Raw genomic sequence first — 69,230 nt, forward strand, 5'->3', positions numbered from 1 at the left:
GCCTCCCTCTGTGGCCACCTTTCTTGGCCTGTCACCTACCGTCATGGAGGCCTGTTTCATAAAGTCGTTTTCTTCTGAGAGAATGAGGTGGCTCTTAGCCATCACTGCCTTCTTCATCGGGAAGTCCCGTATGGTAAGGTTCACTTCGAGGGTCCCTTTGAGGGACTGCTGGGAGTCTGAGTGAGCCTGTACATGGATGGTCTCAGGGCTGCCAACCCGCAGGGCTCAGGGGGTCACCAGGACGTACCTGCCAGTAGACAAACACAGGAGCGTGGCGGGGGAGGGGAACTCAAGTGGGGGAAGCCGCAGCAGAGAGGCAGGCTCACATGCAGGGAATCATGCAGGCAGCAGCTGAGTGCCCTCCATTTCCCAGACTCACAGTGGCTCAGCATGGGCAAGAGGTGTCTCCAAGAGGAGTAGAATCAACCCCACGAGCCAGGGCACATCCATGGCGGTAGGGGGCTGATGTGCAACCACAGGCCACAGACGCCCGTTCTCTTGTCTGCTCTGTTTGCCTTGGCCTGCCCCGGCTGAGTTAATATCTAAACAGAAGTGGGGAGGGAATCCCCATAAATCCAATGGGGGAAGAGGGGGCTGCTCCTCCCTTCTCAGCCCATCCTCCACGGGAGGCTGGGGACAGCTGCACTAGGAAGTATTCCAGTCCGCCCTTGGAGGCCAAGCTCTCTGGGCTCCTTTTCCAGAAGGCAAATTATACATATGAAACCAGGGACAAAAACACATCATGCTTGAGGCATTCCTGGAAGAAGGCTTTCTCTGTCCTGAAATAATTTTCACTGCCTGTTTAATATGCCCTTTAAAGATGTTGGACCAACTTTGTGGCGTCTGCCTCTTAGAAGCAGACGGGTTGAAGACAAGTTTATCTGGTTCTTCTTCTTCTTTTTCTTTTTTCAGTGAAGCCAATACTGCTAGCTTGGAGAGTCTTGCTTATTGGAAAGACCCAGATCTCCCCGAAACAATGATAATATACATCTATCCCGCAAAGATTCATTAAGTATTGGCTATGAGCCCAGCCCTCCTTAGCATGCCGGGAACACAGCAGTGACCACAATGGACGAAATCCCTGCCCCTGTGGAGTGGACATTTAAGGAGGACTTGCTAAGGGCTTAAGGTGCATTTCCTCCTTAAACCTCACAGCCTCTTGTTAATCAGGATCAAACTGTGCCCTCTTTCCAGACTCTACCTTTGTAGAGAGCTGGAAAACCAAGTGTGTTAGAAACAAAAGGGGAAGGCGGGATCTAGTCATTCATTCCTCAGGCATTTACTGAGCACCTACTCTTTGCCAGATGCTGTTCTACCCGCTCTATGTGCATTGACAGAAGAGCCATAAATGTCTCACATTTATGCTGAAGTAAGAGTTCCCACCTATTGTATGGATAAGGAAACAGGCCTGCTGAGTGAAGGCAACTTGCCCTGGGTCAGGCAGGGAGCCGTGAGGCTCCGGGTGATGCTCTTGAGTCCATGTTGAGTCCAACAATCTCTTGTGAAGCAAAGAATCAACAGAATCAAATTAAGAGCTGGATCAGGGAAGCAGATGAGACCTAATTTGGAAGGTTCTAGAACATCGGTGCCCTCTTTGATGTTTCAGCTCTGTCCCCCTGCTCTGTGGGGTGCTCCGCTGGTGCTGTTTAGCCCTCCCTTAGCTGGGGGTGGGCTCCCCCCTTCACATCTTTGTCCCCACACCAGGTGTCCACATCCCCCTCTCTGTCCCAGGGGCTTCCAGGTGTCCAGAACAAGGCATTGTCCAAAAGTGTGGGATGGCAGGGGTTCTCAGTCCCTCCCACCTTCTGTCCAGTCTGGGCTCCCTCTCGCCATGCCAGGGTCTCTCTGTCTCCCCAGTGGGAATCCTGGTCAGGTAAGCACATCTGGGGCTTTTGAAACCTGCTCAAGCCTGCAGCTTCTTTGAGTTTCAGTTTTGTCTTGGGGGTGGGCCCAGGAAAAGGGAAAAACAGAGGAGGTAGGACACACTTTGAAAACAAGGTGATATAGCTTCATCATCCGATGAACAAATGGATGGAGGCGAAAACGGGGGCTGGGTGAATGAGTGACAGGAGCTCACATCTCGTACATCTGTCTCCTCCTCCCCACCCCAGCCTCAGCTCCCCTAAATGAAGAATAAGCATATGTTCAGTAACTAATATATAAAATAAGTTTGAGCACCAGCTGCATGTCTGGCTTTGTTGTAGGTGCTGGGGGCACAGAAGTGAACAGGACAGAAACCCCTCCCCCTGGGGAGTGGGTGTTTACTGTAGCTGCCTTCACCTGGACTCTTTTCACCCTCTCAGGGTTCTAATGACCCACTGACCCACTTTGCCAATGGAAAAACCTAGGCCCTAGAAGGTAAAGCGTACTGCCCAAAACTGTGCAGCTAGGAAACTGAGACACAGGGAGGTTAAGGGACTTGCCTAAGATCACACAACAAGTTAAGTGAACCTGTGTTTGAGAGGGAGGAGGAGTAGGGGGTCGCAGACCACCTGTGGGATCCCCCCAGGTCCCCTACACCAGTTAATGGTCAAGTTCAGCCTTTCGCCCTTGGCCGCGAGAGGGCGCCAGCGAGCCTCCAGCCAGACTGAGGAGCGCTCGGCCTCCTCCCACAGGAATGCGGGTGGTGGAGGGAGGGGACGTTGGCCGCACGCCCAGAGCAGCTGCTACTGCCGCTCAGATCCCGCCCGCCTTCCCCTCCCTGGGACCTCGGGTTTGCAGCAAGCAAGCCAGGGCAGGAGGGACGGCTTTGCAGGGATGTGTGGCCTCTGTTTTCGCTCCCTCCTCCTCCCGGCTTCCAGCCCAAAGCTTCCCGGGAAAGGCCGGACAGGATCCAGGAGGTTAGGAGTCATACCCACAGCAACATTTCAGTGAATGGCTGTCATATACGAAACACCTAAGCCCCGGCACTTAGTAGGGACTTTCTCGTCAGCAACCCTTCCATTGTACAGGTGAGGAAACCGGAGCTCAGAAAGGTGAAGTTTCTTGCGTCTTAGCGTGCACGTGGACGAAACCGCCAGGATGTGCCCTGCTTGGTCACTTGCTGTCTGAGCCCAGGCTCCTCCGGTCATTTCTTGGTCCCTGAGGGCGTCTGATCACGCACTTGTTTTCCCCAAGGCTTCAGGAACTGCCCTTGCTGGTCCCTAAGGGCATCCATCACGCGCCTCCCCTCCTGGTCCAAGGAGGTCTGGTGCGCAGTGAGAATTTTCAGGGGAAGCTTGTTGCTTGCTATGGGGGGAGGGAGAAGAATTCAGCAGTCACGTTTGGGGGTGATTATTGGGTCTGAAAGCGGTGTGATATGCGCTCCAACAGAACTGACAGCCTGATCAGGGAAAACTACCCCAAAGTAAGCAGCTATGAGGGCCCAGAGAAACCTCCTAACCCATCCAGGCTGGGGAGTCAAAGAAGGCATCCTGGAGGAAGCGGTATTTAGGCTGAGACCTGAAAGTCTTAGGAAAGTATGGGTAATCCAGGGCAAGGATTAGGGGTGGGAGAGAGCAAAATGGTTTTGTTTCAGGGGGAGGGAACAGCCCATGCAAAGACCTGGAAGGGAGGTGGAGCATGGTGATTTGGGGAGGAGTAAGAAAAGGGTCTTGAAATCCTTCTTCTTAGGCCACAGAGACTCTCATTTCGATGCATTAATTTACCCACTCATTCTTTCATTTGTCAGATATTTGGATATCTACCTCGTGCCACATACTCTTGTAGGTGCTGGGGATGTAGTTGAGCACACAACAGTCTTCTCCCCATGGAGCTGACATTCTAGTAGGGGGAGAAAAGCAAAAACCAAATAACTAGTATATGTCAGGTGGTGAGAAATAAAGCAGGTTCAGGGGACAGAGTGACAGGGTACTATCTTGTGGCCTCTCCGAAAAGGTGAACTGAAGAAAGGAGCCATGTGGCTATCTGGGAAAATTGTTCTAGCAGATGGAGCAGCAAATACAAAGGCCCTGAAGTAGGAATGTGCATGGAGTATTTAAGAAATAGTAAGGCGGTTAGTGTCCCTAGAAGGAAGTGGGTGAAACAGAGAGAGTGGGAGATAATTTGAGATTAATATTCAAGGATCAGATCACGTAGGAGGCCTCATAGTTGTGGATTTGAATCTAAGTAAGAGGAGAACCACTGGAGAATTTTGAAAAGATAAGTGACATTATTTTTCTGTTTTAACAGAATCAGTCTGGGTAGGTCCTTTGTTACTCTGATTTGAAATCCAAAGGTAGCAACAATACAAAGGGTGAATAATTCCATGACATAAATAAGGCAAAATGACACCACAGGAATGTTGAAAAAAATAGGGGAGAAGTGCACTTCAAATTACAGTCTCCCTAATCTCCATAATATGTAAAGAGTTTCTAGGAATTAATAATAAAAATATAAACAATCCAATAGAAAAACTTCAGCAAAATGTGTGGTCAGAATGTTCACAAAAAATGAAATACAAAAGGTTCTCTGACATATGAAAAGAAAGTCAACTTCACTCATAATAAGAGAAATGCAAGTTAAAATAAGAGAAATATGAGATAGTAATTTTTACCCATTAGAATGGCCAAAATGTAGAAGACTAATAATGTGCAGTGTGGTGAGGCTGTGGGGAAGTGACCATGCTAACATATGGACATCAGCCCTTCCCAATAGAGATGAATTTGATAATGTTCATAAAAATGACAAATACATAGTTTCTTTGGCCAAGTAATCCCATGACAGAAATACTTGCACATGTGTGAAATGATGTACGCAAACAAGGTTATTCATATATAATAGGAAAGGATTGGAGAGAGCCCAAAGATTCATCAGTACAGGACCAGTTGCATGAATTATTGTCCATCTACGCAATGGAATATATTGCAGCTGTGCAAAAGAATGAGGATGTCTGCTTGGGCTGATATGGAAATGCTTCTAAGACATATTATTCAAGGAAAGAACTAAAGTTTGCATTTAAGTGTATAGTATGCATCTTTTTGTGAAAAGTTAAATAAATAAATATATGTATATACACATGTGTCGATTCATACATATTCTGTTTTTCCATTAAAATACTCCATATTTATTTTTTTAAATTGTGGTAAAATCTGAACACCATAAAACTTACCATTTTAACCACTTTCAAGTGTGCAGTTGAATGCTATCAAGCACATTCACATCACTGTGCAACCATCCCCACCATCCATCTCTAGAGTGTCCCATCTTCCCAAACTGAAACTCTGTCCCCATAAAACACTAACTGCCCATTTCCACACACCCCCCCAAGCCTCTGATAACCGTTGTTTTACTTTTTGTCTACAAATTTGCATGTTCTATGTACCTTACATAAATGGAATCATACAATGTATTTGTCCTTTTGTGTCTGGCTTATATCACTTGGCATAATGCCTTCAAGGTTCATCCGTGTTGTAGCATGTGCCAGAATTTCCTTCCTTTTGAAGGTTGAATAACATTCCTTTGTATGTATATACTACAGTTTGCTTATCCATTTATCAGTTTTTTTTTTTCTGGTATAATCAGAAAGAAAATCTGGATAGATAACTCGAGGTGGAGAGTCAGGAATTAGGCAGTTGAGGGAAAGAGGAGGCTGGGAGAATTGCTTTTAAAATATTCTTTTATACATACATATACACATATATATTGATTTTTAAAAACACTGAGCATTTTATCAATTCAAAAGCTGTTTTTAAAGGATCTTCTGGGCTGTGGTGTGGAGAATGGATTGTAGGGGGCAGCAAGAGCAGAAGGTGGGAGCCGGGGGGGGGGGACTGGTGCAATACTCCAGCTGAAAAACGCTGGTGGTTAGATTAGTGTGAGGACCCAGAAGGTGTTGTGAAATGGTTGGGTTCTGAATATATTTTGCAGGTCAAGCGAACAAGATCTGATTAGTTGTGAGGTATGAGAGAGAGGAAGTAGAGATGACTCCAAGATTTTTGGCATGACCAGACTTATCTTTGCTAAGATGGGGAAGATAGAGGGGCGAGGGGGAGTGTAGAAATCAAGAACAAGGGTTAGCGCGTCTTCAGCACCTTCTGAACATTGGCCGATTTCTGTTGGTCAGCAATAGCATCCAGCTAGAATATAATAACAGCCCCCCCTCCTCCATTTGCTTTTGTGTTGCCATCTGGATTGGTGGTGATTCTTCCTTATATGCAACAGAAGTTGACTCAGGGTGATTTAAGCTGCAAAGGAATTCATCGGGTGGATATATTGGTGGCTAATGAAATCACCAGCCTTTGAAGATGAAAAGGGACAAAGTAAGAGTGCAGGCCAGCAGCTAAGGCCACAGCTTAAATCATTCTCCTGAAACCAGCCGGCACCTCTGGCTTTTGCTGACAACCCTGGGCGCTTGCAATGCCTCTGTCCCTTCTGCTCCCTCCCTTTCCTGATCCCTCCTCCTTTGGGTGGTGGGTCCTCAAATCTAAATCTGTACATCTGCTGAGTGGAATTGGGGTCACTTGCTTGCTCCTTAGCTGCAAAGGAATCTGAGGGAGATGGCCTGGTATTTTCCTCACATGGAGAGTGTCTGTGAGTATGGGGTTTGGAATATTGTATGCCCCACCCGTAAATAAGTGAGTTTGGCTTCACTTATGGTGTCTATGATGGCTTTTCCTTCTTGGCAAGAAGGTAATTAGTCTTTTTTTTTTTTTTTAAGATTTTATTTGTTCAGGGGTGCCTGGGTGGCTCAGTTGGTTAAGCATCTGCCTTTGGCTCAGGTTGTGTTCCCAGGGTCCTGGGATCGAGTCCCACATCGGGCTCCTAGTTCAGTGGGGAGCCTGCTTCTCCCTCTCCCTCTGCCTGATGCTCCCCCTGCTTGTGCTCTCTCTCTTTCACTCACTCTCTCTGACAAATAAATAATATTTAAAAAACTTAAAAAAAGATTTTATTTATTTATTTGAGAGAGAGTGAGTGAGAGAGAGAGCATGAGCAGGAGGAGGGACAGAGGGAGAAGCAGACTCCCCACTGAGCAGTGAGCCCAATGATGATGCCCCAAGGGGCTGGATCCCAGGACCCTGGGATCATGACTTGAGCAAAAGGCAGATGCTTGACTGACTGAGCCACCCAGGCACCCCAAATTTGTCTTTTGAAATAATTTATTTAAGGGAGTTTCTTGAAAAACAAGAGAATGTTGGACATAGAAATCAGGATGGTGGAGAGCTTTGGGGTAAGGCAGTCAGCAAATATCAATAACGTTCTAATGGTGGAGTCTGATGGTGGGGTACTGTGTGTGCATTTTGCTCCCCTGCTCTTTCACACACATACATTACATCAGTCAGAGTCCTGGATGGAAAGAGATAGTACACTCAAAGTGGGTAATTTGGGGATCAATGAAGACAGGGACAATTATAAAGGTGAAGACAGAAGGTGCGTAGCCCTACTGTGGATAGTGCAGTGTCATCCTGCGGGCAATTGTGGGGCCCCATCACCATCTTTAGCTGAAAGGGGCAAAGGGAAGGAGTGGTTCTCAGAAACTGGAGCTGGGGTCTCCTATGGATGGAGAGATGCTGCTAATGCACAGTGACCCCCATGGAGGGAGCTTGTGGGAGAAATACTCTGGTCTTTCTCCTCCCAGACTCTCATCTCCTGCTGATGCCTCCTACTGGCAATCCAAAGACTTCTTGCATATGTGTGCTTCATATATTCTTTTTTTTAAAAAAGATTTTATTTATTTATTTGACAGAGAGAGACACAGCGAGAGAGGGAATACAAGCAGGGGGAGTGGGAGAGGGAGAAACAGTCTTCCTGCCGAGCAGGGAGCCCGATGCGGGGCTCGATCCCAGGACCTGGAATCATGACCTGAGCCGAAGGCAGACGCTTAACGACTGAGCCACCCAGGCGCCCCCATATATTATTTTTAAAACATGTATTTAATTTTTACATCGAGATATAATTCATATACCATAAAATTTACCGTTTTAAAGCGCATACTTCAGTGGTTTTAATATAGTTACAAGACTGTGCAACCATCATCATGATCTATGTTCAAATATTCTTTTGCAGATATTCCAATATTGCTTCAAAAATCCAATGTCAGGGAGGGAAAAGAAGGGGTTCATTTGACCAAAAATATTAAGTAGCCCCATTATCTCTGCACTGACTCAAAGAGACCTCTTTTGCAGACCCTGGACTCAGTTTCTCTCTCCCTAGAAGAGGTTACTAGAGACCCCTGAGGACCAGCATAGACTTTGAGTTGGACAGACCTAGGCTTGATTCCTGCCCCTCCCCTCTGCTCTGGACAACCTTGGTTTCCTCATTTTATGAACTGGGCAGGTTCTGAGTACCTCTATCTAACAAGGTTGCAAGAGCAAACATTAATTAAAACACTTTCACCTGGAGCCTAGCATTCCAAGGTGGTAGCTAAACACGAACCACACCAAAAGCTCCAAGTGAAATGGAAAAACAGTGCAGGGTGCTTTTCCTATCATTTCAGTGTTGTTATTGTTAGCTCTGCTTTCTGGAAGATGACACCAGGAAGTTACCTGCCCAGGGTCACCCAGTGAACAAGAAGCAGGGTCAACACTTATACCCAGAGTCCATTTGTTTCCAAACTCTCCACACGAGGGCCAGGAAACTTGGACCCCTATTGCTTTTTAAATATTTTTAATTGTGATGAAATATACACAACACAAAATTTACCATCTTAGCCATTTTTAAGTGTACAGTTCATTAGTATAAGTCCATTCACACTGCCGTGCAACCATGACACCATCCATCCACAGAACTCTTTATCCTGCAAAATTGCAACTCTCTCCCCACTAAACATTGACTCCCCACCCCACCCCGCCTGGCTCTCACCATCTACTTCCTGTCTCTGTGGATTTGACTCCTCTAGGGACTTCATCTTAGTGGGATCAGACATTATTTGTCTTTTTTCTGTCTGGTTTATTTCACTGAGCATAATGTCCTCAAGGTTTATTCATGTTGCATCAGGTGTTGGAATTTACTTCCTTTTTAAGCCTGAGTAATATTCCATCGTATGGTTATACCTCATTTGGTTTATCCAGTCTTCTGTTGATGGACACAGGGATGAGTTTGCTTCCACCTTTCAGCCGTTGTGAGTAATACTGCTATGAACACGGGTGTGCAAATATCTCTTTGAGACCTTGCTTTCAATTCTTCTGGTTAATACCCAGAAATGGGATTGCTGGGTCACATGATAATTCTGTTTCATTTTTTGAGGAACTACTATACTATTTTCCATAGTGACTACACCATTTTACATTCTCACCAGCAGTGCCCAAGTTCCAATTTCTCTACGTCCTCACCAACAGTTGTTATTTTCAAGAATTTTTGTTGTTTGCTTGGTTTACTTATAGTTGCCATTCTAATGTGTGTGAAGTGGACCTTATTGTTTTTTAATTTTTTATTTAGACATAAGAAATTGAGCTTCATTAAATATTTAATACAGTGATTGCTAGTGGTTACAAATATATATTTTATGAAAAAATATACATGCACTGCTGCTGAGTGCACAAACATTTTGCTGAGGGAGTGTGTGGCCAGAAAAATCTGAAGACCCCTTAGTCAACTCAGTTCTATGTGGAGGGGGTTTTAGATCATCCTTGTATTCCCAGGTCCAAGATAATAAAGTCCAGAGGTTGAATGAGGCAATCTATCTCATCTTTCAAGGTCCAGCCCCAATGTCCCCTCCTCCAGGATGCCTCCCTTGCCTTCCCAGATAGCTCCAGCTCCTTACTCTGGGCTCCTCAGCCCAGGGTCCAAGGGTCCCTCTCTCTGCCCCAGCCTTGACCATGGAAGGGTGTGTGTGTGGATGCTGAGGAATTTCTGGGGTCCCAGCAATGTCCAGGCACAGAATGGGTTAGGCAGAGTTTGCTGAAGGAAGGAAGGAAGGAAGATAGGAAGGAAGGAAGAAAGATAGGAAGGAAGGAAGGAGGGAAGGGTCTGTACTGGCCTCTGAGATGGGTGTACACTGAAGAGGCCTGGCTGCGCAGAGGTGGGGAGGGTTGGTTGAGGCTCTGCTCACCGGGGCCATATTCGGAAGCGGAGGCAGCCGCAGGCCAGACATCGAAGGCCAAGGTTGAGAAGGCGTGTCCAGCGGAAGAGTAGGCAGTGGGTGGCGCGCACGTACAGGCTGCCTGAGGGGTCCACAACCTTGAGTGCAGCCAGCGGGGTGTAGCGGGCATTGGTCTGTCGGCGCAGGGGTGGTCTGGTTGAGCCGATGACCTTGACAATGACCTATGGGGTGGAGCCCTGAGTTCTTGGATTCAGAGTGGGGGGCTTGCAGGGTGGGGCACCCTCACATACCTGAGCCGTGTCTTGGGGCTCTGCGTTCCCCACTCACCTGGGCCACATCCTGTGGGCTCTGTCCTATAGAGTGAAAGAGCTCCCTGGAGGTGGGCAGGTAGAAATCCCGGAAGTAGTGCAGGGTGTCAGGGTCAGTGTCTGGGAACTCGGCTGTGGAAAACTGCTCCAGGAGCTTCCCCTCAAATTCAGTGACCACCGGGCCAGGTTCCACCAGGGTGATGCTGGGGACATCGGCAGGGGCAGGGGGGTCTGGTATCCCAACCCACTCGCTGCCCCATTACTGTCCCTCTCCTCCTCTCTCCCCCCATCTCTCATCATTACTGCATCCTTCCTGGTTCCCCCAGTCCTTCCACTATCCAACCCCTCTTCCAATAACTCCATTTCCCTCATTCCTGATTCCACTTTCTCACCACGGCCTTGTTTCCCCACCATCACTGCCTTCCCCGTCTGCTTCCCCTCACCGCCTGCCCTTTCCTCGTCTTTCTCCACCACCTTCTCCCATGCCCCTCCTTCACTACCCAAACGCCCGCCTCACAAGATGTTGAACTGCAGCAGCTGGACAGCCAGACTTTCGAAGAATCCCTCCAGGGCGAACTTGGAGGCTGCATAAGCTTCATTGAACACGACACCTGAGAGGATTGGAGGAGGTTGGGCCCTTTGGTGTCTGGGCGATGGGCTTGTGGGTCCAGAGGGACATGGGGTCTTCAGGAGACAGAGTGAAGAGGGTTTGAACATCAGAATGGGGAGTATCTAGGGCCAGCATGATGAGTGTATGTGTGAAAGGAGCATATGCTGAAGGATGAGCCCCCATGCTCAGGATGAGGCTCTTGGGGTGACGTACACTATGTCTTCCCAGTGCTCCATTTGCCTTAGCCCTTGAAAATTCTACTTCCCTCCATCCTCTAAACCTCTGGGTCACTTGAGCATAGGATTGCTAGGGTCCCTGAGGGCAAGTTCGATTCAGCACAGTTCTTATCTGTCCTTATTGAGAGTGAATGTGGCCCCTGAGGTCGGGAGGTGCAGCTGGAAGAGGGGCCAAAGGGTTGGGACTGAGTCGTAGTTACAGGTTCCCCATGGTGGGGCAACAAATAAGGTGGGTTCGTAAACAAACAAACAAACAAACAAAATAAGATGGATTCTTCAGGGGGCTGCTGAGGAGGTGGGGGCAGATCCCAGGGAAGTTCCAGGGGGAGGAAGGGAGTCTAGACGGATTCAAGGAGGAAAGACCCAGGAGCATGGATGGCAAATAGGTGGCCTCCATAGTAGGGCCAATAGCAGACATCACTAAACGATTACTGCTCTCTTTTTCTGAAGAACCTCAGAGCCCCAAAGCTATCTCTGGGGCTTGGTTAGAGAAACATCAAAGAAAGGAGTTTGTCAAGAAAATGTCACAGGAAAGGGATTCTGGGGCACCTGGGTGGCTCAGTCTGTTAAGCGTCCAACTCTTGATCTCAGCTTAAGTCTTGATCTCAGGGTCGTGAGTTCAAGCCTTGAGTTGGGCTCCACACCTGTGGAGCCTACTTAAAAAAAAAAAAAAGGAGTTCGTCTGATGGTTCCTTTGGTTTGGGGGAGATGTTTGGGAGAGGAGAGGGGGGAGGGTCAGAGGGAGAAGCAGACTCCCTGCTGAGCAGGGAGCCTGATGCAGGGCTCCATCCTGGGACTCCAGGATCATGACCCGAGCCAAAGGCAGCCGCTCCACCAACTGAGCCACCCAGGTGCCCCAAGGGAGAGATTTTTAGAGGTGTCCAGAAGTAAGGTTGATGCTGGATGTGGATGCCCACTGGCAGCATTTATAATACTACTGCCTATTCTTTCGGCACGGCAGACATAATCTAATCTAGAAATATGTCCTATAGAGCTTCAGAATCCTTCTCAACACAGGCTCATTTGGAATATGAACTAAAACCTATTTGCCATTCTTCCAGCCTGGGGAGGGTCAGATGCTAGGAGGATTCCCAGGGGTGGGTCCCCAGGGCTTACCCTGCAGCCCCATGACACTGCTGACCACCACAATGTGGCCCTTTCGCCTTCTCTTCATGCCAGGAAGGACAGCTCTGACCAGACGGACAGCCCCGAAAAAGTTGGTATCAAAGACGTTCTGCATGGCAGCTAGGCTGATCCCCTCCAGGGGCCCCACCAGGCCCACTCCAGCATTATTCACTAAGGAGGGGACTGAAGGTTACTTTGAGGTCCCCCCAACCCTTCTAGTGTCACTCCTCTAAGGACACTCCCTGAATTATCCCTCCCCCTCCTCCAAATTCGGGGCCAGTCCAGAGTATCTTGATGGACAAATGTGGTACCCTGATGATCTTTACATAGAGTTTAGCATTTGTTCTGGGGACCCTGAACCCTGGGTTGGAGGAAGGGCTGCTGGGAGCAGCCTCCCCTTAATGCAAGAGCAATTTTGCTCTGACCCCAGTTTGCATAAAAACAGCCACACCCACCTCCTTAGAAGGTCTTTGAGGGATCATGTGTTGCTTCTTCATCATGCTCCCTTCCCCAAATGACTCATCAAAGTAACTTTTCCAACTACATATGGTTTTCCCCAAACGTGAGATGTTCTATTCAATAAAATCCACTCCCAGGACTCAGTTTATTTCTTGTAACCCTGATAAACTGGTACCCTGGGCTTTTAGCCAGCTTGTCTATCTCTTCTGTCCAGAGCTAGCTGTTGCTGGTGAAGCAAGAAGGCTGGTGCTCAGACCCTGGAGAGGATTCACTGTAAGGAGGATCTGTGCTTAGGTCAGGGAAGGGGGGAGTGACCCCAGGGGCTGTTCAGTCTCACCCAGCACATCCACTTCCCCTCCCTGGATGCAGCTGAGACACTGGGCCACTGACTCGTCACTGCACACATCCAGCTGGGCCACGGTGAGGGTCTGCCCCAGAGCATCCCCAGCAGCTTCCTCCAGTGTCCCCTTCTTTCCCAGGTCCCTCATGGTGGCCACCACTGGGGACAGAAAAAAGAGTTGGGGCAAGCACTGGGTTCCTTTCCCCTGAGCATTCACTTACATATCTCCATGATCTTGCATGAGCAGTCACAGAGGGATGGAGAACCACAGGTTTACACACCTATGTTCACTACACAACCACAAATGCATATTGTGTACATACATTTACATGTACTTTCATCCATCCCTCCATCCCTCCATCCAACATTTACTGAGCATGTACTTAGTATACATTATGCCCTATTCTAGGTGCTGAGACTACTGCCTGAAATAAGATAGGCGAAGTCCCTGCCTTCATGGAATTTATAGTCCAGTGAGTAGGGCAATAAAGTAAATATAGAACATATTGCCTTGAGAAAAGAAATGCTTACATACTTAGGGTCAATATATGTGCATTGTGTGTACATGCAAATACAAATAGCCACATTTATATCAACCACAGAAATGTCAATTTATTGAATATCTACTATGTGCCAAGCACTGTGCTAAACACTTTTATAAGTACTGTCTCTAACCTCGCGAGAACCCTATGATTAGGCAACGGACTTATTTTCCAAAGGTGGCCACAACTTCTTTCATCAAATATGCTCTTTGAGAACTTTGCTGCTCCCCCTCAAGACATGAAATCTCATTTTCCTCTCTTTGAATCTTGAGACTAGCTGGGAATTAATAGAATATGGTGAAAGTAACATTGTGTGGCTTCTGGGATTAGGTCGGAAAAGATATTGTAGTTTTTGCCTTGTTTGCTGTAGCGTTCACTCTTTTTCTTTTTTTTTTAAGATTTTACTTATTTATTTGAGAGAGAGAGAGAGAGAACAGGAGTAGGGGGAGGGGCAGAGGGAGAGGGAGAGAGAGAATCCCAAGCTGACTCCACTCTGAGTGTGGGGCCTGATGTGGGCCTCAATCTCACGGCCCTGAGACCATGACGTGAGCCGAAATCAAGAGTCGGATGCTCAGCTGACTGAGCCACCCAGGCACCCCTGTAATGTTCACTCTTAAAATCCTCAACCACCTTGTAGCAGCCCAGCTATCCTGAAGCCACCATGCTGGGGGGAAGCCCAAGCTAGCCAGATAGAGGGACCACATGGAGACCTGAGATTATTAGAAGGAGGAGAGATGCCTGCCCAGGCCTCTGGCTAGCCCCCAACTCTTCTAGTTGTAGCCTTTGACTCTGAGTGAGAACTGTCTAGCTGTGCCCTTCCGAGTTTATGACTTTTGTTAACCATGAGAGATAAATGGTTGCCGTTGTTCTATTACACCAGAAATTTTGGAATGATTTGTTCTTTAGCAATAGTAGCCAGAATAAGTAGGTAAAGTTATTATCCGTATCATAGAGATTAACACATTGAGGCTAAGCAAAATGAAGTTCCTTGTCTGTCCCACCACTAGTAAGTGTTAGAACTGAGATTTGAACCTGGATTTGTTGGGAGTGCTGAGCTCAAACCCCTGTATACATGTTTGTACCCTTCATGCATGTACTCACAATCATACGTGCACAGCCCCGGGAGGCATGTTCATACAGTCTGTGGGCCTGTGTGATTCACGGGTGTTGCACAGATGAAGGGGACCACATGCATACATACATGTGACAAGTGTGGCCTCAGGGGCTGGGTTGCTTGGGTCCAAATCCAGGCTCTGCCACTTTCTGGTGGGGTGACTTTGGGCAAGGATCTTAGGCATTCTGTGCCTCCGTTTCCTCATTTCTAAGATGGGGCTAACGTTGGTGGCCACCTCATAGGGGTGATATGAGAATGAAAAGACTTACTAGATGCACAACACTTAGATCAGAACCTGGCACATTGTAAGCACACAATAAACATCCTTCAGCTTTATACACTCATCTGCCTGTCCACAGGGACACACACAGCACAATTGCTTCTCTGCACACTGGCACTCAGTCTGTCACATCTAAAGCTGTGTGTGTATCTAAGACAGAGGGCAGAGGGTTGGGAGAAGCAGCTCTGCCAACTGGGGCAATGCCCTTGCCCCCTGCAACGTCCTCTTAAGTAGCGGCCCTTTGCCCACTTCAGCTCCAGCTTGCTCTGGGTCAGAGGTTCCCATGAGTGGAGTGCAGACTGAGGCAATTTACTCGAGTCGCAGGAGGCTAAGTTCCTAGATTTAGAGGTCCCCCTTAAGCCCCCAAGGTCAAAGTCACTTAAGAGGTTTATCTTGGAGCAGTAATCTGGGGAGGGGTGGGGGGGAGTCCTAGGGAATGCCTAAGTGGAACCTTAGGGAAGCCCTTCCCACCAGCCCTTTAAAAAATATCACCTACCCCCCACCTCCTACCATACCCCATCCTTACTTTACTTTGCTTCTTAGCACTTATTAGCACTAGACATATTATACAATTTAAAAAAATCTGTTTATTGTCTGTCCTTGCTCCCCTCCCTCACTACACCACAGCTGAGGGCAGAGATTTTTGTCTGTTTTGTTCACAGCTGTGTTTCCAGCACCTAGAACAGTGCCTGGCACCCAGTAGGTGCACAAGAAATATTTGTTGGATGAGGGAATGATTCATGAGCAGAGGTGGGAAGGGGGCCTCCACGTGTCCTGGGTCCTCCTCAAGCCCACACATACAGCTGATGGGATGGGCTAGTGGAAATGGTGCCAAGAGGGCTGAAGGTCCTCAGAAGCCATGCCCACCCCTGCCCCTCCCGGCCCCACCCCGGGCCTCTAACCTTGGTAGCGCTGCCTGTGGTCATGAGCCAGCTGCACTGCGAGCTCCAGGCCAATTCCCGAGGAGCAGCCTGAAATCAGTACCGTCCGGGGTGCGTCGGCCATGTTGATCCCTCCCTGGATGGGTGACCTCTGCTGGCCAGCACCTGCCTCCCGCGACCCATCCTTGCCTCACCCCCCACCTCCTGGACACCCTCCCACCGATCCCTTGCAAGGTGAAGGGGCCCCAGAAGACACCAATTCTGAACTGACCCTAGGCAGGCAGCTGGGGGAGGGGGTAATCTTTTAACCTCAAAATAGCCTCTTTCCTTTATCTGTCAAAAATTTCTTCTCACGGCTACACTCACAACTAGGGTCTTTTTATTGTGACTGTAAATCATTCAGGGCTGGGGGAATTAGCAGGGGCATTCTCTCCCTGTCTGATCTGGGCAAAGAATCTCTGGTGGGAGGGAGGGAGTGAAAGAAAGTGACAGAGAGTGTGGTCCCGGAAGGGTCTTTCAAAGAGGAGAATGGGCATAGATATGTCAGATGATGGGGGTAGACTAGGAAGAACTTCCCAGCAAGGCAGGGCAGGGCACTCTTTTTATGAGAGTCTTTTAGCAGAAGTCTTAGCCTCTGAGGTCCCTGAGGAGGGAGGAGGAGCAGCTTGGGGAGATTCCCTCTCTTCTCCCCACCCCACAACCCCCATTTCACCCTCAGGCCAGATGGGGCCCCACCCCTTCTCCCCAGGGACACAGACACTCTTTGTCCGTGGAGCCAGAGGCTGGAAGGGCGACGCCGCCAGCTTCTCCCTCTTCCCCATGGTGGGGCAGTTCAGGGCCCAGGATACGCCCCTTAGGTTCCTCCCTGCAGAAGCTCCCTCAGATCCCGCAAGTCTGCGCTTGTTCAGTTGCACAGACAGCTCCTTGTGACCCCCTGGGGGGAGGGAGCTTCACAGTGGGGGGTCCCAGTAGGGTGAGGGGCAGCTCTACCTCACCCCAGGAATGGCATGGATCCACCTCTCCCTAAGGCAGTTCCCTGCTTTGATGTAGGGCCAGACTTCCCCATTTAATGGTGGGGCATATGTGAAGATTTGGAATTGGGGCTAGGGCATCCATTTGGGGACCTGAATGAGGGCTACGGATGGAAATGGGACCCTTTATTTGAAGATTAAGAGTTTAGGGGAAATTGAGAACTGTGTTTTGGAATCTGCGTCAAAGGTTCGGGGGTGAGGCCAGGACATCCAATTCCGGAATTTGGGTGGAGAAATGAGGGTTTGGGGTAAGGCTGGGAACGCCATTTTGTAATCTGGTGGGAGGCTGGAGGTGGGATGAGGGTTCTTTATTTAGAGACCCGAAGGGAAGGCCTGGGATGAAGCTGGTACCTTCCATTGTGTGGCTAAGCCACTGCGGTAAAGCAAGTGGGTGAAAATTTGGCATCCAGGCTGAGACCCCATCTGGGGGCCTGGGTGAGACAGAAAAGATTTGTATAAAGCTGTGTAAAGCCTTAATTCCAGGGCCTGGATGGAGGCTGAAGGTTTGAACGAGGCTAAGATCTCTTTTGAGGGAGGGTGTTAGGAGGAAAGGGTTTGGGGTAAGTCTGGGACCCCGAATTCTAAGGCTGAGTGGGAGTGACCCTTTTCCTCCACCGTGGGGTGGGGCGAGAAGGGCCCCGCTCCCGGCCCAGGGCTCCAGCCCTAGCCGGCCAATCAGCACTCAGCACAAACTTTCCCAACTCCCCCACCAGCTGTCAGCCACCCTCCACCCCCCCCTCCAGCGAGCCCCGCCCGGCCGGGCTCTGGAGCGCAGGGCGAGGCCAGGGCGGGGTCTCCCGCAGTCTCCTGCGGATCCCGAGTGAAGCCGGCCGCGGCGAGTGAGTGCACGGAGCCTGAGGAGTCGCCGCGCCCCGTAGACGCCCCGGCCGGTCCCCGCCTTGCGTGTTGGGCCCAGCCGGGATGGGGAGTCGCCAAGGCCTGGGCCAGCCGCGGGCCGGCCTCTGCCTGCTCCTGACTTTGCTGCAGCTTCTGCTCCGGACGCAGGCCGGTGAGCCGGAAAGGAGGAGATAGGCATAGGATCAGGAGTGCAGGATCTAGCGAGGTCCCCCAAAATGGGGTGGAGTCAGGAATGGGGGGCGTGCTAGGGGGGGCGTGAGTGTCGCGCGTGGCTGGGGTGCTGTGTTCCGGCGCGTATCCGACTCTGGGCGATTTGTGGGTGTGACAGCTGGGGGGAGGGGGGAAACGTGTGACCGGGTTTTACTGGTGGATGCGTTGGAATGAATGCAATTTATGTGTGTGTGTAGCAATGTGTGTGAGGCCATTTGAAGTGAATTTGTGTGTGGGAAATTGGGTGTGGGAGTTGACGATTATTGTATGAATATGTGTGATGGGTGATCCCTGGCCAAGTGTGTGATTGTGAGTTGTGGGTGTGTCTGTGTGGGGCTGACTTAGAGAATAATCGTGTGTTACGTGTGTGATTGTCTTTGGGTGACCCGAAGAGGGGTTCGGTTGTGATCTGGGGATGTAAATAAAGGCCCAGGAGGACGTGAGTGGATGTTTCTGGGGGTGATAGTGAGTGGATGTTTCTGGGGGTGATAGTGAGCGGGGACGAGTATGGGAGGGGGCTAATCGGGGATTGTTTCCTTCGCATGTCCCCTAATGGCTTCGTGCATTCTTCCTCTCCCTCCTCTGCCTCCAACTGGCGCTCCTCCACCTCCTCTGCCCCTGCTTCTCTCCCCTCCCCCCACCCCGCGCGCCCCCGAGCCGCGATCAGCACCATGGACAGGGCATCGGGAGGGCCGCGGTGAGGGGCGAGGCGGGGCGGGGCGCGGGGCGGGGCGGGGCGGAGCGCGGGCGGGGGCGGAAGTGGAAGTCGCTGCCCCCAGCCGAGCCAGCCGCGGGTGTTTTTCCTGAGGAATTTCTCAGGGGCCTCAAGGGGTCCCGGGGGCCGCCGGACGAGTGAGTCAGCGCTGACGCACGCCCAGCTGCGCGCTTCTGGCTGGACGCCGCGCTCCGCCCCGCAGGGTTCGGGGTTGGGGGCGCCCAGGGGTTTGGGAAGGTCCGTCCCTCAAGTGGCATCTCTGGTCTGAGAGAGGCTGGGCTAGGCCCTTCTGGAAATCCCTCCCTAATGTGAACTCAGGCCCCCAACACACACACACATACACACACGCAGACACCGTCCTACACTTTCTCACTTTCTCTGGAGTCCAGGGAGGTGCCTGCCTGCTCACGTGGATTATCCCAAATTGGCCCATGTCCCATTCCCATGCTCACACATCCACACAGTCGTGCAATCTCAGGCATCCATTCAGAATATAAGCCCTCTGGGACACCAGGAATGTTAAACACCGGTGCCCACGCCCCAGACAACCCCAGCAGCCACCCGCCATAGGGTCACAGCCTTTGTCACCCTCCTACGCCTTGCAGCTCCAGCGCATGCTTCCGCTGGTATCCACACAACCCTGTCAGCATTCACAACCAGTCACCTACTCGACGACTTGGCCATACTCTCACATATAACCACATTCCCCCATCTGGAATCTGATCTATTACAATCACAGACTCACCCGCATCACCTGCTCACTGCCAGGACCCAGGACCCCAACTCACAGGGACTCCCAGCCACACACCAAACAACAGCACCTAGTCCTCCATCGGAGTCCAAATACTTGGCACGCACTGACATACCCACAAATCACAAAGCTCGGCCATTCCCTGGTCCATATAGAGTCACACCCATGCTTGCACAATCTCATGCCCGTATACAACGGCACACACACACCTATGTTCTCCTGCCTTTCTGAGGAGATCCCAACCATGTTGCACCTAGTCCCCTGCCTGCCTCCCTTCATATCCTAGACCCCATCCAACATCTCCCTGGGGCCCTGACCAGCACAGGGGAGAGTGTGAGGGAAGGTCAGGCAGGGTCCCTGACAAACCCCCACCCTCTGGCCCTGCAGGCAGGACTCAATGCCTCTTGTGTGTCTCCTTGTCACAAAGCCAGCCATGAAAAGAAAGGGCAGTCAGTTTCTGAAAGGTCATTACAGAGGAGATGCAAGATTGAAGCAGGAGACATTTGGGTTAGGTGCTGAGAAGGACTTTTTCAATGTGAATGAGCAGCTGGTTGAGAGGACACCCCTTCCCCCAGCACAAAGACAGGGGTCTGGGTGAGGGGAGAGCCACACTGTATGGGGTCATGGAGCTCAGCCCTCCACTGGGCCCCAGCCTGGAGAGGGGGCAGCTGGGATGATCATTCCATGGGGGAGTGACCCTTGTGGTTGACAGAGCCTGGGAGCTCAGATCTTAGTCCCAGGGGACTGTAACCCAAATACCTCTTAATGACAGCCCAGCCAGAGAACAAGCAATTAGAGTGGGGGCTGGTGGCTGCGGCAGAATTGGGGGGCGTGGATGGAGGGAGTGAAAGGGGGAGGGGAGAGCAATCCACACAGATAGACATATGAAATACCAAAAGACAGAGAGAGAGAGCTAGGAAGTAAGAGAGAGAGAGACACTGATTCAGAGTTGGACGCAGAGAGGGACCTGGAAAGACCAGCACAAAAAGTGGGGCAGAGAGAGAGGACAGGGAGTGGGAGAGAAGAAAGAACGAACAGGAGTTGAGGGCATTCCAGCTGAGGCTGGAATAGGGGTCTGTAAGGTTTGGAGAATGAAGGATCTGACCCAGGGGGAGCCGGACGGGGGTCCCTCATCCAAGCCCCCTGTCGCCCCCAAGTCTGGCCCCCCACCCTGACTCCCACTGGTGAGGTCAGCAGAACCGCCCCCAGGGTGAGGTCATGGGCAGATTTGACAGAACTGTCTCCTGCCAAGAGGCTGGGTCAGGGGGTCAGTGGGACAGTCTGCTGGGGGGAAGGGAGAGCAGGCAGGGGCTTTGGGCCCAGGGGAAGCCCCCCCCCCCCTGCCCAAGCCATGTGGTTCCACTTAGCCCTGGCCTGCTGTATGGGGTGGGGCTGGAAGGTTGGCCTGGATTTGGATCTGGTTGGGCCAGACCAGTTCCTTCCTTTCCTGGCATGGGAGGGATAGGGTCCCAGGGAGGAGGTCGGGAGGTCATTAGAGAGAGGTGGTCACAAGGAGGAGGTCAGAGAGGGTGATAAAATGGGGAGGTCACAGGTCAGGTAGAGATGACTCGGATAGGCAGAGGGAGGAGGTCGTGGTGATGGTGATCAAGGAGGAGGTCAGAAGGAAGAAGTTAGGAGAGGCAGTGGAGAAAGGGAGAAGATCATGGGTGCTGATGGTCAGGGAGGAGGAGCTCAGAGGAAGTGGGGGTCAAAAGAGGAGGTCAGAGGGAGGTGGTAGAGGAAAAACACACACAAGGAGCCCCTCCTCTCCAAGCGGGTTTCCCCTGGCAGGGGGCTTCAGGCTGGGGAAGCAGCCCCAGGGAGTCAGTGCGGGGGAGTACAGAGAAGGGGACAGTCTGGCTCTGGGGCTCAGGCCAGGAAGCCTTGATTCATCCCAGAAGTAGGTCAGCTTTTTTTTCCCTCACCAAAAAACCAAGGGGGAAAAAAAAACACACACACAAAACAAAACAGGAGTCAACAGGCCAATGAAGCTGGAACAGCTGTGGGGTGGTGAGGTGGGTGCAGGTCCCAGGCCTGCTCCTTCTCCCTGACCCACAAACACAGCGGGAGGCCGAATTCCCCAAATCTGAGCTACTCACCTGGAGTCCTGGGTTTGTTTTAACTGCCCTGCACCCTGGCTTCTCTCTACAGCAGGCCCTGTGGATGTGCTGAAGGCCCTGGGCGTGCAAGGGGGCCAGGCTGGGGTCCTTGAGGGGCCTGGCCTCTGCCCCCAGAGGGCCCCAGAGGGTGACCGGGCATTCAGGGTTGGCAAGGCCAGCACACTTGGCATCCCCACATGGGAGCTCTTTCCAGGTGAGTCAGTGCAGGAGGGGTAGGAGGGGGTCATTCTGGGAGCATGGGTCACTGCTAAGCCATCTAAGCTGCCCCTTTCCCTCTGCCCCTTTAGATGGGCACTTCCCTGAGAACTTTTCCATGCTGATCACTCTGCGGGGCCAGCCAGCCAACCAGTCTGTCCTTCTATCCATTTATGATGAGGGTGGTGCTCGGCAGCTGGGCCTGGCTCTGGGGCCAGCTCTGGGCCTCCTAGGTGACTCCTTCAGCCCCCTCCCCCAGCAAGTCAACCTCATGGATGGCCGGTGAGTATAGGGAAAGTTGGGGTCTAGAGAGAAGTGGGGTGAGAAGCACCCCCCACTGAGACTGTCCCCTTGCAGGTGGCACCGTGTGGCAGTCAGTGTGGATGGCAGGAGGGTGACTCTGGTGGCTGACTGTGAGCCTCAGCCCCCCACGCTGGGCCATGGGCCTCGATTCATTAGCACAGCTGGACTCACTGTGTTGGGGACCCAGGACCTCGGGGAGGAGACTTTTGAGGTAGGGGTTCAGGGATAGGGTAAACCGAGATAGAGAATGGGAGGGAGTTTTGTCCACAGCCTGAATGTGGAGAAGAGATAGGAAGAGGGAGATGTCCAGCTTCAACCTTGCGCCAGGAAGCTGAGAAGAGGGAGCAGCATGCATCACTGTGCATCTTCATGGTGTGTGAGATTGTAGCGACACAAAACGAGAATGCATGATGGCACATACTTGACTTGTGGTGGAAGAATAAGCTGGTGACACGGGACTCCACTGGTTGTTATAGTGTGTAACCGTGTGCAGTGGTTGTGATGTTGGGTGCTGGCAAGGCATGGCATTGTGTGGCTAGTGACAGATGTGTTTTTGGTGTGGTGTCTGTGCTGTGTGTGGTTGTGATATGTGTCCCCTCCAGTGGGCCAGGGACATCCAGGGGGCCAGGCCCCTCCAGGGCCATCTTGTTCCCCTCCTTATCCCCGAAGCCTGGAAGGGCACCTGGCATGTTTTAGGTGTCACCATGTGCCTGAGAGCAAAGGAATAAATGTGCCTCCTGATGGGACAGATGTTGTGGGGTATGGTTTGTGGTTGTGATTTGGTGTGGCCATGATAGAATCTTCCTCCTCTCAATTTTGAGGGGCAGAGGGATTGCTGGGGCTGTGGTGGGGCCACCCCCTCCTCATACTTAGGGTGCTCTGGGTTGAGGGAGCCTTGGTGCTTGCGATGGGGTGTCAGAGTCAGCCTGTAGCTCCCGTCCCTGACCCCCATCCTCTCCCCAGGGAGATATTCAGGAGTTGCTGATAAGCCCAGATCCTCAGGCTGCCTTCCAGGCCTGTGAGCGATACCTTCCCGGCTGTGACAACCTGGACCCTATAACCACAGGGGTGAGTGAGGAGCTTGTCCTGAGGTCACAGGCTGAGTCATCTCTGGCTCCAGGTCTCAGGAATGAGTGAAGTCTGACCCTTATCCGCGGGTCAGTGACTTTGACCTAGGTCATATAACTGAGTGATTCCTAGCCCCAGATCATATGATTGACCCTAGGTCACAGGGCTGAGTGAGCCCTGGCTTCAAAACAGGACCAATGGGCCATGTGCCAGCATGGTCCCAGATGACTGAGTAATGGGGCCTCCATTGAGGGGCTCTGGACCTGATGGGGGTCCTCTTCCCAGGTGCCCCAGGGTGAGCCAGAAACTCCTCCCCCTCGACGGAAGGGGAAGGGAAAAGGGAAGAAAAAAGGGCGAGGTCGTAAGGGGAAGGGCAGGAAGAAGAAGAACAAGGGAACTTTGACCGCAAGCCCACCTCCTGGCTCCCTGGAGAACCAGGTAAGGGATCTGCGACCACTCACCTCTGCTCTTTGCCTGACCTCTGGTCTCTGATTCCCACTGATTGCTGGTGCCTCATCCAAGCTCTCTGCCTTTGGTCTCCAATCCCTGACTTTTGACTTTTCTCAGCTGACTGATAACTATGTGTGTGGGGGTGGGTGGGGGGCGGCTGGTACTGTCTTATGAGTTTTCCCATCTCTGCCCCCCAACATCCAGTTTTAGGGGCTGGAGGAAGGGGGCACACCCAGATGAGTACCTTATTATTAGAGGGTTCTTTTTTTTTTTAAAGATTTTTTATTTATTTATTTGAGAGAGAGAGAATGAGAGATAGAAAGCACGAGAGGGAAGAGGGTCAGAGGGAGAAGCAGACTCCCCGCTGAGCAGGAAGCCCGATGTGAGACTCGATCCCGGGACTCCAGGATCATGACCTGAGCCGAAGGCAGTCGCTTAACCAACTGAGCCACCCAGGCGCCCCTTATTAGAGGGTTCTTGATGAGGGCTACTAAGGACAGCCATTAGCTGGGGTGAATAATGGTTTCATTAGTTAAGAGTGTCAGTTTGAGGTTGACTCGTTGGGGTCATTGGTGAGGGTTATTCATTGGGGGAGTCTAATTTGGGGGCATTCTTTGGCTTCCCTGATTGAGGTCCATGTTTGGGAGGTTCCTAGTGGAGATCATTGTTGGAAGTCATTGATAGAGACCACTGTTGGTGTTACTGGTATCGCTGGTTTAGGGTAAATGGTGGGAGGTCATTGCTGGGGATCATCAGTTGAGAAGGTAGGTCATCAGTGGGGGACCACTGATTAAAAGGCATTAGTGGGGTCACCAACTGGAATCACCAGTTGAAGGAATGACTTTCAAGGGGTCATGGATGAGATAATTGGTTTGGGAATCCCTGATGGGTTATTAGTTGGGAAGTCATTGATGGGTCATTGGTTAGTGAAATCACTGTTTGGGGGTCATTGGTTGGGGAGAAGTAGTTAGGCTCACTCATGGGTGTTCATTGTTAGAGGATCACTGGTTAGGGGAATAATTGATTAAGGGGTCACTGGTGGGGCTTGTTAGTTGAGGGGCCACTAGCTAGTGCTTATTGTGGAGGAGGTCACTGGTTGGGGTCATTAGTTGGGGAGGTCACTGGATGGGAGAATAACTGGTTGGAGCCATTGCCTGGGGGACCACTGATGGGTCGCTGGTTATGGGGATAACTGCTGTGAGGCCAATGATGTGAGTTATTAGTGGAGGGGTCATTGGTTAGGTCCCTTAGTAGGGATCATTAGTCAGGGGTTATTGATGGGGGTCATTAATTGGAGTTACTGGAGTTAATGGTCACTCGTTGTAGGAATAATTGGAGGCCATTAATAGGGGATCATTAGTTGGTGGCTCACTGGGTAGGCATCCTTGGTGCGGGCCACTGGCTGAGGTCCCTGGTTGGGGGAGAGTCATTGGTTGCACTACATTTGTTCTCAGCATCAGTGGAGATAAAGAAAAGATCACTCAGACCCAGAAAAAGAACGCGTCTCCAACCCCTTCCTCAGCCCCAGCCCCTCACCTGGGCCTCTACCACCGTCTTTGTGCCCTTGACCAAACTCCTCTGCAGCTGTCCAAGCCTCTCTGTGGCCTGGCTGGCTGACCGCTGAGCTCTGTCTTGGGAGAAGGCACATAGGATAGGCTTCCAGGAGTCTGGCCCTGAGTACTGGACCTTGACTCTGATCACTGGGCTCTGGAGCCAGCCCCACTCTGCCTTCCAGGTCTCCCAGACCTGGCCTAGCTTTGCTCCTCTTCCACATAGGAGGCCTCCCCCTGCTGGCTGTTCTAGTCAGCACACATTTGCCTCCACTGGCTAGCCCCCTACCTAACACCCCTCTGGTGTTTTTTGGGAATCCTCCTTTGTTACCCTCCTCAGACTAGGCACTCCTGGGGGGGCAGAGCCTATCTCCTCTTTTTGTCTTTATTGGACTGACCCCAGACCTGACACTCCTGGCCCTGTTGCAGACCTCCACCGACATCCCCAAAACAGAGACAGCAGCTTCAACTCTGCCTCCGACTCCCACACCTTTGGTCATTACCACCACTGTGACCACTGGCCACAATGTCACCATGCTAGAGGTCAGTGGGAAGTGGACGGGGCTGGAAGGGAAAGTCCTGGGGCAGTGGTTGTGGCAGACAATGAGGAGGCCCAGGGGCAAACTTTGGTCTGTCCCAATGTCCTCAGGGGGACCTGGACCCAGACAATGGAACTGAACTAAGGACCCTGGAGACTAAGTTAGCCAAAGAGGACAAAGAAGGAGGTGGCCCCACCATGGGCCCTGACTTCCGGGCAGCAGAACAGCCATCGCAGACTCAGTTCCAGATCTTTCCTGTGAGTCTGAGGATTTGGGTTGTCGGGGGATGAGGGGTGGCAGGGACTCCTGCCTGGAGCCGCATACCACATTTTCTCTTTTGCCTTCTTTTTATCTTGCCTAGAATGTCTTCTGACCACCCCACTGCAGTCAACAAATATTAGCACGATTCTAATGTGACAGGAACTGTGTTAATGGATGGCTCTGTGGGTAGGATGGTGTGTTTGGCTTTTAGTCCAAGCATGATGAGAAGCCACTTGGAATGGAGCATGCTCTGATTTGGAACTTTAAAAAGTTCCTTCTGGCCGCTGAACAGCATATGGACTGTAGGGGGAGCCAGAGAGGCAGCAGGGAAACCAGTAGTCCGTGTGACACAGCCTGGTGACCTAGACGAGGGTTGTGGCAGTGGGGATAGAGAGATGTGCACAGATTTGGACCATGCTCCATTTTGGTCTTGCTACTGGAGATGGAGAAAGATGCAAGGATGGCTTGGTAGATGCATGGTGGCACCTTTGAGTAAAATGGGGAAGCCTAAAGGAAGAGCGGGTGGGAAGTCTCAAGGATCTCATTTTGGGTGTGCTAAATTGGCAACTCCTGCTTGGCATCCAAATGGAGATGTCAAGTGGGTAATTGGTTAGAAGATTCTGGAGTTCAAGGGACATGGTCTAGGCTGGAGATAAAGACTGGGAAATCAACAGCAAAGTGATGCTGCCTTTAGCCAAGGGATTGAATAAGATTGCTTAGGAAAATAGTGCAGACAGGGAAGGAGCCCAGGTTCTAGCCTTGGTGTTGGACAGGAGAGGAGGGGAATAATCATAGCCAACTTACCCTGAGTGCTTGTTATGTACTAACCATTGTTTTAATTTATTCTTCTTCCCATGGGATATATACAATTATCATTCACCTACTAATTCTGCAGGTGAGGCCATAGGGGTTGAATAAGTGGCTCCCCAACACTCAACTAGTGAGAGGCAGCTCCAGGATCAGGACCCTACAGCATGCTCCAAAGTCCACACTCTCCTCCTTGACCATGGCCAGGACTCACATCTCTTTTCTCTTCGTTCCCCTGCCCCAGGGTGCTGGAGAGAAGGGAGCAAAAGGAGAACCAGCAGTGATTGAACAGGTGAGGGGTCTGGGGCTAGGAGGAGGTGGAGGGGTCTGGGCTAGGATGGGGGTCACACTCATTTCTCCCTCAGGGACAGCAGTTTGAGGGACCTCCAGGAGCCCCAGGACCTCGAGTGAGTCATGGCTGCATCACCCCACCTTTCTCTTCTAGTTGGGGTGCTTGAGTCCCTGGGGTGGGGGCTGGGGAATGATGTTGCTGTATCATTAAAAGAGTATTGTATGTTTGAAGCTCATAGGATGAGTCAAAATAGGGGTCAGGATGTAAAGTGCGGGGGAGTTGATGTGGGTCAGTATAGTATTGAGGGGCCAGGGATGGCTCAGTGTTGGGTAAGGAGGTGTGCATAGGGTCAGGGTCGGTGGTGGGTTAGAAGTTGGCTTGGCTCAGGCCCTGCGCTTATGACTTTTGTTCCTCTGTCCCCAACAGGGGGTGATTGGCCCCTCAGGCCCTCCTGGCCCCCCAGGATTCCCTGGAGACCCTGGTCTACCGGTAAGAAATTCCTTCTGGGTTATATCCTGGGGAAGTGAGGTTTCAGGCTGTGAAGCTGACATTGGGAACTTGTACGTCCTAACATGGACCTGAGAGGCAGGCACTGAAGGCATCACGCTAAAGCTGGCATTGACCTCACTGCTCATCTCTCTCCCCATCTGTGAATTGTTACCCCTCTTCTTTCTCTGGGGGCCTTCCCCTGCTTTTCTCTTCCATTTGTCTCTATCCCTGAGTGTCTTTCATCTCTGTCTTTTTCCCTGTGTCTCTGTCTCTCCCCTGCCTCCCTCCCTCTGTCTCCCCACCTTTCTCTCCTCTCCCTGTCTTTGTCTTTCTCTGCCTCTCTCTCCATCTCACTACCTCTGTCTTCTCTGTCTCTCCATCCCTGCCACTTTTTATGACTCTCCCTCCCTCTGTCTTTCTCTTGCCTACTCTATTTCTCGCTCTCCCTGCCTCCATCTTTCTCCGTCTCTCTCCCCTCTCCCCCTCCATCTCTCTCATCTCTCTGTCTGTCCATCTCTCTGCCTCCGCCCACCTCTGTATCTCTCCCACTCTCAGGGTCCTGCTGGCCTCCCAGGAATCCCTGGCATCGATGGGATCCGGGGTCTACCAGGCACTGTGATCATGATGCCGGTAAGAGGGAGATAGGGTGGCACATCCTTGGGGGTTTAGTCCTGACCCAGGAGGGGGCCTCTCCTTGGGCTCCCCTCGTGACTAGCTGCCCCCTAGTTCCAGTTTGCAAGCAGCTCCCTCAAAGGACCCCCAGTCTCCTTCCAGCAAGCCCAGGCTCAGGCAGTACTGCAACAGGCTCAGGTGAGTAGAGGATAATCAGGGACCAACAGGGGGTAATGGGAGGACATTGACAGAGTGACCGAGGTGGGGGATAATGAAGGCTAGTCAGGAGGCAGGTGGATATTTGTCTCCTGAAGATGCCTTTTGGGAGGGTGTTGGGGTTTTTGGGAGACCTGAAGTTCTGTTCCCCTCCATCTTTCCAGCTGTCTATGAAAGGCCCCCCTGGCCCAGTAGGGCTCACTGGGCGCCCAGGCCCTGTGGTGAGTAAGGAGTCTGGATGGAGGAGGGGGGATACCTCAGTGGAGGGGAGAACCTCCCTTTAACTCCATTACCTCGTCTCTCTTCCTCCAAGGGTCTCCCTGGGTATCCGGGTCAGAAAGGAGAGATGGGAGAAATGGGGCCACAGGTGAGATTGGTGGGGATGGGAACAGGATTTGTTGGGAAGGGTCTTCTCCCAGAGCCACAGGATAAAGTGCTACTTGAGGACAGTGACAAAGGGGCTAAGAATACCTTTGCAATTACTGCCCTTCCTAGAGGATGATTTAAAATAAGTCCTTCCTCCTTCTTATTCTCCTTTTTATTTTTATTTTTTCCTCTTCTAGGGTCCCCGAGGCCTTCAGGGACCTCTTGGGCCCCCTGGCCGGGAGGGAAAGATGGTGAGTAACTTGTAGGTCTTTAGGTCATCCCTCGTCCATCCCTCAACACCCAACATGAGCCTTGGCTCCATGCCCCCAGGATCTGCTGGTGTCATTGGTGGGATAAGGGCACTGAGGACAGAGAATGGCAGCTCTACTGAGTGTGTCACAAGGGTATCTGGCCAGGTCACAGAGTCAAGGAGGACTTTCTGGATGGAATGACGCTTGAACTGAGATCTGAGGTACAACCAGGCAAACAGGAGAGGAAGGGTATTCTAAGTAGAGGGAACAGCACGTGCAGAAGAAAAGACTGGTGCACTGAGGGAGATGATGAACAAGATAATTCCAGACAGTTTTAAATGCAATGAGGAACACAGAGCTAGACATTTAATGGAGATTTTAGTTTTTATGATGGTGGTGACATGGACTAGAACAAAGGGCCTAGAGATAAAGAATAATGGACAGCTTTGAGGTGTATTTGGGAGGTTAAACTGGTACGCAGAGAATCCCCCAGGATTCTGCATGAGGAAAGTACTCAACAAATAGTAATATGTATCTTGATGCTGTCACCTCCCTCATAGGGCCGCTCTGGAGCAGATGGGGCTCGGGGCCTCCCAGGAGACACAGGACCTAAGGTGAGTGATAAGGTCAGGATTAGGACTTGGAGAGACCATCAGGTCAAGGACTCAGGGCTCGGGTGGTGTCTCTTTGTGCAGGGTGACCGGGGTTTTGATGGCTTGCCAGGGCTACCTGGAGAGAAAGGGCAAAGGGTGAGTGTATGAGGCCCCTCCCCCATAGCAAGCCTCCTGATATTCATGGCACCCTCTCCACGCCCAGTACTGGAGCCTCCACCCCTGTGTGTGAGCCCTCATCCCTTGTGCCTCATTTCCTTTCCTGTGGGGCTGGTCTCTATCCCCACATTTCCACTCTGAACTCCCCTCTGTTCCTAACTCCAGGGTGATTTTGGCCATGTGGGGCAACCTGGTCCCCCAGGAGAGGATGGTGAGAAGGTGAGTTTGGAAGAGAGAGAATGGTCTAGAAGCTAGAAAGCCAGAAGGGGAGAGGAATAGAGTATTCAGGGGACTGGATGAGAGGCGAGGGTCAGGAGCCTCGGTGGGGCTCCAAAAGATAGATTGAGGGCTGGGGGCTAGTACCAGAGTTAGTAGGTGAGACTCAGGATTGCAGGCCCAGGATTGGGGTCAGGGGCCTGAACTGAATCACATGTGCTCAGTCTGTTGGTTACTGCCTCAAGCTCTGACTCTCGGATCCTCTGGAAGAGTCTGCCCAGATGAGGGAAGGTGGTTTTCTGAGTGTTTTTCCTCCTTCCCCGTCACCAAGTGATGAACGCTTTCCCACAGGGAGCCGAAGGACCTCCGGGGCCCACTGGCCAGGCTGGGGAGCCAGTGAGTATCGGGGACCTCTGGATCCTTTGCCTGGCACAGGGGAGGGAGTCATGATTCATGGGGCCTCAGAGCAGCGATGCTGCAATAATGCTCCTACCTCTTTGCAGGGCCCCCGAGGACTGATAGGCCCTAGAGGCTCCCCTGGTCCCCTGGGACGGCCGGTGAGAATGTCACTTTCTGTCGCCACCCTGCTTGTCCTTTTCTCACCTCTTGTCCGCTCTGCATGTCCATTTCTCTTACCTGGTTTCTCTGCCCGCTCATCTTTCCACCTGTGCCTCTCAGTGTCTCAGACTCAGGCTCCTGTGTGGTATCTGCCCGGGTCTCACACCCTCTCCTCCCCCCAGGGTGTAGTTGGAATTGATGGTGCTCCAGGAGCCAAAGGAAATGTGGTACGTGTTCTGCCTTCTGTCCCCTAATGCCTTCTGATGTCCTGACTCCGTGATCATCCATCCATATCCCTGTCCACTCCCATGACTCCCATTTCAACTTCACTGACACTTCAACACCACGATCCCTTTCAGCTTCACAGCACCCCCACTTTTTCCCCAGGGTCCTCCAGGAGAATCGGGCCCTCCAGGACAGCAAGGAAATCCCGGGTCCCAGGTTTGAGCTACCATTTTCAATAATTGGGGGGCGGTAGTAGTCAGCCAAGGTCATAGAGCACTCCCAACCTTTCCACTTCCGAGCTCACTACCCATTTCTCATGCTTTCCTTCACCCCTTTTTTTAAAGAGAGAGAGAGCAAGCAGAGAAGGGGCAGAGGGCGAGAGAGAGAGAGAAAAAAATAATCTTAAGTAGGCTCCATGCTCAGCGTGGAGCCCGATGCGGGACTCAATCCCACAACCCTGAGAGCATGACCTGAGCTGAAATCAAGAGTCGGTTGCCTAACCAACTGAGCCAGCCAGGCACCCCACCTCTACCTTCTTTTTTATGTTTCCAGGGACTCCCTGGCCCTCAGGGACCCATTGGCACTCCTGGGGAGAAGGTAAGTGACAGCCCCACCTACCACTACCCTCTCCCGTCTTCTTCCTTCAGCTCTATCTGTAGGAAAAGCTTCCCACCAGGACCCTTTTATTAGCCCTGGGTAATGATAAATTGCAACATTCCTTAAACAAGCCCAGAGTTAAAAAAAATATCATTGTTAGGGAAGGGTTGGTTGGGAGAAACAGAAATCCACCAAAGCTAGATCACATATTCTCTGGATTTAGGGGAACCCACAGATGCCAGTCATTGCAAATATTAGCAAGACCCATGGGCCGGGAAAGCCCTTTCTCTGGGGCCCTGTGGTGTCATCTTTATTCCTGTGCACATCTGTTCTATCTCCGCCAGCAGACAGGCTTCTTTCTGCCCATATCTTAGTCTGTCCTCACCCCCAAGTTCCATTTCTACGTGGTTTTGTGCTGCTTTAATCACAATTTCAGCCCCTAGCTCCTCTTGACCTTATAGTTTTTTTACCCAAATCCATCTGATTATAGTTTCTATGAAGTGAGGTGTCACTTACCTCAAAACTTCAGAAGAAAATCTGATTGGCTTAGTTGGTCAAGGTGCCCACTTCTGGACCTATCCACTGTTTGTAGAACATAGGGGGTCACCTCATGCCTGCCTGGGCCCACCTCTCATCAGATGAAGACAGAGGCACTTCTGAAGAAAAGGATGTGGCTGGGGAGTTACCCCCCAACACTGTTTTTACCTCCCTTGTCTCAACTCTCCCAGAGATGGAGGATTTCTGGGGCTCAGAGAGGGAAGGGGGCTTGCCCAGGGTCACACAGCAAATCTGGGCAAAGCTAGGAAGAGATTTCCTAGCCTGTGGGATATGCTTGTCCTGTGACCTTGAGTACCTGCAGGTCTGAGTAAGGCTGTTCCTGGTGGGATGCCAGACTCTGAGACCCATCTGTCTTCCCTTACTGTTCATCTTCTTTCAGGGTCCCCCTGGAAACCCAGGAATTCCAGGCATTCCAGGATCTGATGGCCCTCCGGTGAGAACTGGGTGTGGGCAAAAGGAGGGAGGAGAAGGGGGAGGCTTGGGAATTTGGATGGCAAATCTCGGTCTCTGACGACTACTTTCCCCAGGGTCACCCAGGCCATGAGGGCCCCACGGGAGAGAAAGGGGCCCAGGTGAGTGGGCCTCAGGAGAGACTGGGTTGGGGACGAGGGTTGAAAGGCAGGGCTCACGAGGAGAGAGATGAGGGCACTGGGAACACACGGGAGGTGGGGGAAGAACAGGATGGCACTGATCTTGTCTCCATCTCAGGGTCCACAAGGGTCAGCAGGACCCCCGGGCTATCCTGGACCTCGGGGTGTGAAGGTATGTGATACTTGGGGCCTGCAAGTAGGGATGAGTCATTCACATTGGCTTCGGGTAACCAGCTTCATAAGAAACGTGTGCATGTGTGGTGAGAGGTATCAGTCAGCTAGGAGAAGTGTGATGGGAGTGGGGTTTCAATCTGAGTGACCATATGTAGAAGTGTGTGCGTTGCTTGGAGCTGAACAGCCAAAGGGAAGTAGTGTAGTTGTTGCGTTGTAGTTGAGAATAGTTAGGTCCATCAGAGGCTGGACCCATTTCACTGTAAACACGGTCCAGTTCAGCACACCGTAGTGAGGCAGACAGTTGGGTTTTAACTCAAGCCCAGAGCCATGTGATCCTCAAGCACAAAAATGCTGGGATCAACCAAGAGCTATACTGTTGACCAAGGGCAGGGGCATTGGAATTCATATCTAATATGAGTCCAGTTACACTGTAGCCAAGAATAGTACCTGTGGTCTAGAACAGAGTTTGGTGGTAGCCAAGAAGCAACTCATCACATTTTTGCATTGTAGGCAAGCTCAGTTATACTATAACCAAGGAGGGGGCTATATTGTAGTCAGCCACAGAGTCCTGTGGGAGGCCAAACTCAGAGTTACGTTGTAACCAGGCACAGTTATATATAGTTGAAGCCTATGTTGTAACTGAGTCTAATTACATTGTAGCCCAGGTCAGAGAATCCTGGTAGCTGGTTGTGGTCAAGTGAATACCCTTGTGGCTGGAGATAGTCATGCTATTGTCAAAACAGTTATATTGTATTTAAGTACAACTTCATTATAGTCATTGAGCTCAGTTACATTTTGTCTCTCTGTGGCTGGAGACAGTCATGCTATTCTCAAAACATGGTTATGTTGTATCCAAGTGCAATTTCATTATAGTCTCTGAGCTCGGTTACATTGTGTCTCTCTGTGGCTGGAGACAATCATGCTATTGTCAAAACACAGTTATGTTGTATCCAAGTGCAATTTCATTATAGTCTCTGAGCTCAGTCACACTGTAGTCAAGTGCAGTTTTCATTGCAACCCAAGGCCAGGGTTTGGGCACCTGGGCTTGAACTGAGCAGCTTTGCTGTAGCTAAGCACAGACTCGCCTTGTTGCCAGGCACAGAGTCGCATTGTAGCCAGCACAATGGGGAACATTCCTTTGCCTTTAGAATGAGACTGGGGCCTGGAATGTTCATCCTCTTTCTCCTGCCAGAAGGAACTGTGGACACAGTGTCCCCGGGAGATTGGAATCAATTACTCGGAAATTTGGCCTTCCCTGCACACCCCCACACAGATGACCCTGGGAGGTTGCCAGTGGGAAGAGGGGTGGAGAGGCAGCCTCTTGCACACCACACTAGCAGGCGTTGGAGAAAGGTCATTTCCTCTAAGGCTGCCCCCTTCCACTCCTGTCCAGTATCCTTTTGGGACTGTCCTGACTGTTTTGGGGCAGGGGACTGAGTTGGAGGGCCCTTTGTAAGCAGGGGAGGGACTTGAGATCTTTTTTATTTTTCAGGGTACCTCTGGCAACCGCGGTCTCCAGGGGGAGAAAGGAGAGAAGGTGAGAAGGGGGGGTCCTGGTTGCGGGGGGAGCCCTAATAATGGGACTCTGGTTGTATCCCTTCCCTGAAGCCCTGACCTCTGACCTCTGACCTCTGCACTCTCTCCCACCTAGGGAGAGGATGGCTTCCCGGGCTTCAAGGGCGATGGGGGGCTCAAGGGAGATCGGGTAAGATGACTCCCAGATGAGGGATCTAGTGGTTCTGGGGCGCTTGGGGAAGACAGTGAAGGGGGGAGGGTGCTGGGGCTCAGATAGGGAGTTGGAGGGAGCAGGAGTGACTCAGGGTCTGATACCTCCTTTCTATTCCAGGGGCTCCCCGGCCCCCCCGGCCCCCGGGGAGAGGATGGTCCGGAAGGGATGAAGGGGCAGGAGGGACTGGCTGGCGAGGAGGGTCCCCCAGGCTCAGCTGGGGAGAAGGTGAATGGACCTTGGTCACCCTCTCCAGTCTACTCTATGGCTTCCCATCCTGCAGCCAAGATGTTCCCCGGACTTTTGTCTTCTGCCCTTGGTTCTTTTATCTCCAACCTCAGGAGGCTGCTACCACACTTATCGTCTAATTCCTTAACTCAGCATTACAGAGCAATTTCATGCACAGTATCTGATTTTTATCCCCAAAACCACCACAGGCAACAGGAATTTTTATCCCCATTTTGCAGACAAGGAAGCTGAGATAGAACAGAATAGAATAGAATGAGTTGCCCAAAGATATGCCCCTAGCAGGCAGGAGGCAAGACTTGAACTCCCTGAATCTCACCCTATTGCCCCTGTCACCATGCTCCAGCCATCCTGCCCTTTCTTTTCTGACCTTCAGGTTGCAATTTCTGACATTTGTCCCATAATTTCTCTGTAGGGCAAGCTTGGGGTGCCAGGTCTCCCAGGTTACCCAGGACGTCCAGGCCCTAAGGTAAGAAGCTAAGGGGTAGGGGGTAGGCAAGGACGGCATTCAGAGACTGAGTAACATCTGGAGGGCCAGGTTGTGGTCTATGGGAGTGAGCTGTTCACCCCCTGGGTCACTAAGAGACAGCATAAGCTGTGAGCTTTGGTATCAGACTTGGGTTCAAATACCCACTCCTTACCTGCTAAGTGACCTTGGGCAAGTCTCTTGAGCCCACTTGCTTCATTGTAAAATGGAGATACCAGTAGTCTTTATCTCATCCATTTGATTATAATAACACTGATAATTTTGATAATAAAACTATACGATCCTTCTTATTTGGTGTAATTAGAGTTGGTTAAAACCAAGCCAGTAAGGAGGAGAATCACAAAAAAAAAAAAAAAAAAAAAAAAAAAAATCCATGCCTTACATATATTGAATTATAACTTACAATAAAATGTACTTATATAAAAATGTACATTTGTTTGCCAGTTTTTTGATGGATGAGGCTGCTGATTAGACCTGTCTTTCTGCCTAAACCACACCCACATTACATCACTGAAGATTTATAGTTTGGGTTTATATAAAGTGGAACAGAAACTTAGACACTTGGGAAGAAATCCAAGCGCAAAATCCTTCCAGAGTCCCACACTTCTGTCATCTCCATCTGGCAGTTATCTTGTGGATATGCCTCATTTGACGTGACTTTTTTTAGTGACTTCCCTTTTTATTGAGTCTTTTCCATTTAACTTAGATTTGGTAGATATCTTTCTTTTCCTTTCTGCATTCCATAAGTTGTTGTAAACTTTCATTAAGTCACATGACTCCAATAGCAAGGGCAACTGACATAAACAGACTTGGGAATAAACTCAAGAATACCTAAGAATAGAACTCAACCGATTGGAGCAGGAGTTCATGGGAGTTAGAGCAAAGCCTCTTAGCCAAGAGCAGTCTGTGTGTTTTGGGCAGCAAGTAATACATGACAGAAGGCATGGTGTATTGGTTAAGTTGAGGTTGGTGTCTTAGCTGTTATAAAAAAATGCTTTAGACAGGGTGGCCTAGACAACAGAAATTTATTTCTCACTGTTTTGGATGCTGGAAGTCTGAGATCAGAGTGCTAGCATGGTTGGATTCTGGTAAGGACTCTCTGGTTTGCAGACAGCTGTGTTCTCTCTGTATCCTCACGTAGAGGGGGTGGGGGGAGAGGGGGGCAGAGAGAGGGAGAGAGGGAGAGAGAGACAGGGACAGGGAGGGAAGGAGAGAGAGAGATCTAGTCTCCTTTTCTTATAAAGACACTGATCCCCTTCGTGAGGGCTCCACCATTATGACCTACTTACCTCCCAAAGATTCCACCTCCAAATACCATTCTTTTTTTTTTTAAGATTTTAAAATTTTTATTTATTTGACACAGAGAGAGAGAGAGAGAGCACAAGCAGGGGGAACAGCAGGCAGAAGGAGAGGGAGAAGCGGACTCCCCACTCAGCAAGGCGCCCGATGTGGGGCTTGATCCCAGGAGCCTGGGATCATAACCTGAGCCAAAGGCAGTTGCTTAACCAACTGAACCACCCAGGCGCCCCTCCAAATACCATTCTTCAACATAGGGTTTCAGCACATGAACTTGAGGGGACGCAAACATTTGGTCCATAGCAGTCAGTAATCATCAGCCTGAATAATGACAGCTAACATGTCATAAGCTCTCACTATGTCACACACCATGTAAAATACTTTCTATAACTTATCCTATTTGATTCTCCCCAAAACCTTGTGAGGGAGGTATTGTTGGTATTCCCAGGCTACAAATAAGGAGACTGATGCTCAGAGAGGGTAAGCCATTTGTCCAGGGCCACACAGCTAGTCTAGTGGTAGGTCTGGGATTCAAAACGGGGTGAGGGGTGGGAGGGGCTAGAAGAGCCTGTGATGTCCTCTCCTGGGTGGAGGGAGGATGCCGCCGAGACGGACTGGGGTCAGTTAGTTAACAAATATCAAGTAAGCTTTGACTTTGTACCAGGTTGAGGAGACTTAAGACCAGAGTACCATGTCCTAGCAGAGAAAACAGACAATGAATAAGTAAGCAAAGGAACAAGGTCATTTCAGTATAACGATTTTGGGAAAACAAAAGAGGACAGTGTGATAGAGGCAGGGTGACTTGGAGGATAAGGTGGTTAGGATGGTGGCAGATTTCTCTAAGGAGTTGACATCTAAATGAGATCCAAAGGATGAGGGATAGCTGCCTCTGTGGGGGCCTGAGAGAAGAGAAGTTTAGGCAAAGGAAGCAGCCAGTGCAAAGGCCCTGAGGCAGGAGTGAACCAGTGGGCCTGAGTAGCATGGAGGGGCCAGTGTGGCTGGAGTGGAGTGAGCAAGCGTGGGGGAAGAGGAGGGCAGAGGGCTCCCTTGGAGGAGGATGGGGCTGGAGGGACCAAAGAAGCTTCTGGAAAGGATGGAGTGGCTGAAGGGGGAGGGGTCAACTTTGCTCCCCACCCACTCCTCACCCCAGTCTTCTCTCTCCGATTTCTCCACTCAGGGGTCTACTGGCTTTCCCGGGCCCCTGGGGCCATTAGGAGAAAAAGGGAAGCGGGTGAGTCATGATCCAGAGGTCTGGGGAGAGGATAGGGCTTGTCTGGAGGAACGACATGTGTGGCTCTGCAGGACAGTGGGGAGGCCCCTGGGTGGCTGTATCTAAGCCCAGAAACACTTGTCTGCACATATATCCCCAGACGCAGCACAGGGCCCATGTAGGTGACCCCACCTGGCATTCCTGAACATGTGCCAGTGTGTGCCAGTGTGCACGGGCCTCTCAGGGTGGGTCGGATGGGGTCTGGGTGCTGCAACCTGTGGGCCTGTGGTAAGCAAGGACCCAGGCCTGCGTGCACGTGTGTGACTGTGGACGTAAATGTGTGTGTGAAAGGGTATGGATATGCACACAGGTGCACGTCTGTGTACATGGAGTATGTACGCGTGCATGCTGTGTGTGCTCGGTCGCTGTGTCAGTGGACATGGAGTATACACACGTGAGTCTGTGTGTACTGCTGTGCTTATAAGGACCACGTCCTCCTGTGAATCCATGCATGCATGTGTTTATGTTGAGTGTGCACGTGTGCAAGGGACCGATTGCATGAGGAGCTCCGGGTGTCGACCTGAGGCTGCAGGTCACCCAACGTGTGCTGCTACGGCATGCAGTCTGGGAGAAGTGGATGTCCTTCTGGGCAAACACACTTGTGTTTGGACCCTGTAGGTGCAATCATAGGTGTAACTGGGTGTCTGTGATCTTTGCACAGTGAGAGAGAGAGAGAGAGAGAGAGAGAAAGCCTTGTGAATAAACATGCAGCTCTTTCTGGGTCTGTGCCTGGATGTATCTGTGTGCGTCAGGTCTTTGCATCATAACTTTCTTCTTCTTCCCCCTCACCTGATTTATTTTCCAGGGGAAGGCGGGGCAGCCAGGCCTGGAAGGAGAGCGGGGACCACCAGTAAGAAGATGGCTCCCCCATTCTGCCGGGGCTGGGGGGGCAGGGCTGGAAGGAGGGGCTGCAGGAGGAGAGGCAGTGGGGAGGTCGTACGTGGGCAGGGCAGAGGGTTTGGGTTACATCGGTGTCCCTGGTAGGGCAAGGAGGAGTCACAGAGGGAGGGGGTCCAGAGGACTCAGGCTCATCTCCTGGCTGCCCCCACCCTCTTGCTTCTAATCTTTGCTTCTTTTCTGCTCAGGGCTCCCGCGGAGAGAGGGGGCAGCCTGGTGCCACCGGGCAACCAGGCCCCAAGGTACGGGCTGGGCAGGTGATCAGACCCCCACGCAGGCCCCCTGGCCCAGGCTCCCCAAGGCCCTCCAGAAGGCCTCCCAGTTGGGTTTGTCCTGCAGCCTGAATCTTATCCTTTGTGTCCTAGGGCGACGTGGGCCAGGATGGGGCCGCTGGGATCCCTGGAGAAAAGGTGAGCGTGTGTCATGTCCAGATGGGAGACAAACCCAGGAGGGAGAGAGGCATTATGATGCGGTGGAAGGAACCCAGCCTCTAAAGTCCCAGCTCTGCCACTTGCCTGCTGTGTGACCCTGGGCAAGTCACTCGACCTCTCTGGGCCTAGTTTTCCCCCTCTATGAGCTGGGAATACCACCGTCCCCACCGCAAAGGGCTGCAGTGACACAGGACATGACTGACTGCGTGTCACGCATCTGGCCCCGTGCCCGCCGGGCAGAAAGCACTCAGTATGCTTGTCCTTATGTGGGGCTCAGGGGGCCAGGCCAGAGGGATGAGGCCATGGTTTCTCGTTCCATTTCAGGGCCTCCCAGGTCTGCAAGGCCCTCCTGGATTTTCTGGGCCAAAGGGTCCCCCTGTAAGTGAGTGCACCCTAATTGGGGGTGGCCTGGAGGGAAGCCAGGGAGTGGGGAGACTCCTTAGTCATGCCTCGTCTCTCTCCTACCTTGTCCCCCAGGGCCCCCAGGGGAAAGATGGACGTCCTGGGCACCCTGGTCAGAGAGGAGAATTGGTGAGTGGCCTCTGGACTTCTGACCCCTGACCCCATTAGGCTCTCTAGTTCTTCCTCCTGGGTAACACCCCTTTTAATTTTTTTCCCCCAGGGCTTCCAAGGTCAGACAGGCCCACCTGGACCAGCTGGTGTCGTGGGTCCCCAGGTCAGAACGGACCCCACAGGTCTTCCCAGTTGGGAGATATGTGGGGGGAAGCGCATCTCAGACAGCCCCTCCCCCAGTGCTGGACCACCTCCATTCAAGATAAACTTCCTTGCTCTTCAGGGAAAGACAGGAGAAGCTGGACCTCTGGGTGAGAGGGGCCCCCCAGGCCCTCCTGGACCTCCCGGTGAACAAGGTCTTCCGGGCCTGGAAGGCAGAGAGGGTGTCAAGGTGAGAGCCTGCCCCCTAGGAAGTCTCAAAGTTTCCCCAATGGCCCCATGCCACCCCAGGCCTCAGAATCAACCCCGTGGGGGAGGGGGCCCAGATTCACAGACTAGGAGGAAACAGCCCTTCTCTGGAGCCTGACCTTCCTCCTCTGCACTCCTCCAGGGGGACCTGGGACCACCAGGACCCCTTGGGAAGGAAGGACCACCTGGACCCAGGGGCTTCCCCGGCCCCCAAGGAGCCCCTGGGGACCCAGTGAGTATCCTTTGGAGGCCCCCCCCACAAATGTACCTGGCTGGGCTGTGAAGCGGAAGAGGAGGGGGGGCTCTGGGGAGGGACATGGTGGTGGCATCCTGGGGACAACCATGAAAGTAAAGGAGGGACCTGGAGGAGATAGACCCCTGAGCCTCAGTGCCCAGGAAGCAGGGGGGAACTGTGAGCCTCCAGAAGGAAGACAGAGCATACCCTTGGGTGTCTCTTGACTGAATCATCTCCTCCCTCAGGGACCTATTGGTTTAAAGGGTGACAAAGGCCCCCTGGGCCCTGTTGGAGCCAACGTAAGTGTAACCCCATCTGCTGGGTGGGGGGCAGGGTGGAAGGGCCTTGGGGCATCTGGGAAGCTGGGCATTGCCATGATTAAGTCCACTATCTTGGGTGTCAAACAGGCTTGGGTCACACCCATGACCTCAGTTTTCTCACCTGTAACATGGCCCCATCCGTGAGATGATCCGTCCCACACTTACTGCATGCCAGACATGAGCATATAAAAACCTCCTTTCTCCTGGAGCTTATATTCTAGTTGGGGAAATAAAGAATCAGTGGTGATGAATAGCACAGAAAAGGGGGAGTAGGGAGAGAGCCTTGAAATGAGCTGGACAAGGAAGGCCTCCTGAGAAGGTGACATTTGAGCTGAGACCTGAGGGAGGTGAAGAAAGAGCCATGCAGAGATACAAGGGAAAAGTGTTCCAGGCAGCGGGAATAGCATGCGCAAAGGCCCTGGGGCTGGAGTGTGCGTGGCATGTTGGAGGAAATGGTGAGGCCTGTGTGGCTGGAAGGAAGAGAGCAAGGGGGTGAGTGGGAGGCAGAGAGGGCAGGAGGTAATGGGGCAGGTTGTGCAGGGCCTGTGTAAGGACGATTTCCCATTTCCCGAGTGAGCTGGAAGCCGTGGAAGGCTGTGAGCAGGAGGACGTGTGTGCCCTGACTCAGGTGTCCCTCTCGCCGCTGTGGGGGAAGGGAACAGAGTCGATAAGACACCAGTATCTCCTTAACTCAGTTCTTGGCGGCTTGAAAGTCCTCTATCAGTGAGAACTACTTTGCTATTTTTCCTGACCCTTTACCCCTGTTTTCAGGGCTCCCCTGGGGAGCGGGGGCCACTGGGCCCAGCAGGAGGCATTGGGCTTCCTGGCCAAAGCGGAGGCCAAGGCCCTGTTGGCCCTGCAGGCGAGAAGGGGTCCCCGGTGAGTGCCTGCCCACTGTATTCCTCAAGCATCCTCAGGATCCCGCATACCAGGACCTTCCCTCTTCTCTGGCCCCTGACATCCCCACTTCCACTCCCCCATCAGGGAGAACGTGGCCCCCCTGGACCCACAGGCAAAGACGGGATCCCAGGGCCCCTAGGGCTCCCCGGACCCCCTGGATCTGTTGGGCCGTCTGGCGAGGATGGGGACAAGGTGAGCGCTCATGGGGAGGGCGGGCCTCGGGGCCTCAGGGTCCGGACAGTCCCAGTTGGTCCTCCCTCATCCCGTTTCCTCTGCAGGGGGAAGTGGGCCCCCCTGGGACCAAAGGGAACAAAGGCGACAAAGGGGATGCGGTGAGTGTGGGGCCCCAGGGGGGAGGTGGTCCTGGGAGAAGGCAGAGGGATGTGAAGGACGGGGTGGGTAGCTGGGGCCCCGAGACAATGGGGAGGGTGCTGGGGTGGACCCGCTCCTCTCCCTTTCCTTGGTGGCATCATTCTGTCTGTGACTCTGCGTGGCTCTGAGGCATCGCATCCCCAGCTTCCCCCTAGGGCTTCAGCCACAGTGCACAGCGTCTGTGAGCCAGCTCAGTCCCTGGAGGGACTTCTGGGGAAAAGTCCTGTTGGGCCAAGCTCAGGATGATGTCTGTGTCTGATCCTGTCAGTTGATAGCTAGGAACACAGGGTTGTACAAGAAGCACGTGTTGCTTCCTGGCGGGTGGAGTGGGAGGCAGTGATTGTCATCTTGAGCGCCCTCCTAATCCTGAACTCGAGGTGTTTTTTTGGCTGTGTTCCCCCCACCAGGGCCCACCTGGACCAACAGGAGTACGGGGTCCTGTGGGACACCCAGGCTCCCCGGTGAGTGTTCCTTGCTTTGTGACCCCCCCCCGGATCCCAGGTAGGAAGGGACAGGGTTCTCCTCCGTGACCCAGACCCAAACTCGACCCCAACCCTGATCTACCCCTCCATGCTGACAGCCAACAGGAGCCCCCCTAGAATCTGGCTCCATGCTGACAGCCAACAGGAGCCCCCCCCAGAATCTGGCTCCATGCTGACAGCCAACAGGAACCCCCCCCAGAATCTGGCTCCATGCTGACAGCCAACAGGAACCCCCCCAGAATCTGGCTCCATGCTGACAGCCAACAGGAGCCCCCCCAGAATCTGGCTCCATGCTGACAGCTAACAGGAGCCCCCCCAGAATCTGGCTCCATGCTGACAGCCAACAGGAGCCCCCCCAGAATCTGGCTCCATGCTGACAGCCAACAGGAACCCCCCCCAGAATCTGGCTCCATGCTGACAGCCAACAGGAGCCCCCCCAGAATCTGGCTCCATGCTGACAGCCAACAGGAGCCCCCCCAGAATCTGGCTCCATGCTGACAGCCAACAGGAGCCCCCCCAGAATCTGGCCCGATCCCAATCTCAACCCAAATCCTGAAGGCCCTCGCAGTCCCAGTCTTAACCCGACCCGCGACCTGAACCTCAACCCCAACTCAAACTTGACCCCATCCTACCCTTAACCCCAGCTCTGACCCACCCTCCAATGCTGACCCCAAACCTGAACTCAAACTTTGAATCTGACCTTGGCCCCAACCTCAAACTCAACCCTAAATTCCGTCTCAGCCCCATCATGACCTTGACCTCAACTCACCACCCAATGCCCATATGGAAACTTTGACTCAGCCCTTGACTTAATCCCCAAACTCTGACCCTTAGCCTGCTCCCCTCAACGCCAAGTCCAACCCTGACCCTTTCCAAACTTAATCCCAACCCTGACTGTCATTGTTAACCTCAGCCCTCACTTTGACCCTGGGCCTATCTCCAACCCTTGACCCAGACCCTACCTGTGCCCCGCTTCTGTCCTTCTCCCAGGGAGCAGATGGGGCTCAGGGACGCCGGGGACCGCCAGGCCTCTTTGGGCAGAAAGGAGATGACGGAGTGAGAGGCTTCGTGGGGCTGATTGGCCCCCCTGGCCTGCAGGTGGGTGTCTGCGTCTGGGGGCGTGGCCTCTTTCCCTGCATTCTGTGTTCCAATCTTTCTTCTTTTTTCCACAGGGGTTGCCAGGTCCTCCTGGAGAGAAAGGGGAGGTCGGAGACGTGGGGTCCATGGTATGGACAACCTGGGGAAGGTGGGAGGGGGAAGAGGGTAGCAGAGTGGTGGTGGCCATTACATCGGTTCTGGGGGGGGGGCGGAGTCACAGGGCACAGTGTCATTTTAAGGTGATGCCAGTCACCAACATTAAGGCTGGTGTCTGTGCTTAGTGGTGCCTTTGGGGAGTGCTGAGGTCACGGATGCTATGCTGACTGTCCCACAGGGTCCCCACGGAGCTCCAGGGCCTAGGGGTCCCCACGGCCCCAGTGGATCAGAGGTGAGGACTCGGTGGGGGATGGGGCAGGATGCCGGAGAGGTGGGGCCCTCCATTTCCCAAAAATGGGCTGTTGGGATCCCACAGTCCCACTTGTACCTCTTGCTGTCTCTCCAGGGCCCTCCAGGGCTGCCTGGGGGAGTTGGTCAGCCGGGCGCTGTGGGCGAGAAGGTGAGAGAAAGGGGGCAGGGGGCTGCCTAGGGTGGGGGAGGCACAGCCAGTCCTGCCTGGGGGTGGCTGTTCTGGGGAGCTCCTCCCTGTGCTTCATTATCAGACCTCTCCCTACCCTGACTTTGCCTCCTGCAGGGTGAGCCAGGGGAGGCTGGAGACCCAGGACCCCCAGGGACCCCAGGCATCCCTGTGAGTGACTGCACCCATCTCAGGGAACCCCTGAGCCCTGGGCATCTGGGGGCACCCTGACCTCTGGGCAGGCCTGAGTCAGCCACTGACCCAGGACCTATGGGATACCCATAGTTATCTTGATGACAGAGCCCTGGAAGGTCTCAGATAGGGCTGCTTCATAGAGTTCTTCAGGTTGTACACCTACAGGAGGGTGTGGGGCTGGGGGTGCAGGTAGGGGCTCAGATCCAAGCCATGAACCCGGAGTGGGGGATGAACTTCCCAGAGGGATCCCCTTTCCTAATTTACTCCAGTGTGGCATGTGGGCTAGACCAGCCTTGGTCATGATCTCTGAGCAACTGGACCATCCTGGCCCCTGACTCTGATAAATCCTAGATAACCTTTGACCTCTGACCCTTGGACAGAGGGTCTAGCTCCTCTGACCCCTGGCCCCAGGAAAGTCCCAGACCACCCAGATTCCTGAGTCCAGGGATGCTAACCATTGACCTTTAAAGAGTCCAGGCTATTCTGACCTCTGACCTCTGTTTCTGCAAAGGGGCCCAAGGGAGAAATTGGTGAAAAGGGGGACTCAGGCCCATCTGGGGCTGCTGGACCCCCAGGCAAGAAAGGCCCCCCTGGAGAGGATGGAGCCAAAGGGAACGTGGTGAGTCCTGGGAGAGGTGGAGGCAGAGATCGGGGAGGGGCACTTGCGTCCACTTGAACCTGCTCCCTAACTTCTATTGAGGGGGTTCCTCCTCCAATGTGCTGACTCCCCGAGCAACCCAGAATGTGGCTGAATCCTGAACGAATGGATGGTTATATGTTACTGTATGGGGTGCAACTTGCTCCCACACGGAAAGATTCTGAAAGTGTTGGAACTGTTGACATTGATGCCCGGAGTTGGGGCTGATGTGGGATTTGGCCTTAGGGTGGTGGTTGAGGCCCTCCCACCATCGCAGTGGGGCTTGGGGTGGGGTGGGAGGGCAGTGAGGAGCTTCAGGATCTATGGAACCTCAAGTTGGATCTGACCCCTTTTCCGAGGGTCAGTCCCATCTGTGAGTCCTGAGCTGGGAGTTGCCTGGAGGACAAAGTGAAGTGATGCATGTCATGGGCTTAGCTCAGCACCTGGACACATTAGACTCTGGAATGTTCACTCTCCCAGGGCGGGGATTTTGTGTTTTGTTCACTAGCATATCCTCAGCAGTCCAAGCTGTGCTTGGGGGCAGTTCATTTGTCAAATAAATGAATGAATGCCCGATAATTCAGAGAGGTGATTATTCCTCGTTCTGTCTTCCAGGGCCCCACTGGGCTCCCAGGAGATCTAGGACCCCCCGGAGACCCTGGAGTTTCGGTGGGTGTGAGGCGCCCCCCTACAAGCCCCCACATATTCCTAATTCTTTTCCCATCTCCCCACCCTCCACAGACTTGTGCAAGGTCAGTGGGGCAAGTAACCTTCACGTTTCCCCCCCAAATTCTCAAGTGCCTCCATGATCCCTGCCCCCCACACACAGGGTATCGATGGCTCCCCAGGAGAGAAGGGAGACCCTGGTGATGTTGGGGGACCGGTGAGTGGGGGAGCAGAGGGTGTGGTGCTGGTAGAGGGGGGCGTTGGGGTGGGTGAGTGGGTGAACCGGGGTGAACCGGGGGAGTCAGAGGAAGTAGGTGGATGAGGTGCCCAGGACCCCTGTAGATGCACTTGCTTCGCCTCTCTGAGGCTTCACCATGAATGTGAGCGGCTTCAAGGACGAGGTGGGAGATGGCTGGTGTTGGCATGATGTCTGGGGAAGGCTATCTGGATCAGAGGCATCTTGAAATATAGTCATGCTCGACCAACATGAGCTAATACCATCCTGGTGCTGTTATATATCCGTAGGGTCCACCTGGGGCTTCTGGGGAGCCTGGCCCCCCTGGGCCTCCTGGCAAGAGGGTGAGTGAGACCTGCCTCCTGGCTCCATCCTTGCCCCACCCATCTCCACAGACCCCTATCACCTCCACAGGCCCCCTTTACCCCCAAAGCTCCCCCCGCCACATACTCCTTCCCTCCTCAGGGTCCTTCAGGCCGCATGGGTCGAGAAGGCAGAGAAGGGGAGAAAGGGGCCAAGGTGAGTACCCCCGCCCAGGGAAGGTCCCTGTGCTGACACTTGACCAGTATTTTTTTGGACCATCAGAATGGGTGTCCCAGTACCCCCCTCCTCCCTGATGGTTGTTGACTTGGAGGTCAGGAGAAAGTTTCCCTCTGACTCTTTCTCCTCTTCCCTTGCCCTGGTCTATCAGGGGGAGCCAGGTCCTGATGGACCCCCAGGGATGACAGGCCCAGTGGGGGCTCGAGGGCCCCCTGGACGTGTGGGGCCTGAGGGTCTTCGAGGGATCCCCGGCCCTGTGGTGAGTGGGGCGAGAACAGGGATGGGGTGGGGTGGGAACAGGCCCTCTCTGTATTCTCTTATCCTATACTTTTTCATCCCAATCTGGAGCGGCTGACCCTGGCCGGGGTGTGGGGGCATCCACACTGAGTTCTGGCTGAGGGCAGCATCCCCGTGTTCTGCTTCATCCTAGGGTGAACCAGGCCTCCTGGGACCTCCTGGGCAGATGGGCCCTCCTGGACCCCTGGTAAGAGACTTCTTTGTCCCGGATGTCCTGGCACTGAGAACCACACTGGGTGTCCAGAGACCGTCTAGTGACTGTGGGTGCTGGTAGTGCAGGCTTCCCCCTCACTGACTATCCATCCTCAGTCTACCCTGACCATCTATACTAACCATCTATTCTGACCACTGATCTTGATGGTCTACCCTGACCGACCACGCTGACCCTCCGTCTTGATGGTCTACCCTGACCGACCACGCTGACCCTCCGTCTTGATGGTCTACCCTGACCATCTATACTAACCATCTATTCTGACCACTGATCTTGATGGTCTACCCTGACCGACCACGCTGACCCTCCGTCTTGATGGTCTACCCTGACCGACCACGCTGACCCTCCGTCTTGATGGTCTACCCTGACCGACCACGCTGACCCTCCGTCTTGATGGTCTACCCTGACCGACCACGCTGACCCTCCGTCTTGATGGTCTACCCTGACCGACCACGCTGACCCTCCATCCTGATGGTCTACACTGATCATCTACACTGAGCCTCCGTCTTGGTGGTTCGTACTGACCACAGTGACACTCCATCTTGATAGGCCAAACTGACCATCTGTCTTGCTAGTCTACCCTGACCCCCCACGCTGATCCTGACCACTGACCATCCATACTGGCCATGCTCCAACCCCTTCGTTATCCCTTGTCATTCCTCCTTTCTCCTGACCATCCCCATGACCCCATCCCTGGTAGTTCCCACTTGAAACCTGGGTAATTTCCTATTTGACTATCCCTTGATCACCCACATGAACCTTGGGATTTCATGTTTGAGACTCACTAACTGAGCCTCACCCTCCTTCCAGGGGCCCTCTGGCCTTCCAGGATTGAAGGGGGATGCTGGCCTCAAGGGGGAAAAGGTAAGGGTACATCCTTCCACTGTTCTTGCCCCATCTCCTCCACCTTTACCTCCCTCCTGGGCCAGAGGGCTGGCGGGTTGGGGTCTGCTCTGCTCCCACACTCATTACCCCAAGGCTCTAGAAGAAAAGTCCACCAGCATCCCCCCAACCATATTTCTTTCCCCATATGTACCTCTCTTGTCTTCCAGGGCCACATTGGATTAATTGGCCTTATCGGCCCCCCTGGGGAAGCTGGTGAGAAAGGGGATCAGGGGTTGCCAGGCGTGCAGGGCCCCCCTGGACCCCAGGGAGAACCTGTGAGTTCTATCCCAAGTGGGGAGAATGTGTTCAGAGGAAGGGGTGGGTGGGGAGGCAGAACTGGGGCTTATTTGGAGACTGCACGTTTGGGAAGCCTGGGTCTAGAATGATGGGGGTTGTGTCTGGGGAAAATGGGGGACTCTATCTGGGATTTGCAAGTTGGAGGCTGTGTCTGTGGCTTGTTCTTTTGAGGGGACTAGAGGCTTGTCTGGGGGATGTGCCTGGATCATAGGGGTGAGCCCCATCAATGATGACCTTGATGTCCTTTCTTCAGGGTCCCCCCGGTCCTATCGGCTCTCTGGGCCACCCTGGGCCCCCAGGCGTGGCGGTGAGTAAGAGGGGTTTGTGGGGTGGGGTTACCGTGGTGGGCCAGCTGGGACTCCAGCCCTTCTGTCTCTACCCCACAGGGTCCTCTGGGACAGAAAGGCTCCAAGGGGTCCCCGGTGAGTATACGCTGTCCCTTGGGCTCCCACATCCCGGCTTCCTGCCCCCTTCAACTTCACCACACCCTCAGTGCCTTTGCATTTGTTCGTTTTTCAATCAATCATGCGTTCGATGGATATTTATTCAACACCTACCATTGTATTTTATCAAATCTAAGATGCCATCAATTGTAAGATGCGCCATTATTTTAGAAACTACTATGAACGAAAGCAGTTTTGACAAGGAGACTATGATTTGCCAAAGATGTTAAGATGTTAATTTCAGAGATGTTAAACTATGAAAAGAAAATGTGCATTTTATACTTGGTGCTAAACTGTGCATGTCCTTCGCCCAGTGCTGTGTGTGTGCGTGCGTGCGTGTGTGTGTGTGAGAGTGTGTGTGTGTGAGTGTGAGTGTGTATGTGTGTTGGCAGGAACGGGTCTCCACAGACAGAGTTCACTCCCAAGTCACTTCTCCCTACAGGGATCCTTTGGTCCCCGTGGCGATACTGGCCCCCCGGGACCCCCCGGCCCCCCGGTAAGTTCCCCAGGGAGTATGTTGGAGTGTCCCACTGGGTCCCCCAGTGCCCAGAAGTGGGTGGGGCACACGGCAGGTGTTCAGGGCCTGCAGGTGGGGAGGAGGTACCTTGAAAGCTGAAGGAGTGTCTGGGCTGTGTTGGGGGTTTAGGGGGACACCCATGGGGGCTCTGACTGGGTCTCATCTTGCTTGGCTCTGTCTCCCCCACCATCTCTCTCTCTCTCTGTCTCTCTCCATCTCTTCATCTCTCCTGGCCTTTTGCTGTCTCTTCCAAATACTTGTTCCCCTCTTTTGTCTGTGTTTCTCTCTCTCTTCTGTGCATGCTCTCTCTCTCTCTCTCTCTCTCTCTCTGCTTTCCTTGCCTCACCTGTGGATCTCCCCTTCATTGTGTTATTACTTCGGCTTTTCCCCATCTCTGGGTCTTTCGTCTCTCCCTCCTGTGTGTGTCTGTCTCTGTCTCTGTCTGCCTCTCCATCTTCCCCGCCCCTTTGTGTATCTCTCCCTCCCCTTTCTTATCGTTCCCCAACCCCGTGTCTCTTTACCTCCCATGTCTCTCTCATCTTGGCTTGTCTCTCTTCCTGTCTCTCCTCCTGTGTCTCTGTTCTCCTCCCCTCCATCCCCACCCCTGCTCAGGGTTCCCCAGCTGAGCTGCATGGGCTGCTCCGGCGCCGGCGCTCTCTCCCAGGCCCAGGGGCGCTAGAGGCCCCGGAGGGCGGCCTGGAGGAGGTGCTGGCCTCACTCACTTCGCTGGGCTTTGAGCTGGAGCAGATGCGGCGCCCTCCGGGCACGGCTGAGCGCCCGGGCCTTGTGTGCAGTGAGCTGCACCGCAACCACCCACACCTGCCTGATGGTGAGGTCCCTCCCTGGCTGGGTGGGGAGGAAGCCTGTGGGGTCCCGCCCCTGCTCACTCACCCACCTGGCTCTGCGGCAGGGGAATACTGGATTGACCCCAACCAGGGCTGTGCGAGGGACTCGCTCAGGGTTTTCTGCAACTTCACGGCAGGAGGAGAGACCTGCCTCTATCCCGACAAGAAGTTTGAGATGGTGAGTGCCTGGAGGAGGTGGGGAAGAAATGGGGCTCCGGAAACCATCCCAAAGCTCCCCGTCACCAAAGGCTATATCCCCTGCCTCCCCTCCCTACCCAACGCACATACCAGGCTTTGTCTGGGACCTTACCCTTCCAGCAGCCAACATTTATTGAGCACCCACTGTATGCCAAGTCCTGTGAAGGGCTGGGACTACAGCAGAGAATCAAAAACAAAACAAAACAAAACTCTGCTTTTATGGAGCTTACCTTCTATGAGGAAAGATAGACCAAAAAAATCTAGTAAAGAAAGTGGAAATGGTGGCAAATCTTTAAATAGGGTGTATGTGTGCCAGGCTGTTCTAAGCACTTGGCTGCATTAGCACTGAATCTGGCCACGTGGTGTGGGGTGCAGGTGCCATCATCCCCAGAGAGAGAAGCTAAGGCCCAGAGAAGTGATGGGATGACCCCAAGGCAGGCTGGCTCCAGAGACCCAGCCCTTAACCACCACCTCTTGACCTGCTATATCATAGGCCCACGGACTCATTCCCCTCCAGGCTGTGGGTTGGGAGGTGAGACCACGTGGTTTCCCAGGAACACTGGGGTTCTCTCTCAGGGAGCCCTGAGCCTCAGCCTCCCACACCAAGCACCAGGCTCAGCAGCATAGGGCCCCGGGCGAGCAGCACCAGCTCTAGAACCCTGGGTTGGGATACAGATGGCATCTCAGTTTTTTTATCTGTAAAATGGGGATCAAGACAGTATCTGCCTCAGGATGGTTATACAGTTGAGGTGCTGATGCACGTGTCAGGAACGCTGATAAAACATGGACTTGTGCTGTGCTCTCTACGGCCGCTAAGACCTGTAGCCAGCACAGAGCCTGCAGAAATGCACGCTGATGGCCTTCTTACTGCTTTTTGTTATTTTTTTTTATTTTAAAAGATTTTATTTATTTATTTGAGAGAGAGAGAATGAGAGATAGAGAGCACGAGAGGGAAGAGGGTCAGAGGGAGAAGCAGACTCCCTGCTGAGCAGGGAGCCCGATGTGGGACTCGATCTCTGGACTCCAGGATCATGACCTGAGCTGAAGGCAGTCGCTTAACCAACTGAGCCACCCAGGCGCCCTGTTATTTTTGACTATTCAGAGCCCTGGTTTAGTAGGAGCTCAAGCCCCCCACCCCCATGGGAATTTAGACAAGCCTAGACTCCCAAGTCGTGTAGGACTTGACCTCTAAACGGTTGCTGGTACCTGAAGCCTGAGCTGCTCTCACCAGTTCACCTTTGTCCTGCCCAGAGGTGCTGGGGACGGGACTGAGGAATGATCCAGGGTTGGGTTCCCCAGACACAGACCCTGAGACAAGGATTTGAGGGTAGGTCATTGATTTAGGAGGAGATCTCGGGAGGCACCAGGAGAGCAGAGGAGGGAAGTGAGAGGGGCTGGGGGAGGCGGCCAATGCAGATTAAAATGTCACCATTGGGCACTAAAGGCTCAGTTCTACTGGGGGACTTCCAGGACGCCGGCGGGAGAGGGAGCCAGGCGTTTATCCACCAACTCTTATCAGTCATTAGTTGAGGGCTGCCTCAGAGGGCAGGGACCCCCCAGTCCCTTGGGCTGCCTGGCGCACCAGCCAAGCTCACTTCCGTGGCCAGAGAACAGCCCAAGAGTCCTGGCTATACAGGCTGCAACTTTCGGTGTGGGGAGGTAAATGCAGGAAAGACCTCGCTGGCACCCAGGGCATCTTCTACGCTGACTACACCCTCCCATCCCCAGGTAAAAATGGCCTCCTGGTCCAGGGAAAAGCCGGGAAACTGGTATAGCACATTCCGTCGAGGGAAGAAGGTGAGTTGCTGGAGGCGGAGGTGGGGGATAGTATGAAACCTGGTGGGAACTGGTGCCGGGGCTCTGAGGGGTGAAAGGAAGAGGGAAGACTCAACCCTGCCTTCATGGTGATTGCAAGCTCGGTGGGGGCGGGGGCAGCATCAGATGTGTGATGGAGGAGGCGCAGGGTATGGTGGAAATCCAGAGGCAGTGCTGGAAGTGCCAGAGGCTTCCTGGTAGCAGTCACAGATCAGCTGAGGCCTGGACAATGAGCTAGGTCAGCAAATTAGGGAGGGCAAGGAAAAGTGTCACAGGTAGAGGGAACAGCATACACGAAGGCCCAGAGTTAAAAGAGGGTCTGGTGAATTTCAGGAGAAAGCCACTTGCTCTGATCTAGAAAGTGTGAAGGGGAGTGTGGTAAGAAAGGAGGTGGGGGTAGGTAGGTGAGGGCTAGGCCTACCTCCCCCAGAAAGACCTGTGAGCAGTGGGGAGCCATGGGATGTGTTTAAGTGAGGGAAGCACCCAAATCTAATCTCTCTGTTAGAAAAGTGCCTCTGGGACTGGTGAGGATGGGGTGGAGCAGACTGGTATATTGGTCCAAGAGAGTGAAGAGGTAGTCCAGGCTGGAGCTGGTGCTATGCCGGGGGGAGGGCATGGCATGGAACATCTAGGAAGGAAGTCAGTAGGACCTAGTCATTGCTGAGATGGAGGGCGGGGAGGAGAGTGTTGGTGGGCTGGTGCCTGGGGGGATTCTGAGATACGTAAATGAGAAGAGGAACAGCCTTGATGGGTGCGGGGAGCTTGGGTTCAATTTGGGATTTGTTTATGTAACACACATGTATATGCTAAGCACCAGAAAGGTAGCAGCAAATAAAACCCAGCTCCTGACTTCATGAAGCGGATACTCCACCAGGAACGTAACCAAGGAAACAGGCAGACAATAACCAAAGAAACAAAGTTATAATATAGTGTGGGGGTATCTTGGTTTGGGTTCCCCCAAAACAGACCCTTTGACAAAGACTCGGTTGCAAGTACTTTATCTGGGAGGTGATTGTGGAAAATATCAGTCGGGGAACGTGGAAATGAAACAGAGAAGAAAAGGAAGCCAGAAGGGATGTATTACCCAGGCAGTTATCTCAAGCCCATGATATGTTAATAATATATTTTATTTGACCCAGTGCATCTAAAAGAGTGTCATAGCAATATAAAGGTTACTGAGGCATTTTAAATTTCTTCCCTCCGAGTTCTGCAGAGTCTGATGCGTATTTTACATTTATAGCGCATTGTAATTTGGGTACTAAATTTCATTGGAAGTTCTTGATCCATACTTAGATTTCATAAAATCTGCCGTTGAAAAGGTAGATTCGCATATACTCGAGTTGTTCCACACCTAAGTTTTCTGATAACTGGGCTGAGGCTCAATTATTAGTTATGAATTACATAAAGTAAAACAAAATAATTAAATAATTTCAAATCAAACAATTAACTAACATTTGAAGCAGTTTCCACCTCATTGGGTGCATTTCAAGTGCTCAGCAGCCACGTGTGCCTAGGGGCTCTCAAGGGAACCATGGGTGCTGGATGGCTGGTGGGGCCACCCAAAGAAGGGGACGAGGCAGAGGTGGCAGGTTGGAGAACCTGGGAGGTTGGTTCCTCAGAAAGAGTAGGGGTGACTGGGGCACCCTCACCTCCTGCTTTGTCCCACCCCCAGTTCTCCTATGTGGACGCTGATGGGTCCCCGGTGAGTGTGGTCCAGATGACCTTCCTAAAGTTGCTGAGCGCCACGGCCCACCAGAGCTTCACCTACTCCTGCCAGAACTCTGCCGCCTGGCTGGACGAAGCTGCAGGGGACCACAGCCGCTCCCTCCGCTTCCTGGGAGCCAACGGGGAGGAGCTGTCTTTCAACCAGACAGCAGCAGCCACCATCACTGTCCCCTATGATGGCTGCCGGGTAAGGGGAGGGGCAGGGGCTGGCCAGGGTGGGGAGGGGCCTTGGCTGCCCTCCTACTAACTCGCCATTCTGCCTTCCCGTGGTCAGCTCCGGAAGGGACAGACGAAGACCCTCTTGGAGTTGAGCTCTTCCCGAGTGGGCTTTCTGCCTCTGTGGGATGTGGCGGCTACTGACTTTGGCCAGACGAACCAGAAGTTTGGGTTTGAACTGGGCCCTGTCTGTTTTAGCAGCTGAGAGTCTCGGGGTGGGAGGGACAATGAGGGAGGCCCCCACGGGGCACTTTTGGTGCTGAGGCTTTGAAGCCATCATATTTATCGTATCCTGTGACTGTGGAGCCAGGGGAGAGTCTGCTCCTCACGGTCAAGCAATATTCTTTCTCCATTCCAGGGGGCTGGGGGGCTGCACACCCCTGGCCCAAGAGTCCGGCTTCCTCCTCACTGCACCGCAGCTGACATACTGTAGTCTGGCTCTTTCTCCCCTCTATGCCCACCCAATCCTCACCTCCCCACCCCTGATGCCCCATGCAATGAACTTCTAACTCAGAGCTGATGAATGCCCCCCCCTCCACACCTGCCTCCCCATTCCCTGGGCAGTGCTCTCAACACCCTGTGGTGCTACCCTTTCCAATAGTTAAGCACTGGATGTCTCCTGATCCCAGGCTGGGACCCCTTCACTCATTCCTATTTTCAGGTGGGTTCACAGTGAAGGAACTGAGGTCAGACTACAGAGGGAAGTGGGACTTCCCTGGACTGAGCTGTGTGTTCCTTCTGCTGCCTCCGCCCAGCTCTGAATACTGCCCCCCACCCATATCTCCCCAAACGCACCTTGCCATGCCAGGTGGGATGGGGGCCAAGATGGTGGGGGTGAATCAGGATCCTAATGGTGCTGCCCTATTTATACCTGGGTCTGGATTAAAAGGGAAAATCCCCTCTGTTGTATATTTAATCTGCTTCCTCCTTAGGGAAGGCTGGGATATGATGAGAGAGATTCTAGCATGATCCCCACTCCAGGGCCATAGGGCATGTTTGGCATCTCAAGTCTGAGAATAAACCAGTGAACTGTGTCCCTGTGTCTTTCATCTAGTGCTGGCTATATCTTTCTTAAGGTCAGGCTCTTGTCTCACCTGAGGTATCTGCCCCCACCCGTCTTAATTGTGTCTTTTGGTAGAGGTGGCTTTGGGAGGTGGGGGCATCCAATTATAATGGTACTCACTGAAGATGTTGGGTCTGTTTACCAATTCAGGCCCCTAGAAGAAAAGTTGAAAATCGCCAGATCGCTAAGAGAGATCTTAAGTGTTTTTGCCATAAAAAAAGAAATGGTAATTATGTGATGTGGTGCAGATGTTAGCTAATGCTATAGTAGTAATCATTTTGCAATATACAAGTGTATCAAATCAACAGGTTGTATGTCTTAGACTTACACAATATCATATGTCAATTCTATGTCAATAAAGCTGGAAAAAATTGTGAACCTATTAGGAAGACCTCAAACTTTGAAAAAGAAAGAGGAGGGGGGGGGAGGGAGGGAGGGAGAGAGAATAGCTAGATCTCCATGTTGACCTTGATTAGTCCTGGAGTCACTGGCTGAGCTGAGGGTGAGGGAATGGATCAAGAGGTGACATGGGATGTGGTTTGGGTTTGATATAAAATGGCTAGAGGTGAAACTTGTGGGTGGCAGTTCAGGAGATGAGTTGGGGGTAGAGAGAATTGAGTTAGAAGTGGAGCCTTGAGGTGCGCTGGATATAGGGGGGTAGGTTTTGGGTGAGTTACATTGAAGATGGATTGAAGATGAGTCTAGAGGTTGGTTTGAGTGAGTTGAATGAGTTTAAGGTTGTGGATTAATGATGGGATCTGCTGAGTTGGAGGTTGGGCCATCAGTGGATTGAGGTCAGGGTTTGGAATTAGATGTTGGATTGACAGGAATGAGGGTTGATTTGGGAAGTAGGATGAACGGAGTAGAGGTAAGTAGGGGTTGCTGTGAATGGGGAGTGGGGATTGGCAGTTTGGTAAGTCAAGATGGCACCAGTTAAGATGAAATTTGGGTTTGAGGTAGCTTGAATTGGGGGTTAGATGGTGGGTTGAGGTTTTCTTTTAAATAGATTTATTGAGATGTAATTCACTTACCATATAATTCACCCATTTAAAGTATACAATTAAATGGTTTTCAGTATATTCACAGACTTGTGCAACATCACCACAATCAATTTTAGAACATTTTCATCACCTCAAAACGAAATCCCATATACATTAGCAGTCACTTTCCATTTCCCCCAAACCTCTCAGTGGTAGGCAACCGCTAATCTTTCTGTCTCTATGGATTTGCCTATTCTGGACATTTCATGTAAATGGAATCAAATAATATGTGGTCCTTTGGATCTGTCTGCTCTCATTTAGCATAATGGATCAAGGTTCATGTTGCAGCATGTGTCAGTACTTCATTCCTGTTTATTGTTGAATCATATTCCATTGTCTGGATATATCACATTTTGTTTATCCATTCATCGGTTGATGGACATTGCCGAATTGAGTTGAGTTAGGAGTGATGGAGGGCTGGTGTGAGTTGAGTTGGGTCAGGTGGGCTTGCGTAGTTATAGGTTTCAGGTTGGGGTGGATTGTCTCCCCAAAGCCAGGGCTTACCCTACTACCTCTGCTACCAGGTCCCATAAGGCCATCTGAATGCTTGTCCTGGGTTCCCTCATGCATTCAGTAAACATTACTGGGTCCTCACTCTATGAAGAATGTTGGGGCTCAGGAATTGATGGATGCATTTATTTTTTCATTCACTTGTTTCATTCTCTTGACGGTTTACTCAGTGCCACACACTGTTCCAAATGCTAGGGTAGAAGGAAGATGTGGTCTTTCTTACTCCTTACAGGATCTTACTCCTGAGGGAGATAGAGAATAGACAAACATATAGCTATGTAGTATGATTTTAGGAAAATCAAACAAGATACAGAGTGATGGAGTGGTGGATATTTGAAAGCAGGTGGTCAGGAGAGATCTCACTGAAGAGGTAATATTTGAGCAGAGAGACCTGAAGGAGGAGAGGAAAAGCCATGTGAACTTTGAGGAAGTATCCCCCACACAGTGAAGAATCCAGAAACCCTGAAATACCGATGATGACTCTTGAGGGGATGGTGTTTCCCCTGGTTACGTCTTCTCCTGATTTGTTGCTTTTGCTGAGTTTTTCACACTGTTCTATCAATCCAAACGTACACCCAGGTCTGCTTCCCATTTAGTTCCTCTTCCAAACATTCTTAACTCAACACATATGGTAACACCAATGCTATGTGTTGTTTTCCTCTTCCTGAGCGCTCCTAATTGAGAACACATTTCCCAGCTTCCCTTGCAGTTAGGTTGGGGCACGCGCCTGGGTCTTGGCCAGTAGGATGTGGGTAACCATAAAACCTCCTGCTTGATCTTCTGAGCTCTTTCATTCTGTGATGACCTTGGAGATCACATCTGTAAGTAAGATGGGAGTGTCTCATATGGATCTAGAAAGGGGCCAACTTCTCTGAGCTACTGCTTGGAGGAATCCTACAAGGAGACTTCCGTTAAACGACTTGATTGCATTAAGCCCTTGAGATGTTTAAAGGTTGCTTGTTACAGCAGCTATTATTAATTATCCTAATACAGTGAACGAATCCAATTTTTACTGAAGGTCAGCATGTAAGCATGTGTGCAAACCAGGAAGTCCCACTGTAGCAACATCAGCAGATTAGAATTTAATGTTGAACATCCTTATCCTTAAAAGTCTTCACCATGGGGCGCCTGGGCGGCTCAGTAGGTTAAGCGTCTGCCTTCGGCTCAGGTCATGATCCCAGGGTCGTGGGATCGAGCCCCGCATCGGGCTCCCTGCTCCGCGGGAAGCCTGCTTCTCCCTCCCCCACTCCCCCTGCTTGTGTTCCCTCTCTCGCTGTGTCTCTCTCTGTCAAATAAATAAATAAAATCCTAAAAAAAAAGTCCTCACCATTATGAATTTGTCACTGGTGGTATGCTGCTCCCCAGTCTGGATTTCCCACGATTCGGCTGCCCTCTGCCATCTTTCGCTCCCTACCCTCCCCATTCCTTTCCTCTAAGACTGTCTACACTTAGATCAAACTTATCTCACTTTCTTATGCAGAACCATTCACAACATTTCTTGTAGACCAAATCTTTGTACCCACACAATCCATGATTAGTTCAACTAACACTATTAATAACAATGACCACTGATTGAGCATCTACATGCCAGGTCCTGTTCATCAGATGTTTTCCCTGGATGAATTAATTTATTCTTTATTACAACCTTTGAGGAAGGTTCCATTATTATACCCGTTTTGCAGGTAAGGGAACAGAGTAACAGAGAGGTAGAGTAAACTTGCCCGGAGTCTGGAACTAGAGACTTTGCTAAACAAAAAGCCATCTTCTCCTTTAGGGGAATTTTTTCCAACGTTTAAAAAAAATTACATCTGGGGGGCCTGGGTGGCTGGACGGTGAAGCGTCTGAGTCTTGATTGCGGCTCAGGTCATGATCTCAGGGGCACGAGATTGAGTCCCACATCAGGCTCTGCACTGGGTGTAGAGCCTGCTTGGGATTCTTTTTCTCCTCCCTCTGCCCCTCCCCCACCACCCGGCTTGAGTGTGTGTGTGTGTAAATAAATAAAAAAATTAAATAATTACATCTGGTAATGCAGGTCCACTGGCCTCTGCTTCTGCAATTCCAGGCCCACCTGGTGCAGGTATTTTGGAGGGGAGGAACAATTAATAGTGTAATGAGTACTCTTTAACTAGCTAAAAACTGGTTAAAGTATTAGAATCTCGGCCCTACGAAATTAAGGTAATTGACAAAGGTGTAAGGAGGGAATTCTGGGCCTCACGCTCAGCTCTGTGAATTTACCCAGCATCATCGCCAGCACCCAGGCGGCTGCTGGGAAAACCCCCAGCTGATTTGCATATTCAGCGGCCAGAATTAATCACACCACTTGCGCTCCCTGAGCGGTTACGCCGCCGTCTGGGTTCTGAACTGGGGCTGGGGCACGGCAGCCGGTGTGGGAGCCACCTCTGGCTTCACTCATGGCTGTAGGAGGTGGGTGGAGTAGTGAATTTTACGCATACACACAACACCATTGGAGATACTCATGCTCGGTGACATACACCGACCAACGGCGCAGAGAATCAGACCCTCATCTTGTCACATCCCAAACCCACAGGCAGACTCAGAGAGGCCAACCCACATTAAATTTAAATCCCCATTCACCTTCAGCCAGATCCAGACATGCTGACACGCATAGCAGGCCACACACACAGGTGCACACATCCAGTTGTGCCTGGACACACACCAAAGCCGCCCTCACACATACACACAGAGCCATGTCCATAAACCCACACTCAGATGCGCAGCCACACCTGAGACCCCCATTGTCACACCCAGAACCGCTGCATCCTGGGGTCTGCTACATGCCCGGCAGAAAGAGGGACGCACAACCCCACACAGACACCAGCCTCCAACACAAACTGCACGCACAGGCTCAGCTAAACTGATGCCATAGACGTTTCCGAGATCCCCTTCCCCACACCACACATTCATCCATTCATTCAATCAACAAATATTTATTAAGTACCTACTTGTGCCAGGCACTATTAATAGGGTCTGGGGATCCAGCAGGGAAACAAACAAGGATCTCTGCCCTCGTGGAGTTAACACTCAAGTGGGGCTGACAGGCAGTAAGCAAATACATATATGTTGTGTCAAATGGTGCTATGATGAAAAAGAAGGCAAAGAGGAGGACAAGAAGAGGTGTTCTTTGAGACAGGGTGGTCAGGGAAGGCTGCCTGGAGGAGGCATCCTTGGAGCAGAGGCTCATTCAGAGAGAGGGACGGTGTCATGTGACTTCTCACACAGCCAGGCCCAGAGACACAGATGACAAGGTACAGGCTCACAAACAGGCACAGGCCATGCAAGCTTACAAGGGCCTGTCCACACGAGAGCACACGTGTGCCCTGTGTCTAGAGTGCCCCGGACACCAGAGTTTCCTTTTGAGAGGGTGGGCCTGTACCCTAAGTGGCAATGGGGATACTGGGGAGACGGGGGAAGCTGAGCAGACAGAGGACCAGATTGATCTTGAGAGGCTGTCCTGCCCCTTCCTTGATGCGGGTCTTGTCTTTATACAGGCTTTCCCCTCTCGGTAGATCTCCTTTTTTTTTTTAATTAAATTAAATTAAATTTAAAATTAAATTAGGGGCACCTGGGTGGCTCCGTTGTTAAGTGTCTGCCTTCAGCTCAGGTTGTGATACCAGGGTCCTGGGATCGAGCCCCGGATCGGGCTCCCTGCTCCACGGGAAGTCTGCTTCTCCCTCTCCCACTCCCCCTGCTTGTGTTCTCTCTCCCGCTGTCTCTCTCTGTCAAATAAATAAATAGATAAATAAATTTTATTTTTTTATCTTATTTTCATGGTAAAAAACATATAACAAAACTTATTTTTTAAAAATATTTTATTTACTTATTTGACAGAGAGAGAGAGAGAGAGAGCCAGAGAGGGAACACAAGCAGGGGGAGTGGGAGAGGGAGAAGCAGACTCCCCACCGAGCAGGGAGCCCGATGCGGAGCTTGATCCCAAGACCCCGGGATCATGAACCAAGCTGAAGGCAGACGCATAACAAATGAGCCACCCAGGCGCCCCATATAACAAAACTTAGAATCTTAATCATTTTTAAGTGTACACTTCATTGGTGTTAAGTATATTCACATTGCTATACAACAGATCTCTAGAACATTTTTTAAAGATTTTATTTTTTTTATTTTTGAGAGGGAGAGAGAGAGAGAGAGAGAGAGAGAGAGAGAGAGAATGAGTGGGGGAGGGGAAGAGGGAGAAGCAGATTCCCTGCTGAGCAGTTAGCCTGATGCGGGGCTGGATCCCAGTACTCTAGGATCATGGCCTGAGCTGAAGGCAGACACTTAACCAACTGAGCCACCCAGGTGCCCCTCTAGAACTTTAAAAAAAAAAAAAAAGATTTATGTATTCATTTGAGAGAGAGAGCAGGGGGAGGGGCAGAGAGAGAAGGAGAGAGAGAATCCCAAACAGATTCCCCACTGAGCGAGGCTCCATCCCACAACCCTGAGCTCATGACCTGAGCGGAAATCAAGAGTCCCATGCTTAACTGACTGAGCCACCCAGGTGCCCCTCTCTAGAACTTTTTTTATCTTACAGACTTGTATCTCTGTGCTCAGTAAATAATTCCTCATTCCCCATCCCCCAGCCCCTGGCACCCACCATCTACTTTCTGTCTCTGTGAATTCAACTATTCTAGGGACCTCATATAAGTAGAATTATACCGTATTTGTCTTTTGTGATTGGCTTATTTCACTGAGCGTAATGTCCTCAAGGGTCTTCCACTTTGTAGTATGTGTCAGTTTCCCTTCCTTTTCAGGCTGAATCCTATTCCTACCTAGTATGTACACCACATCTTGTTTACCCGTTCACTCATCAATGGACACTTGGCTTTCTTCCAAGTCTTGGCTACTGTGAATAATGCTGCTATGAACATGGGTGTGCAAATATCTCTTGTAGACCCTGCTTTCAATTCTTTTGGACTTATGCTCAGAAGTGGGATTGCTGGATTGGGTACAGTTCTTTTTAAACGTTGGTTTGCACGGATCTTAAGTGTTCCGTTTGATGAGTTTTGACAAATGTCTACATACCCTAAACAAGATGTAGACTGTTTCCAGCACCCCAGAAAGTTCCTCATGTCCCTTCCCACGCCCCCTCCAAGACACCACCTCTTCTTGGATACATTTCTAGTGTTACGAAGCCGATGAATGAAATATGGAAGGTGTATGGAGGCGGTGTGGTATCCTGGCTAGAGCCAAGCCATCTGGTCCAGTTTCAGCTCCTCCGCTGGGGTGAGTGTGACCTTCACTGTTGTGAGCCAGTCTCCACAGCTGTGATGGTGGGGTGAATAATAGCACCTAAGCATCAGGTTGTGTGAGTGTTATTATAAAAAATACATATAGTGCAGGGGCACCTGGGTGGCTCAGTTGGTTAAATGTCTGACTCTTGGGATTTCAGCTCAGGTCATGATCTCAGGGTCATGAGATCGAGCCCCGCCTTGGGCTCCACATTGGGCATGGAGCCTGCTTGAGATTTTTTCTTTCCCTCTCCCTCTGCTCCCCCCCACTCAGGTGTGTGTGTGTGTGTGTGCGCGCGCGCGCGCATGCGTGTGTGCACATGCTCTCTCAAAAAAAAAGAAAAAAGAAAAAAAAATATAGCAAGAACTTTATAATAAACACATGCCCACCACCCCACCTAAAAATAAAGCATCATACACACATCTGACACCCCTGTATACATTTCTGCTATAGTTTGCCTTTCCTTTCCCCACTATGGGCAAATGAGTGTGAACTAAAAAAAAATTTTTTTAATTGCGATAAAATATACCTCACATAAAATTTACCATTTAGCCGTTTTTAAGTGTCTAGTTTGGGGCACTGAGTACATTCGCATTGTTGGGCAACCATGACCAACGTCCATCTCCAGGACTGTGTCATTTTCCCGAACTGAAACTCCATACCCATTAAATATGATTTCCGATTTCTCTCTTCCCTTGAATGTGGGAACTTCTGTCCTCAGAGTATTTCTCCGTGTTTACTGAATCCAGGGGCGCTGTAACCATGGATGATGCACATACTTTGGCAAGTTCTTAAACTATCTCTAACTGGTACAATATTGAACATGTTCTTTTGCAACTTGCTTTGCTAGCTCAGCCAGAGGCGTTTGCAACTTCTCTGTGCAGACACAAGTATTTCTAGTCCTGTCTTTTTAAATGCTTACCTCAGCATAGCTATCTGTTGTACTCATGAAATTTTAGGTGCTTTCCATTTTGTTCCATTCACACATCCTGGCATGTGTCTTTGTGCACATGGATAAATGTCTCTGGGGTGTATGAATACAGACGAATGGAAAGTCAGGGTTATGGGGAAGGCACATCTTCAGCTGTCCTGGGTACAATCTTCATGCTAGTTGGCCAAACTACACCATACCCTTTCCTGCTCACCACTCTTCCAAGCTTCCAGAACTCCCTGTCGGGCCCCAAGTCTTTCTGTCTGGCGGCTCTGGCCTCACTTGTCAGCATCCCTAAATAGGAGAGCTAACCTGCACTCTGCAGCCTCAGGGACTTTGCATCTGCTCTTCTCTCTGCCCACTGAGCCCTTGCCAGCTCTTACGCAGCTTTTGGTTCTGACTTGCCCTACCCCCAGGCTAGATCAGGGCCCTCCAAACACGCTCAGAGCTCAGAGAACTCTGCCCCTCTGTGCATCCACAAAACTCTCAATTACTTGAGGGCAGAGGCTTTCTTGCTCATAGCCACAAATTCAGGGCAGGCTGGGCCTGAAGCGAGTGCGTTGGCTCTACTTGTGGATGAATGGAGGACACTTGTGTCTACTTTGGGGCTTGAGCCAGCGCTGCCCAGAGACCTGAACTCCAATCCTAGCTCCATCACTTCCTAGCTGTGTGACCTCAGGCAAGTGGCTTAACCTCTCTGAGCCCCTCACTTTCCTCTCCTATGAAATCCTTCCTCAGGCTGCTGCAGGGGTTGAAGTGAGCCCCTGCCAGGTCTGGCTCAGGGTCGACCCTTCTTGGTAGGAGCTGCTGTGATTCTGAGCCAAGTTCCCGGCCTGTAACCTTGATTAGGGTCTCGCTCCTTCCTGGCTTGGCAGGGCTGGGAAGCGATGCTGGGTCTCCTTGTCCCGCCAACTCATCCCTCAATTCCCAGGCCAGTAATGGGAACCACATGTGCTGGATGCAGGCCCGCCCGCCCTCCTTCTCCCCCCTCCTTCCCCCAGAGAGGCCTCCTTAGTCATTCTGTTCACCTCTCCCTTCTCACAACCTCATTCCCACGCTGCCCTGGCCTGGGCTTTGCGTGTCAGAGAGTGTCTGTGGGTCCCTGTGGGTCTCTGTGTGTGTGAGAACTGTATGCCTTGTAACGTGCATCTGTGTGTGTGACTGGGTCTGATTCGCAGGTCTCTGGGTGTTTCTTGTACAAACTGTGTTTTTCTTTCATGTGCTTGGGTAGGAACTGCCTGCCTCTCATGTGTGACTGTCTTGTAGGCTGGTGTATGTGTTCCCGTATGAACTATGTGCTGTTTTACAGATGGCCATACGGAATGCCGTGTTTGCGCTGTTTGTCTTCATGCTGTGCTGATACCTGAACTACGTGTCCACAGTGGGGATCTGTGTGTGCGAGCCGTGTGCCCGGATTGTGGGTTTTGTGCATTTTTTTGTATCGGGGGGTCTGTCTGTGTTGGGTCCACTGTATCGGGCTGTGTGTTGCATGTGCTTTTGTGTGCTGGTTCTGAATAACACCATTCTGTCCCAGTGTGATGTTGTGCCTGGACCACGTATCCTGGTATGGTGTCCCTGGGTGACTGTGTGTCCATGGTGTGTGTGTGTGTGTGTGTGTGTGTGTGTGTGTGTGTGTGTGAAGCCCAGAAGGGAAGGAGTCCCAGGGGTGGCTGCAGTTCTGCAGTGAGAAATGGCCCAGAGGGGGCGCCTGGGTGGCTCAGTTGGTTTAGGCATCTGCCTTCGGCTCAGGTCATGATCCCATGGTCCTGGAATCGAGCCCCGCCTCGGGCTCCTTGCTTAGTGGGGAGCCTGCTTCTCCCTCTCCCTCAACCTGCCATTCCCCCTGCTTTTGCTCTCTCTCTCTGTCAAATAAATAAATAAATAAATAAATAAAATATTTAAAAACAAACAAACAAACAAACAAACAAACAAACAAGAAATGGCCCAGAGAAGGAAAGAATGGGGCTGAACAATGGAGACAGTCTGTGGGGAGCCCCCAGGGTTTAGTGCTGAGCTCAGGAACCTCTTCTGGGACATGGAAGGAGGGCTGAGCTCCATTCTGTGTGAGCACTTGGAAGTGCGGGGTTGGGAGCCCTGGACCTGGAGTGCACTGGAATGATCCCTGTGGAGACGCATGGGCTTGGGAGGCTCAGCTCACCTGGGTGGGGCTGATCTTCTCGATGCCATGTGGACACCGTGGGATCTGGCCCAGGTATTCCCCTGCAACCACAGTGTAAAGAGCTTCATGTCTGGATTCAGACACGAGCCAAATTATGGTCTTAGCTCTGCTGTACATCCTCTCTGTGGCCTTCAGCCAGTGTCTTACGCTCTCTGAACCTCAATTTCTCCATCTGAAAAATGGGACAAAGGCAGATGAGGTCAGTGCCTTGCTCACATCCCCTTGGTCCTGACACATTCCTGTGCACACTTCTTCCTGTCTCAGTTCACACATGGCCGGGCCAGAAATGCTGAAGAGTGGGCGCCCCTGGGAACAGCCCTCCCCCAGCGACATGCAGGACCTGGAGAACAAACACCCACCTCCCTCCCCTCAGGTGAGACAACTGTGAGGAACAGGTTCTATGCTCTCTCTCAAGGGTCCCTGGCAGGACTGACCCTCAGTTGTCAATGTGGATTTAACGAGAAAGGAAAGATTCACAACAAATAACCCAGTATAATGCTTTGGAGACAAGAAATGGAGAAAGACAGAATCCTGACGATTTAACAGGACCCCTGGGGACGCCTGGGTGGCTCAGTCATTGGGCGTCTGCCTTCGGCTCAGGTCATGATCCTGGAGTCCTGGAATCGAGTCCCGCATCGGGCTCCCTGCTCGGCAGGGAGTCTGCTTCTCCCTCTGACCCTCCCCCCTCTCATGTGCTCTCTCTCTCTCATTCTCTCTCTCAAGTAAATAAATAAAATCTAGATTAAAAAAAGAAAAAAAAACAGGACCCCTGGATCCAGCCATGCCTGAAGTCAGTTACCCCTGGATTTTTTTTCAGTTACGTGAGCTGATATTCTTTTTTTTGTTAAGACAGTTCTATTTTTTTTTCTGCCACTTGCTACCAAAGGACCTCTGAATAATACATAGAGGGATCTGCAAGAGCAAAGAAATGTGTAGACATGCGTGGCATAGATTCATTCACTCATTAAATTCCTTTTGGTCATCTCTGCGTTGGGCCCTGTGCAGAGTATGGGAAAACAAAGGCCTGGATGTGTTTTCCTCTGGCTAGACACAGGAAGGGGTCACAGAAGAGTAAAGCCAAGGGCTGCCCAAGCACCAATTAGGAAAAGCCAATGGTGAGCTGGTGAGAGTTGGCAGGGACCCAATGTTCCTCTGCCCTGCCTCCAGACATTGTGGACAGCAGACTTTGCCCAGCGCCAGCCCCTGAGTCACCTGGTCCATCATTTTCGCTGCACGAGGTCCTTGAGAAGCTGATCTCTCTTCAGTGATGATCCACAATTCTGACCACTACACTAACCACAGAGCAAGGGAGACCTGTGCTCATCACAGCGCTGATGATGGTGCTGACCTTGAAGCTGACAACAGCACAATCAGGACACTGAGTATGACCCCGATCACGGTGTGTGACCTGACCATAATTTTGGCCATAGCACGGCCAGGTCACTGTCCAAAACAAGGTCAGAGTAATGACTACAGCATGACAGGACAGTGATTGTGGCTCTGAGCACATTACAGCCCCAGGAAACTGACCAACACACTGACCACAATACAACCAGGAATGACCCGGGGATGACTGACCACTCTGCTGACCCCAGTAGAACCAGGATCCTGATGGCAGCACAGATCCCAGGTCCATAGGACACTGACCACAGCGTCATCAGGACACAGATTGCTACTGACCACGGCTGTGGTCATGACCACAGCGTAGAATGTATTGGCCAGGGTCCAGTCAGGAAAACAAAGCTCACACTGGGTGGTTCCATAGCAAAGTTTCATATGGGGATTTGGCCCCAGAGATGTTAGTTAAGCTTTAAGAATAAATGGGAGGTGAATTGACTCTAGAGTGAGTAGCCAACCACCATCTTCCCAAGAGCTGATGTAGCTGAAGGAAGAAGTTACCAGAGTCCAGAGCCTGCTACCACCTGGCAGGAGCTGAACCACAGTGGGGACTCCCATCCCAGGGGGGCTGAGACCACAGAGGAGACACAACTGTGCCTGCCAGAGATGCCCAAGGTGGAGAGAGAGGGAGAAACACTCTGGCTTCTCCCCACTCCCCACCCCAACTTCTCCTCAGGCCTCCCATTGGCTGAGTCTAGCCGGATGCAAGGGAGCCTGGGAAATGTAGTTTTCAGGGGCCCCACACCTGAAACAGAGCAGAGCTGGGGAAGGACGGGAAATGGATCTAAGGGCACATTGACCTATGTCAACCACATAACACAGGCCATGCTTGACCATGACAATGACCATCTCAGAGCGCAGAGGGTATTGTTCATGGTCCTGAAACACAGTTCTAATAAGGGCACCACACTGTGATAAACTGACATGGTGAGAGTTGGCAGGGACCCCCTGCTCTCAGTGTTGACCACAGCCCACACTTGGTCAAAAGCTTCTGGTTCATACCAACCAACATAACAACGCTTCCTACTCTACACCTACTGCAGGCTGGGTCAGAGGAGTCAGCAAAGGAACATCCTCCATTTGGGGAGAGGAGGTAGAGGGATGGATGAGATGCCTTCCCTGGTTCAGATTCTGTTCTGTGTCCCACATCCCATGGCAAGTCTTTTCAACTCCACGCCTCACTGGTAATGCTCTCTGGGGACGGAGCGCTGGTTGGGTGCTCCATCTGCTCAAGAGTCAGAAGCTGTCTCCCCACACCTCCATGAGGAAACAGGTTTCCTGAGAGAGGGAAAGTTCTTTGCCTCAAGTTGCATGGCCAAGAAGTGACAGAACCAGGGTCAAACCCAGTTCTATTGGACAACAAGCTCTTTTCTGGCTTGGACAAAACCCTCCATAACCTGTTATCTGCCTGGCATACACTAGGGTCAGGAAAATGCCAGCCCTCCTTCCACCCCCCTGTCGGTATGTTTTGGCTGATTCCTCTGTAACCCTGACTGGCTTGCTCTCCCCACCTCAAAAAGCCACTGAGGGCTTATGGGCGGGGAAGACGCCTGCGGGGAGGAGGGAGAAGCAGAGAGAGGCCGGAGGCAGAACAAGGACGCCCTTCATATGCAGATGGATTCTCGTTGGAGGCCTTGTTAAATATTTTGATCCCCTCGGGATCTGGTCTCCCGTCTTGGGGCAACGGGAGCGAGAAACGGTCTCAGGTGTGGCGGGGGAGGGCGGACTTTGAGGAAGAGGGGCCTGGAGGTGGGGTGGGAGAGGGAGAGAGAAGACAGGTGTCCCCTTTGGGGGCCAGGCCCACCCAGCTGGCCATCCGCCTCGGTCACTGGTCTCTCGCTCCTCGTTCCAACTCTGTCCCACCCCCTTGTCCCGGCAGTGACCCCCTCCCCTCAACGTCCCATTTCACAAGCTCTGCCTCAGTTTCTCTGTTGATTCTTGAGTTCTTTTAGGAGGGGGCCTCTCAATTTCTCTTCTTCGTTACCAGGTCTTCCTCCTACTCCTCCTGCCCCTTGACCCCCATCCCACCCCATTTTCAACGTGGGAAAGGTGCTGGGAGGGTGAAATTCACCAACACGTGACGGAACCCCCTCCCCCATCTCCGTGACCCGCCCCCAACCCCCATAGGGCCTCGGGGACTGCCGGGCCTGGTCCCCAGCTCGCCTCCCCCGTGCCAGCACCTCCCCCTTCCCCGCCCCCAGACCCAAGCCGGCTCTGGGCCCGCAGACGAGCTGGGGGCGGGGCGGGGGGCGGAGCCCGCAACAAAGACTGGGAGCGCGCGACGGGGGCGGGGCTGGGGCGGAATCCCAGCCGCCTGCGAGGCGGGGGAGGCGGCGGCGAGGGTCGCCCCAGCTGCGCGGGCGGAGTCGCGCAAGGTGGCGGTCCCCGCGTCCAGGCGCCGCTAGGGCGGGCGGGGGGACGGGACGCCGGGCCGGGGGCGCGTCATGTGGCCGCTCACGGTCCCGCCGCCGCTGCCGCTGCTGCTGCTGTGTTCAGGCCTCGCCGGACAGGTAGGGGCCCGGCGGGCAGGTGCAGGCTCAAGGGGCTCGAGGAGGGGAGAGGGTCTTAGAGGGTCCCGACAGAAACGTCATTTGGGGTTCCATAAGACCCTCGGGGCTGAGGGGCGGGGGTCGCAGTGGGGGAGGGGCTGGGATGTCCACCCTGGCTTTGGGGAAAGGAAAAGGGGGCTTCACATCCAGCCCCGAGATGAGATGGTTTGGGGGACAGTCTGACCCCAGCTTCGGGGTTCTCAACCTCTCGATAACTCGGAGCCCACACCCGCCATCTCACTGAACCTGAGTGGGGTTGCGGGGGCAACTTCAGGGGGCCTTGGGGTGTTGCTGACCCTTCATTCCCCCCATTATGGGAGGAGATGCCCAAATTTTGCAGCCACCCCCCCCCGCTCCTCACCTGCACCCCCAGTGTGGGGAAGGGGGCGGGACTCACGTGTGAGTGACTGATGGGGACGTGTGTGAGGTGCTGGGGAGGGGTGCTAGGTACATGTGTGTGTCACGGCTGGGTGTGACTGAGAGTTTGTGTGCCTGGCTGTGCATGAGTTGGGGTGTGATGGGAGAGGGTGTTTGTACATGAGGGAGAGAGAGTCTGTGTGTGACAGTGGGAGGCTGTGGCTGGAGGGTTGATGTGACAGTGTGAGGCTTGTGAGACTGCCCCCTGGAGTTGTGTGTCTGTGTGACTAGTGGTGTGACAGCGAGTGAGGATTGTGTTAATCCTGGCGGTATTTGGGCAACTGAAGCTGTGTGTGA

General features: G+C 52.2%; 3 protein-coding genes across 3 annotated transcripts in view; 1 reads left to right on the forward strand and 2 right to left on the reverse strand.

Annotated features, from left to right (window-relative positions):
* Positions 1-450, reverse strand: part of LOC114197619 (complement C3-like) — a 26,580-nt gene extending 26,130 nt beyond the window's left edge. The window contains 2 exon segments of the mRNA XM_088017392.1: positions 40-247; positions 380-450. Coding sequence (XP_087873518.1) covers positions 40-247; positions 380-450 — 279 coding nt within the window.
* Positions 451-9,963: 9,513 nt separating this feature from the next.
* Positions 9,964-15,977, reverse strand: RDH8 (retinol dehydrogenase 8). Its single transcript, XM_028088731.1, has 6 exons — positions 15,875-15,977; positions 13,034-13,195; positions 12,229-12,408; positions 10,784-10,877; positions 10,286-10,469; positions 9,964-10,179 (listed from the first exon to the last, which is right to left on the reverse strand). The coding sequence occupies exons 1-6, from the start codon at positions 15,975-15,977 to the stop codon at positions 9,964-9,966; spliced, it is 939 nt and encodes a 312-aa protein (XP_027944532.1).
* Positions 15,978-17,805: 1,828 nt separating this feature from the next.
* On the forward strand, positions 17,806-53,807 carry COL5A3 (collagen type V alpha 3 chain). The gene is made up of 67 exons (XM_088022543.1): positions 17,806-17,893; positions 21,570-21,731; positions 21,826-22,015; positions 22,091-22,247; positions 23,000-23,104; positions 23,390-23,542; positions 25,534-25,647; positions 25,754-25,900; positions 26,956-27,003; positions 27,077-27,118; positions 27,430-27,492; positions 28,048-28,122; positions 28,219-28,302; positions 28,485-28,541; positions 28,634-28,687; positions 28,884-28,937; positions 29,498-29,551; positions 29,633-29,686; positions 29,873-29,926; positions 30,275-30,319; positions 30,427-30,480; positions 30,664-30,708; positions 30,869-30,922; positions 31,259-31,303; positions 32,241-32,294; positions 32,389-32,433; positions 32,570-32,623; positions 34,118-34,162; positions 34,277-34,330; positions 34,472-34,579; positions 35,013-35,066; positions 37,558-37,611; positions 38,456-38,500; positions 38,736-38,789; positions 38,913-38,957; positions 39,303-39,356; positions 39,456-39,509; positions 39,601-39,654; positions 39,775-39,882; positions 40,042-40,131; positions 40,380-40,433; positions 41,226-41,333; positions 41,439-41,546; positions 41,633-41,686; positions 42,134-42,187; positions 43,199-43,306; positions 43,381-43,434; positions 43,641-43,694; positions 43,809-43,862; positions 43,998-44,051; positions 44,587-44,694; positions 45,328-45,381; positions 45,542-45,595; positions 45,904-45,957; positions 46,079-46,132; positions 46,305-46,412; positions 46,584-46,637; positions 47,472-47,525; positions 47,714-47,821; positions 48,097-48,150; positions 48,230-48,265; positions 48,729-48,782; positions 49,416-49,632; positions 49,714-49,826; positions 51,575-51,643; positions 53,334-53,573; positions 53,661-53,807. Exons 1-67 carry the CDS (start codon positions 17,806-17,808, stop codon positions 53,805-53,807), a joined length of 5,250 nt encoding a protein of 1,749 aa, XP_087878669.1.
* Positions 53,808-69,230: the final 15,423 nt, after the last annotated feature.

This window comes from Eumetopias jubatus, unplaced genomic scaffold (assembly GCF_037043125.1).
Source record: "Eumetopias jubatus isolate StellerSeaLion01/CBP00866 unplaced genomic scaffold, mEumJub1_p1.0 scaffold_1, whole genome shotgun sequence".
Taxonomy (NCBI): Eukaryota; Metazoa; Chordata; class Mammalia; order Carnivora; family Otariidae; genus Eumetopias; species Eumetopias jubatus.

Excerpts from the sequence above, each read along its gene's own strand:
- RDH8 (XM_028088731.1), bottom strand. The coding sequence starts at position 15,977 with ATGGCCGACGCACCCCGGACGGTACTGATTTCAGGCTGCTCCTCGGGA. Across the intron at positions 10,878-12,228 it reads CAGTGTCATGGGGCTGCAGG|GTGTCGTGTTCAATGAAGCT; the intron begins GTAAGCCCTGGG and ends CAATCCTCTCAG. Across the intron at positions 10,470-10,783 it reads CTGCTGCAGTTCAACATCTT|CATCACCCTGGTGGAACCTG; the intron begins GTGAGGCGGGCG and ends CGATGTCCCCAG.
- COL5A3 (XM_088022543.1), top strand. The coding sequence starts at position 17,806 with ATGGGGAGTCGCCAAGGCCTGGGCCAGCCGCGGGCCGGCCTCTGCCTG. Across the intron at positions 43,435-43,640 it reads TCGGAGACGTGGGGTCCATG|GGTCCCCACGGAGCTCCAGG; the intron begins GTATGGACAACC and ends ACTGTCCCACAG. Across the intron at positions 48,151-48,229 it reads CTGGGCCCCCAGGCGTGGCG|GGTCCTCTGGGACAGAAAGG; the intron begins GTGAGTAAGAGG and ends TCTACCCCACAG.